The 70,993-nt window shown below is 43.7% G+C and overlaps 4 protein-coding genes across 7 annotated transcripts in view; 1 reads left to right on the top strand and 3 right to left on the bottom strand.

Moving 5' to 3' along the window:
* The window catches only part of Rmc1 (regulator of MON1-CCZ1), a 19,474-nt gene extending 11,313 nt beyond the window's left edge, over positions 1 to 8,161 (bottom strand). Inside the window, exons 1-7 of the mRNA XM_028759521.1 lie at positions 7,991 to 8,161; positions 7,581 to 7,657; positions 5,004 to 5,088; positions 3,146 to 3,202; positions 2,777 to 2,863; positions 268 to 408; positions 1 to 34 (exon numbers count right to left, since the gene is read on the bottom strand). The exon at positions 1 to 34 is cut by the window's left edge and continues 70 nt beyond it. Coding sequence (XP_028615354.1) covers positions 1 to 34; positions 268 to 408; positions 2,777 to 2,863; positions 3,146 to 3,202; positions 5,004 to 5,088; positions 7,581 to 7,657; positions 7,991 to 8,092 — 583 coding nt within the window. The 5' untranslated portion in view covers positions 8,093 to 8,161. The remainder of the gene's footprint in view (positions 35 to 267; positions 409 to 2,776; positions 2,864 to 3,145; positions 3,203 to 5,003; positions 5,089 to 7,580; positions 7,658 to 7,990) is intronic.
* A 14,685-nt stretch (positions 8,162 to 22,846) lies between these two features.
* Positions 22,847 to 27,903, bottom strand: LOC114614076. Its single transcript, XM_028759530.1, is given in 8 exon segments — positions 22,847 to 23,220; positions 23,223 to 23,453; positions 23,456 to 23,488; positions 23,491 to 24,100; positions 24,102 to 24,421; positions 24,424 to 25,194; positions 25,197 to 26,479; positions 27,638 to 27,903. Coding segments are annotated over 8 exon segments (3,666 nt in total). The 3' UTR covers positions 22,847 to 23,068.
* Positions 27,904 to 30,058: 2,155 nt separating this feature from the next.
* Riok3 (RIO kinase 3) lies at positions 30,059 to 56,666 on the bottom strand. 4 transcript variants are annotated; one of them, XM_028759495.1, is made up of 13 exons: positions 56,460 to 56,666; positions 49,826 to 49,941; positions 48,946 to 49,091; positions 48,748 to 48,855; positions 48,434 to 48,543; positions 46,108 to 46,251; positions 42,392 to 42,519; positions 36,705 to 36,902; positions 36,027 to 36,186; positions 33,634 to 33,714; positions 33,454 to 33,543; positions 32,658 to 32,765; positions 30,059 to 31,512 (listed from the first exon to the last, which is right to left on the bottom strand). In XM_028759495.1, exons 1-13 carry the CDS (start codon positions 56,520 to 56,522, stop codon positions 31,405 to 31,407), a joined length of 1,560 nt encoding a protein of 519 aa, XP_028615328.1. In that variant the 5' UTR covers positions 56,523 to 56,666; the 3' UTR covers positions 30,059 to 31,404. The 4 variants fall into 4 exon arrangements, with proteins under 4 accessions (XP_028615328.1, XP_028615327.1, XP_028615330.1 ...); XM_028759496.1 differs by lacking the exon at positions 30,059 to 31,512 and adding an exon at positions 31,560 to 32,335 and having other exon boundaries at positions 56,460 to 56,655; XM_028759494.1 differs by lacking the exon at positions 30,059 to 31,512 and having other exon boundaries at positions 31,559 to 32,765; positions 56,460 to 56,655.
* A 7,397-nt stretch (positions 56,667 to 64,063) lies between these two features.
* The window catches only part of Tmem241 (transmembrane protein 241), a 151,930-nt gene continuing 145,000 nt past the window's right edge, over positions 64,064 to 70,993 (top strand). Inside the window, exons 1-2 of the mRNA XM_028759531.1 lie at positions 64,064 to 64,178; positions 66,938 to 66,984. Of these exons, the coding sequence (XP_028615364.1) occupies positions 64,107 to 64,178; positions 66,938 to 66,984 (119 nt within the window). The 5' untranslated portion in view covers positions 64,064 to 64,106. The remainder of the gene's footprint in view (positions 64,179 to 66,937; positions 66,985 to 70,993) is intronic.

The following is a 70,993-nucleotide window of genomic DNA, read 5'->3' on the forward strand; positions in this document are numbered from 1 at the left end:
TCTCAAACTTGGGAAGCTTCGACATGGTGCCAGCCTGTTTAGGGGAAAGTTTAGGAATATTTAGGGCATTCCTTCCATGTTTTAGCCTAGCCCACATTAAAGCAATGAAGACACTGTCTTCTCCACAGCCATCCTTGGACTGCTGAGATGGTGAAGTGCACCCTCTAGTGGTCTGAGGTGTGGAGTTCATATGACTTACTCTTGCTTTAGAGATGGGTAGAGAAGTGGGCAGAGGAGTTATTTTAAGGGGCTGGGGCTCACTCTTACCCTAAAATAAAAAGGCTGCAGAACATTCTCAAGGACTGTGGTAGACAACAGGATCACAGCGCTCTCAGGACAGTACATGTACCAGTTCACGTTGATGTTGTGGCTCTTCAGGAGTTTGAGACTTCGTTTCTCAGGCAACACCTGGGACCAAGGTCAAGAAAAGACATCTCACTTTAAAAGACTGCTACAACGAACTAGGTAAATAAAGACCACAAAAGCCCACTGAGGTCGGGGATAACCTGTGGCAGAGCTTGAAAAGCACACAGGAGGCTCTAGTTTAGTCACCAACACCACCAAAATCAAAACAAGTGTCACACAGCCCAGGGTCACACAGGAAACTGTTATTTGTATTTATTACGGCACTGTGTGCCTAGTACTTTTCACACCTCATTAATTTACTCTTTCCTATACTCTGAGAGACAGTTCAACATGAGAGACGAGAAACTCAGGCTGAGAACGGCTCAGAGCAGTAGACTGGCCATTATAATCATGGCTGAGCCTCCAGATGCTCCGGCACCATGCGCCTAAGAGCAAGGAACCACAAGTCTTCATTAAGCTGAGAAACAGTCAGAGTAAAGCAATCCCAGGGTCCATGGCATTAGGTCAGCCACCCTTCCTCACCAGCGGCTCTATCTACTCCACCTGGCACTGGATCAGGTCAGGCTCCCTTTTCCTAACCCCACTATTCATAAGACTGCTTACAAGTGCAGCACTTCAGATTCTAGGCACATCTAAATACTCTCTCCATATTCTGACACACTAAGAATACTCCACAGACTCAAGGTATCAACCAGCAACATGCCAAAGAACTGAGAGGGAAATGAAAGCCATAAAGCATGAAGATCCTCATCCAAGACTCACAAGAGAGTGTACAAGGCCAGAAAGATGACTCAGCAAATAAAGGCACCTACTGCCTGACCTAAACCTGATCCCAGAACCCAGAAAAAGACGGGAAAAAATAAAGGACTGCACGGAGTTGTCCTCTGACCTCCACATGTGGACTACGGCTCAAACACACACACTGAGAGCCATAAAGGAGCATGCTGGAGTTCTCTTACTTTTTCATCAATTTCTTTGTTGTTGTTATATCTATATGTCATATGCACATGGAAATCAGATGACAGATGGAACTCAGGTCACGACACCTGGGTGGCAAGTGCTGACCCTTCTCACTAGACCTAAAGTGTCTTAGGGATCTGATATACTTTCTCACTAGAGAGAACGGATTTTCTTTCCAGTGTTATTTTGTTTTATGTGTATAAATATTTTGCACATGTACATATGCAAATGTATGATGTGAACAATGCATGTCTTATACCTGGGAAGGGCAGAAGAGGGTTTTGAATACCTCAGCACTGAAGTGCAGATGTCTGTGACCCACTATGATCCTGAAAGATTATCAAGTGCTCTTAAACACCAAGCCCAGATATTTTTAAAGATGATTGCAGGGAGCCTCTCTATCCACCTGTGCCCAGGGCCCCCTTCTTCATGGATTTAAACTTTACAGGGCTCTTCATGCTCACTATTTGATTTTACACTGCTGTCAGGGTTCCTCCATGTCGCTGAGGCAGAAATAGGAGATGGAAGTTCCAGTAAGAAACTGGGATAATGTCAAGCTCAGGAAGAGGTTCACCTTGAACTCTAAAGAGAGACATGAATCTGAGGAGAGATAACCAGCCATGTGACACTCACAGAATAGAATAAACGGGTTAATTACGTTAAGAGCTGGTCAGGGAACAAGCCCAAACTTATGACCTAGGCATTTATTCATAAATAATTCAGTCTCAGAGTCATTATTTTAGGAACTGGGGTGCAGGTAGAAAAGCCCATGGTTACAAGTATCTGTGTTTTCTGATAGTCTTAGGCTACCCTTGTAAAAACATCATCTAACGCCCCAAAAGGGATCATGGCCCACTGTCGTAAGAGGACAGTGAGAAGGCAACTGTCTACAGACCAATGAGATCCAGGCCCAGCAACAATGTGGACAAGAGAGTCCCACACTACTACTCAAAGTATGAACGTCTGTGAAAAATGTAATGGTGTCTGTTTGTATCCGTGCCATTCCAAGTACTGTTCGCCCATGAACATGAAGAAACATGAAAGATGGCTCACGGAACTTTTTAACTATAATGATTAAAAAGTGAAATCAAGCTAGACATCTTGTAACAGGAAGTGGCAAGACAAACAGCAGATGATTCACAGAGCAGAACTGATGATCTCAGAACAAAATATGGGAACAACTCTCAAAGCATTCTGCTATTCAAGAAAAAAGCCACACTACACAGTTAATGTGCAGGAGGCCCCTTCTGTGAAAAGGACAATAATAAATGCATGTGTCCAGAGGGAATCAGAACTGTGTACAAACTGTGGCTGACAGTCATTTTTAGGAACTTTTATTCTTTGTATAATATCTCCTCAACTAACAGGCTGGTTTCAGGACCTTTTTGGTACAACACAGGCTGCTGAACTGCCTTTGCTTTCTCTAGCAAACCTATAACTGATATAGTACCTGGTAAAATTCGATGCCTTGATCCGTTATGAAGACAATTTCAGTAGAACTGGTCCAGCAGAATCCTAGTATGTTGGCATTCTTGGTCTGGAAGAATTACAGAAACAAGTGTTTTCTAGCTGGCTGTGGTTGCACGTGTCTATAACCCCAGCACCTGGGAGGCTAAGGCAGGGCATTTGGAACTGCAGGGCCATCAGTGGCTACATTTCAAGATGCAGACCAGTCTGAACATGAAACACTATCTCCAAAAAAATAAGTAAGTAAAAATTCCAATGTGTGTCCACTACCCAACCCACTGTTCTCCACACACAAACAACAGTGGACACTGCAGTAAGGAATGAGGCCCCATCCCCCACACCACCCATGTACCTTGCACTCTTGTGTGTACTCCAGTTGAGAGTTATCTGGAATAAAATTACAAAACTCCTGTAAGACAGAAAAAAAAAAAAAAACACAAAGGCAGATTGTCAGATAGAACAGCCTACTGGAAAATAAAATGGATAAATGTTTTTGTTTTTGTTCTGAGACAGGGTCTCACTAGGAAGTGCTGGCTGTCCTGGAACTCAGAGAGATCTGCCTGCCTCTGACTTCTGAGTGCTGGGGGGCATTAAAGGTGTGCGCCCCTATGCCTTACACGCAGATTTTTAAAATGATTAAAAAAACAGCTGGACAAACACCCACAGACAGAAGAGACACAAAGACAATTAAGAGTCAAATGACACCAGATTTATCAGTCAACTAAAAGGAGTCCATGTAAACACTCAGTTGGAACTTATGAACAGACTTTTAAAACTCATTCCTCAAGCCAAGTAGGCAGCTCACACCTAGGATTTCAGCACTCAAGAAGCTGAGACTGGAGGATTGCTCTAAGTTCAACAACAACCTGGTCTATGTAGTAAGTTCCAGACTAACCTGGGCCATAAAAGCAGACATGGTTAGAGAGAGAAATTGAGAGAGAGAAAGAGGAGGAGAGAGAGAGAAGGAAGAAGAAGGAGGGAGGGAGGGAGGAAAGAAGAAATATATTCCTCAAACAGGTGACATCACTTTCCTCAGGCTTCCTGGAAATTCAACAAGACTAAAGCAGCAGTGATCACAGCGGTCTGCCTATCTTCCCACCAGCTTCTTCTCTACTTTACTGAAGACAACAGTGAACAGGATGAGTAACTGACATGTGACTTCTTCATGCTAAGCTAATAACCACTGCATCCCAACCCAAGGCAAGCAATGGTGAGGCTGTCCAAGAGATGAAGTAGCAGCAAGCTGCCCCAACTGTATTTATCTGCCTGTGCCAATCCAATCCAGCATGCAAACAAGAGAAATACCAGATGCTGAACTGACCTGAATACAATTCAGTCACCAAGTAATCAAAATATACCTCTCGTAATCCATGTTGCCAGTCAGCAAGCAACATAAAGATGTAGATAATCCAAATGACTTAAAAACAAAATAGAGGCTAGAGAGCTGGCTCAACAGTTAAGAATATAGGAGCCAGGTTCAATTCCCAGCACCCAACCTCCTGGAGTTCCTGTTCCATGGGCTGCTATGCCCTCTTCTGGCCCTCTCAGGTACTGCACACACATGGTACACAGACTCATGCAAAACATCCACACACATAAAAATAATCAGACTAGAAAAGGGACTACTTAGAAAGAAGAGGGGCAGGGCTGGAGAGATGGCTCAGCAGTTAAGAGCACTGACTGCTCTTCCAGAGGTCCTGAGTTCAATCCCCAGCAACCACAGTGGCTCACAACCATCTGTAATGAGATCTGACGCCCTCTTCTGGTGTGTCTGATAACAGTGACAGTGTTCCCATATAAATAAAATAAATAAATCTGAAAGAAAGAAAGAAAGAAAGAAAGAAGAGAAAGAAAGAGGGAGAGAGGTATGGAGGGAGGGAGGGAACAAGGGAGGGAGAGAGAGAGAAAGAAAGAGAGAAAGAAAGGAAGGAAGGGAGAGGAGGGGAGCCAGGTGAAGGCAGTGGGCCAGCGCACGAGCACAGGACATAATGAACACATATGAAAATGTCATGACAGAACAGTGTCTCCCATCACGAGTACAGACTTTTTAAGGACAGACTAATGTCAAGCTCATTCATCTTCTCATCTGCAAAAGCTCACAGGAGGCCCACGTCACTGACCCTCCGAGGGCGAGAAAACAACGACAGTTCGGACTCTGTCTCTTCCAAGCACTTGTTCTCTTCCCAGTGCTGTTCTAAGTTATGTCTTACCACGGTCTTTGAAGTCCTCTGGACAGCCAGTATCTTATTTTCTAAAGAAAACTTGATGCACTTCACTTCTCCTCTGTCATCCATTCTGAAGAAGGAAGCACATGTTAGGAGAGAAACTGCCCTGAGCGCTAGTTCTTAACTCCATTGACAAAGAGCCAGGAACTCTGGGAATCAGCAGACCCATGCCTAACATTAGAACTGCATTTCTGAAACTGTGACCAAAATCTACAGGCAACAACTTGCTAGTCAGATGGACAGATGACAAAGCCAAGTGGTTGGAGAATTTAGGGTCACACATGTCACCCTGAGGACACCTTGTGGAATAGAGATGCACTCATCGCCGGGCGGTGGTGGCGCACGCCTTTAATCCCAGCACTTGGGAGGCAGAGGCAGGTGGATTTCTGAGTTCGAGGCCAGCCTGGTCTACAGAGTGAGTTCCAGGACAGCCAGGGCTACACAGAGAAACCCTGTCTCGAAAAACCAAAAAAAAAAAAAAAAAAAAGAGATGCACTTATCACCTTAATTGTAGCGATGGTTTCCTGGGTGTATAAATATATCAATACATAGTAAATGTGCAATTTATTATGAGCCAATTATAACTCAATAAAGCTGTTTTTTTTGTTTTTGTTTTTTTTTTTTTTTTTTTTTTTTTTTTTGGTTTTTCGAGACAGGGTTTCTCTGTGTAGCCCAGGCTGTCCTGGAACTCACTCTGTAGACCAGGCTGGCCTCGAACTCAGAAATCCTCCTGCCTCTGCCTCCCAAGTGCTGGGATTAAAGGCGTGCGCCACCACCGCCCGGCCCTTGTTTTTGTTTTTTTAAAATGTTAGGGCTCAGTTGGCTCATGGAGACCTGAGTATGGTCTCTAGAGTGTGAACCTATGTAAAAAAAAAAAAAAAAGCCTCAACACTGTGGCGTTTCCTTTATAATCCCAGTACTGGGGAGGCAGAGACAAGCAAGCCACTAAGGATCACTTGCCATCTAATGTGCCAATGAGACAGTGTCTCAAAACACAAGGAGGAAATAAAAATGTAGGCACACACATACACATTAAATGCTGTATCCTACAAAGACTTCAAGGTCCTCAGAACTCTGAACTGTAGCCTGTGATAGGTAGTTCCCTCTCATTTTTCAATTTTTCACTAGGGCATCTCACCCACTAACTTCCCAAGCCTTTATCAGGTGTCCACAGGAAGGCAGTTTGCAGCTCAGAGCCCTGTAGCTTTGTGCCACACATAGCTGAACTACACTGTCTCTCAGTGTTCTCTGTTCCCAACAACCTAGCCTCAAGAATGCAGACATATGGTATTCCTAAACACTGAGGTAACCTCACCACGCCTGACCTGACAGATTTTCACCATCAAGGAAAATCCCACAGAATTCACAATGTTCAAGGGAGGTCCTGCTGTCAGCCACATCTTCCCTATGCTTCCTTCCCTACACAAATAATCTGCCCTAGGGTGCCCCAAACACCAAGCCTTGGCTCCTGGTGTTATCGAGGCCTAGATTCCAACCAGAAATCACTCTGCCCACCTCGAAGCCTTGCTCAACCCCAGTACTGAGGTCAACGCTGGACCCTTTAAGTGCTCCTGCATTCTGAACAGAGCTTTAGCATAGAGCTTAGCATGGCAAATGGTGTTTGCTGAATCTCTTCTCTCCAGTTAAAACTTTTCCCCAAAGGGGGCTGGGCTAATTCAAAGCCTTCTCTTGTGTGCTGCTTTCAGTGTGTGCTGAGCAAGGGCCAATAAATGAAAACAAGATAGGCTGTGGTGGCCCATACCTTTAATCTCAGCACTTTTCAAATCAGAGGCAGGAGGATCTCTGAGTTCAAGGCCAGCCTGGTCTACAGAATGAGTTACAGGACAGCTAGGGCTACACTGAGAAACCTTGCCTCAAAAAATGAAAAAATAAATAAATAAATAAATAAATGAAGAAAATAATGAAGAAAAAGAAAGTTGGCTGTTTTTTACTTCAAACAGCTGACACATATTAAATGCAATTTATTTTTCTGAGCTTTTTTTTTTTTCTTTTTGAAACGGGGTCTTGTTACACACCCACTAGTCTGCGAGCTATTTGCTACTTAGCTTTCCAGAAGGCTGGGATTATAGACCTGTTGCCATGGTGTTTACAAACCTAGGGACTTGTGAAAGTGAAATTGTCAATCATGCTGTCAACCTGCTTAAGTTGGAAAGCCACTTTAACCTCGGTGGAAGCCCTGATTTTTCTCCATTCCTGAGAACACTGGATTTTCCACCATCCAGCAAAAACTCTAGAAGAGCTGAGATAAATGAATAAATGAGTTCCCAGGCCCAGCACTGCAGAAATGAATGCAGGAACACAAGGACTCGATAACTTCAAGTACCAGGAAGTAGGTGCCCTAGGAGATTTTAGTTCCCACTTGAACCCATATTTCACTCTGACAGTTGTGCTGTACCCAAACTGCACCAGCAAATGTACACTGCTTCTTTCTACTGACATGTCAGGCCGCATAGAGACGGTAAGACAAAATGATTCAACTTTCTGAGTTAAAAAAAACCACCGGTGTTTACATATGGGTATTATTCTGAACGCGCAAATTACCTAAAAGAGATGGGATTCCTATCATCTGGGCCTTTAACGACCACTCCTGTAGCTCCACCCGACCGAACAGCAAAAACCTGAGGAAAAGAGGCAACGTTAATGGTCAGACTTTATAAGGACCTAGACTCAGCCTTTCAAGGATCATGTCACGGTACCACATCCTCGATTCATCCGAACAAACTAACAGGGGATGCTCATAGGTGAGTGCTTAGACAAATTTTAGGAACATGCAAGAGCAGGCCAGACCCCGCGACTGACAGTCTGAAAGCCAGCTCGCACACTGGCACCGCCCGTGCACTTGCACACTCGTCTCTGCTCCTATACAATACACCGGGCGCTCTCGCACCGGGCGCTGGTGCGGCGACGCTAAGATGTCTGGGCGCCAGGCCCTCGCCGCGGCCACCGCTCACCTGCTTGTTGGCCTCGTCGAAGAACACGCAGTTAACCGGGTTCGCCTTCTCGAACTGCACCGGCCGCTCGCACAGCTCCAGGTAGTAGTCCTCGCTGCCCATGGCTGGACAGGCTGTCGTCTGTCCAAGAGGCTGTAGTCGGCGATTCCGGCCGCCGCGCCGCCACTGCCCTAGGCCCCGCCCCGCCCTCACGTAATCCGTCCGTGCTTCAGTAGGCGGGGGAGGGCACCACAGCCGAAGACACGCCCCTTCCAAGAGGGAGGGCGAGTCGCGTGACCCGGAAGCCCGCGGGCTGCTGGGAGGCCAGCGGGCTGCTGGGTGGCCAGCCTGGTTTCTAACTTGCTTACCAATGGTGACTTATTCTGCGGCGCCTACACCTAAGGCTCCTGCCTCTGTCTGTTTAGTCAGAGAGGTGAGGCAGGAGGCTGACTGTAAGCCAGCAGAGGAGACCTACGAGCCAGGATTGATTTCTGTGTTCACCTCAGGACCTCCCTCACGCCAGGAAACCGCGTTACTCACGGAATTCCGTGTCTAACCCCAGAAACTGATTTTTGAGCAGTCTGCCTTATCCATACCGGCAAGTGCTGTGATCTGCTAGGATGTTAGGGACTAAATTTTGCCTTCCCCTAGAGTTTACGTGTTAAACTTCCAACCCCCAATATCTCAGAATGTGCTTGAAGCTTCAAAGATGTAACTAAGGCAAACTGAAAGTCATCAGATGGGTCCCTAAATCAATGCGACTGGTGCCTTTATTTAAAGAAGAAAATGAGAGATTAGAGTATTAAATTCCCAGCCATCCAAGTGGCCATGTACAAGCCAGAGAGGCCTAGAAGAAACAGCCTTGTTCCAGCGAGATGGCTCTATAAGTAAAAGCATCTACCACCCAGTATGATGACCTGCATTTCAGAAGCCTTCTTTCCTTCTTGTGGCGCCCCCTTGTGGTCTGACATGTATTTCTATTTTCCGGAGTCTATGGGTTTCATTTGCTACATAAGCAAATACCTTTTGTTCCTATTTTACTTTCCTTTACAGATTTTTTTTAAGGTTTGGTAGTGTGTGTGTCTGGGTATGACCACACGAGTGCAGGTGAGCTTAGAAGCCAGAAGAGGCTATGCATGTTAGGCAAGCACTATAGCACTCAACAACTTTTGTCCCTTCTGAAAGCGTTAAGTATTGGAACATGGAACAAGAGATACCAAACAAAATCCCTAGCTTGCATTCATTGTGAAGTCCTTTTACCTCTCAGGAAGGGGCTGGAAGAGCACCCAAGGCAGCCAGAACCTGAGGTGGGTAAAGTGAGGGCTGGACACTAGCTACCACTTTGCTCCACCAGGGCTGTGCTTGCTTTGAAAGTGATAAGCAAGGGGAGGGGCTGAGCGGAACAGGAAAGATAAGAATTTGAAGGACTGACCAAAACTCACTGAGCTAGAGGAGTTTTAAAAACAAACAACAGCTACAAAACAACAAAAAGCAGGGTTCGGAGGCAAGCACCAGGCTTTCTATGGGGATCCTAGGGTAGATTCCTACTTGAGAAGAGGTGAGCTCAGATTACTGGGGAGACAAACTGAGTGCAGCCCTCAGGCAGCTCAGCCAAGGATTGGGGGCACTTGCTTGCCCTGACAGTTCCTGGCTAAATGGCTCCTTCTCTTCATTATTTTTCTCTTGGACTGTGTTTTCCATAGCTCAGCAGCTCTGGCCTGTGAAAGGACCATTCACCATAGTTCCTAGAGAGCTTTTCACTGCTTAGCCACTCTTTCTCTATGACTTCTGTTTTCTTCTTTGAACTTTCTAAATTCCTTTTGGTTAGAAAATGAGCATTGATAATATAAGAGGAGCTAGTTTTAGAAATATGTGTGTAGCAAGGTGATGGTGGTGCACGCAGAGGCTGAGGCAGGCAGATCTCTGAGTTCGAGGCCAGCCTGGTCTACAGAGTGAGTTCCAGGACAGCCAGGGCTACACAGAGAAACCCTGTCTCGAAAGACCAAAAAAAAAAAAAAAGAAAAAAAGAAAAAAGAAAAAAAGAAAAAGAAAGAAAGAAAAAGAAAAAAGAAAGAAACGCTGCCCTCAGCAAGCTCAGCTCACTTGCTGTGTTTACGCTCTGGCTTGGAGCACTTGGGAAGGAAACACACATCATCTGTGGGGCTTTTGAACTCCTTTCAATTGTGTTGAAGTTTTCTGTCAGTCACCAGGAAAGACACACTCCATCCCAGCAGTAGTTTTTTTCTTTCCTTGTCCCCTAACTGCTCCCCATCTTTCTATCTGGCCTCATATGTACCTGTATCTAATTCCTGTGTATTACAAATTCTTCCTAGCAAGCTTTGACTCTTTGTCCCTGCTTTCTGACTCACTGTACTTAGGTGTTCTGAGTCCCTATGCAAGTGTCGCTGCATAGTTGCATGCGTATATACAAAGTATGATGAGGGATAGATACATAAAGAAGTTGTCTTGGACTCTGGGGTGATCTGGGTTTCTTTTTCCCATTTTTAGTAGTGCTTGCATCTTTAACGGGAAGTGTGTCATTTGAGTCTAGATGGAAGGAATTTAAACTGCATCATGCTAACCTATTGTCCTTTTTAATAAAACCAAGTCCAAGACCACTCCCACCTCACTCCTCTTGTTCTCTGGGTGCTTTGGGGCTGGAAACAATGTGCCAAGCTGAGGGCACGAGGGTAAAACAGAACAGACACAGGAAATGTTTATTAAAGAAAACACTGCAGGGCTGGAGAGAGGGTGCAGCAGTTGAAGTACTTGTGCAGGCATGAGGACTGGAGTCTGGATTTTCAGAAACTATGTAAATGCCAGGTGGGCATGGCCACCCACTGGAATTCCAGGAAGGTGACTCCACATTTTGGAAGAAGGAACCTCAACTGGGAAAAAGTCCCTGGCAGACTGGCCTGGGGACAGGCATGTGGTGAACGTTTTTGACTGATAACTGATCTGGGATGACTGAGCCCACTGTGAGTGGTGCCATTTCTGGGCTTGTGGTTTGGGTGCTATAAGAAAGCAGGCTGAGCAAGCCTTTAGAAGCAAGCCAAGAAGCAGCACTCCTCCAAGGCCTTTGCTCTAGTTCCTACCTTCATCTCTCTCAATGAAATAGACCCTTTCTTCCATTGCTTCTGGCTCTGCTATGGTGTTTTATTACAGCAACAGAAATTCTAACTAAGATAGAGACCAAAAGACATTAGATCCCCAGAGCAAGCTGACTAGCAAGACTAGCCGTACCTGTGAGCTCTGGATTTGATGTATACACCTTATGTCAGTTAATAAGGCAGGAGAGCGATAAAGGATTATTTGCAGCATCACCCTCAGGCCTCCACATGAATGTGTAAACACACATACACACCACAAAAATTGAAAATTAAAAAAAGGCAGTATAGTACAGGCCTTAATCCTAACACTCAGGAGGCAAGAGGCAGGTGGATATGAGCTGAAGGAGGCCAGCCTGTTTTACAGAATGAGTGCCAGGACAGTCAGGGCTACACAGACAAACCCTGTCGCAAAAAAATAAAAACAAAACAACAACAACAAAGAAAAGAAGAAAAGGAAATTTAAATAAAAAAGACACACACTGGATGAATCCTGAGAGAACTGCCTCTTGAAAGGGGCTGTAATGTGGTGGTTAGTGTTATTGACAGCATTTAGCATCACCTGAGATTTAAGCTTCCTGGCACATCTATGGGGGATTATCTTCATTATGTTAATGAAGACCCAACCATTATGGCTGGTACCACTCTTGTGCGGGACTGTATACTGTTGTAAGCTGTGGACTGTCCCCTCAGCACTAGTCTCTGCTCTCTTCTGTAGCTGTAACACGATCAGCTGCTTCAACCAGCTGTGTAGGACCCAGAAGGGCTGCAATGCCCTGGCTGAGCCTTTCCTTATGCTGCTGTCTACCAAGTTAACATTCTGCGGTTCCTCTAGGATCAAAACATCCTGACTAAGGCATGGTGCCCCAGGAAGGGAATTTATACTTGACATCCTATTGCCCAGTTGAGTTCCTGTTTTTTCCTGAGTTTGTATTTTTCCTTCCCTGGCGTGGTGTATATATTGAACCTGCTCAGTAAAGGCATGGGCATTCTCTCATAACGAATGAGCCGAGTCTGAGTCTTTCTTTAATCCCCCAGGCCTACACCCGAGCTCGGTACCGAGGGCAGCGCTGGAGCTGTCACAGCTGCTTCAAGCTCTGGTTGCCATGACTTCCTCACAGTGACTATCATACCATGAACTACCGACATAAACCCTTCTTAAAGTTGCTTTTGATAGATTATTTTATTACATTAACAGGAAAGGACACTACAGCTGTAGTTCCTTAGTTATCTTCTGTGTCATTTGTGGAGGGTCTGTGTCTGTCTAGACAAGTGGGTATCTAGTTTTGCTAAGTTTTACAGCCCTACTTGTCCTTTGTGAGACTAGCCATTTGGGATATGGTACCACAAGCCATTGGGGCTCTAAATGACTGGGTTGGAAGTCCTATGTCTCTGGGTCAAGCTTATAAGTAGTTAAAGCCTGACCATTAAGGTGGGATTTTCTGCTGTTTCTGTTCCTTTTGTCTCTATGCTATGGTTGTATATCAGATCCAAGGGCTGTGCATGCTAGACTGGTACTCTTCCACTGTGCAGCAAGCCCCTCTAAATGCTAGTGTTAGTTCTTAAACCCAAGAGAAGCAATTTCATGCAGAAAACACCTTGTCTATTCTATAAGTAAAACAACACCTTTACCCTCAGTGCAGAGAAATCAAGACCACAAGAATTCTGAATGGGCCTTTGGAAATTAACTTGTTCTTATTTTATTTTTCTTAATTTATTGTTAAGTTTGAGGCCAGCCAGAGCTATGTGGTGAGACCCTGTCTGAACCATATTATTTTATTTTTAATTATGTGTATGTTTGTACCTGTGTGGAGGTATATGCACAGGAGTACAGGTACCCACAGAGGCCAGAATAGGGTTGCTGCATCTCTCTGGAGCTAAGAGTTTTAGGCAGGTCTGAGCTGCCAGATGCCTGTGCTGTGAACTGATCTCAGGTCGTCTGGAAGAACAGGAAAGCTTTTAACCACTGAGACATCTTTCCAGTCCCCACAGACATTAAAATAACACCCCTTCCAAGAAAACCCCTTCCTAGTTTGTTTTCTCACTATCACGTTGCTTCTTCATGACATACTACTATTCTTTGTCCAAATCAATATATTGGCAACAGACTCTTGGTTTGTTTCTTTGTTTTGTTGTTGTTATTTTGAGATAGGTTTCTCTGTGTAGCCCCTGGATGTCCTGGAACTTGATCTGTAGACCAGGCTGGTCTAGAATTCAGAGATAACTCACCTCTTCCTCCTGAGTCTTGGGATTAAGGGTGTATGCCACCACGCCTGGCGTATTAACAAATTCTTTTTTTTTTCTTTTAAGGATTTACTTATTTATTTTATGCATATGAGTGCTCTATCTGCATGTACACCTGCATAACAGAAGAGGGCATCAGATCACATTATAGATGGTTGTGAGCCACTATATGGTTGCTAGGAATTGAACTCAAGACCTCTTAACCACTAAGCCATCTGTCAAGTCCAGTAACAAATTCTTAATTGCCTTTTAGGGACTTCATTTCCGTCCAAGCTCCTGTGCCATGTAAAACATATATAAATTCCTATGCTTTCTTCCTAGTCATCTACTGTCTGCTACATTAAGTCCTGGGTCAAAGCAATATAAGTGCTGTTTTGGGGAACCCAAGTGTAATTCCCAGTGCCTACATTGGGTGGCTTCCAACTGCCTGTAAATATAACTGCAGGGGTCAGCTGCCTCTGGCTTCTGTGAGCACCTGCACTAACTGTGGCAAACATATAAATAAAAATAATAAAATTAAATCTTTGTAAAAAAAAAAATAATTCTTGGACCCAGCAGGGCCTCTAACAGGATTGAGGTGTCTACAAAGACAACCTTTTGTGCTTGTATATAACAAACTCACCTCAAGGTCCTCCAGCCCCTATATTTACAAGTAGTTAGGGACTTACAGCCTGCTACTGTTCTCTCTTCTGGGACAGTTAACAAGAACAACAACTGATTCTCCGTCATATCCACCCTGTGCATCCACTTTTTAAGCCTTTGAGCCCACCATTACAATCTAGCTTTCATAGGATATGTCAAGTACTATCATGATGCTTGAAACAGCAGTAAATGTATCAGGTGACAACTATCTCATGCAAGGTAATGTGTATTGTGTATTAACACTTGAGGACAATGGATTTGAAGGGAATACATTCTCTAGAAAGACAAAGAACGAGGGAGTGGTAGCTGCAATATCACAATTACCATGGTAGCCAGCATCCCAGACAGCATCCCAGACAGTCCACTTTCTGTACTTTCTGCTGAGACTTATGGCCTTGGCAATCCTGGAAGCAGGGACTTCTAAGTTGCACAAGGCTGACCCATGAACCAACAGTATAGTACGTGATAAAATGCAATTTCAGAGTATGTGACATTCATGAAAAAAAAAACAATAACAAATGAAAAACAACTCTAACTTCAAAGGGATGAGACAGTTTCCTCTGAATCCAAATAGGAGTAAGCATGGCCCAGGAACACAGTTGTAGCCTACCTCAAATTCATGTACTAATGTGGAATCAGTTTCATTGCATTTTTGTATAGACAACAAAGAAAAACATGAATTAAGACTCTTTAAAATACACTGATGGGAACATTAGGCAAGTAGATTAAAGGGAAAGAGAAGAAACCCCTGCTATGAGCCCCAGATGCTAGCTGATGACATCCTTAGGTTTTGGTAGAAGCTAAGGTTTTGTTGAAGCAAAAGGTTTTATGTTAGTCACAGGATGTTAAGTCTGACAAAGAAGTGGTAAGGATTGGCTATTTAGGGGCTAAAGATGGACTGTTAGTAGGCTCCGGGTCTGCAGTATAATGGAGCCAACTTCTTCACAACGACAAATGTTCCATTCAGTTCCTCAGCTCTGCGATTGACTGATGGGGCAGTGAAAGATGTGGCCTCTTTCTGAGAAGTTTATGACAGTGATAAAGCATCCGCCCTGTTCATGTCAGCACATCTCCTGATGTCTCTGCTCAGCTCACGTTAGGCAGTCATGCTGCTGAGACTGTGAGTGTAGCTTCTGACATCCCTTCCATGCCACTCCCCAATATGCCACCCTGTCCTGGTGTTCTGAGAAAGCTGTTTAGCAACAGCTGCAAGAAACACTTGTAACCTTCCTAAGAGGAAGATGAACCCCAGCATGGAGGAGGGCACCGTTCCTGAACCACAGCTAGAAGAAATCTGTACAAATCAGCCTTGTTGAACCAACCTTTCTCTTCCTAGTCATATGGCCATGATTAACCTCTTGCCTAGTCGCCTTTTCTTCATAGACTGAATGGCTGTCTTGGTTACTGTTCTATTATGACTAAGGGAACTCAGAATAGGAACCATTTAATTGGGAATTTGCTTACAGTTTTAGAGTCCATGATCATCATAGCAGGAAACAGAGGCACGATGCTGGAACAGTAGCTGAGAGCTTTACACCTAGACCCATGGGCAGCAGACACCTGGGCCTGGTGTAACCTTCTGAAACTTCAAGGCAAACCCACAGTGACGTACCTCCTCCAAGGCCACACTACCTAATCCTTCCCAAACTGTGGGCCAAATATTCAAACTTGAGCCTACAGGGGCCATTCTCCTCTAAATCACCACAGTGACCTTTGTCCAACAACTCAGAATATCTTTTGTTTGTTTCTGGAGAAAATCTGCCTGGCTCTGCCAGAATTAAAGGTGTGTGCAAGCACAATCCAGAGTTTAACTTTTAACTGCGTCAGTCTTTGTTTTTGAGTACTCTGTGCTGTGTAAAGTGTATGTTCAAAGATAGGTGTGCTTTCCTCCTATTCATGTCGTCCCATCACCCCAAGACAGCATGGAGGAAACTGTCTCTCCCATAGATAAATGAGACCACTTTGTAAGTACACCCTCCAGTCCAGTCAGCCTTTGGATGACTAATCCAGCTGGCCAGTTTGTTTCTCACATATGTCTTCTCTCATTCTACCATGTGAATCCCAGAGATCAAGCTCAGGTCACACATAAGCTTGGTGACAAGTGCTTTTAACAACTGAGCCATTTCACCAGCCCAAAATCTCGAATACTTAGTAAATTTCAATGTCGGTCCTATGAGAAATCTAATAGAAAGATATACACCTCCATAAACTGAGGCTTGAAAATATAATCAGATGGATGACAGCTCCAGTATTTCTCAGGTGTTAGCGATGCTTGGGACTTTAATGTGTAGACAGGATTCCTTTTGGATGGTCAGGCTGTAAAGCCTACCTCAAAGACTACCTCCGGTGACACTCTTTCTCCAACAAGGCCACACCTCCTAATCCTTCCCAAACAGTTCCACCAATTGAGGACCAAGCATTCAAATATATGAGCCTGGGGTGGGGGTTCTCATCTAAACTACCAGTCTCCATGTTCTAAGGAAGTCAGCCTTACTTAACATCTCCCCATCAGCTGCCTGACTTCAGTCTGCTTTGTCCATCCATTTTGTTTTGTTTTCTTAGGCAGAATCTAAGGCTGGCCTCAAACTTGTAGCAATCCTCTTGCCTCACTTACTCCATGCCTCTGCCAGGATTAAAGGTGTGTGTAAGCACAATCCAGAGTTTTAACTTTTTTTTTTTTTTCGAGACAGGGTTTCTCTGTGTAGCCCTGGCTGTCCTGGAATTCACTCTGTAGACCAGGCTGGCCTCAAACTCAGAAATCTGTCTGTCTCTGCCTCCCAAGTGCTGGGATTAAAGGTGTGAACCAGCACCGCCTGGTGAGTTTTAACTTGTTTTTAGTTGTTGCTGTTGCAGTTGTTTTGGAGACCGAGTCTACATACCCTTGGCTGGCCTGGAATTCATTATATATCCTAGCCTAGCCTCAAACTCACAGAGATCTGTCTGCCTCTACCTCCTAAGTACTGGAATATGATTCTTTATATTAAGGTAATTATAATGAATTATTATCTTATTGGAACAGAAATTTTCTCCAACCACCATTGTATTGGTAATTTATTTTTATAGCTATGTATATCCACAGTCAATAAAAAAAGACAAAATACTTCTACTGCATACATATACATACTTTACTGGATTACTTACCAAACGAGTATCTCCTACAACATCCAGCTATGTGAAAAATGTCCTGATCTCACAAAAAGAGGGAAAAAAACCCTTATGTGTAAAGTATTTTGTTAGTAAAACTCAAAACAAAAAACGTTAAGTGTGTGTTTAAAATTGTACTGCTGGGTCCCTTCCGGTCTGGGCCGGAGCACTGAGCAGATTCTGGGAGACAGCTCTGCACCCAATCTCACAAAACCTAGAGGAAGTGGGCCTCCCAGGACCTCTAACCTGGGCAGCAACACCCGCCCCAAACAGGGAGTAATTAAGACCCACTAGGACCCAGGAATTCACTCCTGGACCGGAGCACTGGTTCCTTCTGGTCTGCAACGGAGAACTGAGCAGATTTTGGGCCTCAGCTCAAACCCTAGTAGTAACACTCACCCCACACAGTTCTGAAACAACCAAGATAATAGGAAAGACAGGCTCCAGTCAGAGACAGGGCAGGTAGCACTAAGGAGATCCAAATGGAGAAAGTCAAGTGCAAGAACATAAGCATCAGCAACCCAGGGTACTTGGCATCATTAGAACCTAGTTCTTCCACACTAAAAAGTCCTGAATTCCCCATATCACCAGGAAAGCAAGATTCAGATTTAAAAACATTTCTAATGATGATGATAGAGGACTTTAAGAACATAAAGAACACTCTCAAAGAATTTGAGGAGACCACAGGTAGAAGCCCTTAAAGAGGAAACACAAAAATCCCTTAAAGAATTACAAGAGAACACAACCCAACAGGTGAAGAAATTGAACAAATCCACCCAGGACATAAAAATGGAAGTAGAAACAATAAAGAAATCACAAAGGGAGACTACCCTGGAGATAGAAAACCTAGGAAGAAAATCAGGAGTCATAGATGCAAGCATCACCAACAGAATACAAGAGATAGAAGAGAGAATCTCAGGTGCAGAAGATACCATAGAAAATATTGACACAACTGTCAAAGAAAACACAAAATGTAAAAAGTTCTTAACACAAAACGTCCAGGAAATCCAGGACACAATGAGAAGACCAAACCTAAGGATAATAGGTATAGATGAGAGTGAAAATTCCCAACTTAAAGGGCCAATAAATATCTTCAACAAAATTATAGAAGAAAACTTGCCTAACCTAAAGAACGAGAAGCCCATAAACATATAAGAAGCTGACGAACGGCCAGGCGGTGGTGGTGCACGCCTTTAATCCCAGCACTTGGGAGGCAGAGGCAGGCGGATTTCTGAGTTCGAGGCCAGCCTGGTCTACAGAGTGAGTTCCAGGACAGCCAGGGCTACACGGAGAAACCTTGTCTCGAAAAAACAAGACAAAACAAAACAAACAAACAAAAAAAGAAGCCTACAGAACGCTAAATAGACTAGACCAGAAAAGAAATACCTTCTGTCACATAATAATCAAAACACCAAATGCACAAAACAAAGAAAGAATATTAAAAGCAGTAAGAGAAAAAGGCCAAGTAACATATAAAGGCAGACCTATATAAGAATTACACCAGACTTCTTACCAGAAACTATAAAAGCCAGAAGATCCTGGACTGACATCATACAGACCTTAAGAGAACACAAATGCCAGCCCAGGCTACTATACCCAGCAAAACTCAATTATCATAGAAGGAGAAACCAAGATATTCCATGACAAAATCAAATTTACACAATATCTTTCCACAAACCCAGCATTACAAAGGATATTAGCGGGAAACCTCCAATACAAGGAGGGAAATTATACCCTAGACAGAGCAAGAAAGTAATCCTCCTCCAACAAATCCAAAAGAAGATAGCCACACAAAGATAATTCCACCTCTAATAACAAAAATAACAGGAAGCAACAATCACTGTTCCTTAATATCTCTTAAAATCAATGGACTCAATTCCCCAATAAAAAGACATAGGCTAACGGACTAGGTACATAAACAGGACCCAGCATTTTGCTGCATACAGGAAACCCACCTCAGTGACAAAGACAGACACTACCTTAGAGTAAAAGGCTGGAAAACAATTTTTCAAGCAAATAGTCCTAAGAAACAAGCTGGAGTAGCCATTCTAAAACCTCCAGCCTGAGAACACAAAGGGAGGGACTCATGGCTCCACCTGTATAGGTAGCTGAGGGTGGTGGCCTTGTCAGGCATCAGTGGAAGTGGAGGGCCTTGGTACCCAATAGTTTGGATTCTCTAGTGTTGGGGAATTTGAGAGCAGGGAAGGGAGAACTAGAGGATGGTGGGAGCACACCCTCATAGAAACTCCCACAATTATATGGATTAGATATGATAGAGACAGGCCACCAGAAGACTAGATTCCAGAATTCAAACAAAAAATATCTCGATACTAAAATTTGTTTTGAGAATTGTATATTACAGAATACACAGCCTTGGTGTATCTACTCATCAAGCAAGCTGAGCAGATCTGCTCGAACCTCTGAAGTCCTGGAATCTTAGCTGAATGCAGTGAAGACACAGATGTCAGAGGCTTATCAATTTACTCTTCCCCCCACCCCTCTTCTAATATCTCAATGCCAGTAATCAGCTTGAAGAAGTTAATGAAGAGTCGGCGCCCCTATTCCTTGGGCTTGGGGACTGAGGTGGTCAATACTGGGCTGTCTTTCTAGGGAAAAGTAGTGGTTTTGTTGGAGCAGGGAGGAATAGCTAGGATTTACTGCATAGCCATAGCCTATTGGTAGAAATTTGTATAATTGTTATTAAGCTAAAGTTATAATTTCTTAAATGGTACAAAATTTACTTTGATTTCAAATTTAAAGTTTTCATTGGTATAAGTTTCTTATTGATATAAAAGTGAGATTAATATTGTTACTCTCCTAGGCATTGTGCCTATATAACACATTTAGGAATGCAAGGCTTAGACCCAGTCCTTCTTTAACTTTTTAAAATTGAGATGGTTAACCTGTTAGTTAAGGGCCTATAGCAAATTCATGGCTCTCAGTTTATTGTTAGGGTGTTTTCTATATTTTATTTAGAAATAGCTGAGAGGAGTTAACATACAGCAGTCCAGATTGCCTTACATGGATAGTTGGTTTTCAAAATGTCAGAAGTCCACAGAACTGACGTTTCTGTATTATTATATATATTCTGTGTGTATGTGTGTGTGTGTGTGTGTGTGTGTGTATATATATATATTCTGTATTATTATAATACAGAAATGTAAACATTTCTGTATTAATGTTCATTTTGATTAGAGACCTGTCTGCTTCTGACAGCTTCCTGTCTTGGATTCTTAGAAGAAATTGAGCATCTTTGGAATTACTCCTGTTGTGGTGAGACAGTCACTAGGCAAGAACTGCCTCTTTTCATCTTCAGACAAATTACTGTCCTGAAAAGGACACACTTGCCGAATAGTCGACTGATTATATCTGACAAGACAGAGTAATCAGCCCTTAATAATTCTGCATCACTAGGTCTGTCAGATGATCCTGGGCCAGAAGGCTGAAGATCAGATGCTCCAACGTTGTGTAGTATAGGGACTGTCCAGGTGTTCAGCGGTCTCTATAAACTGGCTAAGTTTTAAAACCTATGCTTTGTGCTTCCCATCATTTCAGTTAATTCAGTCATTCTGAATTTCTGACGGGGTTGAAGACTTATAGTTGTAAGGGGCCCCCAAGGGGAGTCCCCACTCTCACCCAGAGTTGCTCGCACCCAAGGAAACACGGAGACTGGCTTGATGCAAAATAGCAATAGGTAGTTTACTGACAAGGGCCCTTAGATCGAAAACACATCCCATGCAAGGGAGGGATTTTGACACCCAGCTCTGACAGTTTAAAGTTTATATAGGGAACGGCACAGGGGGAAGGGGGAGAGCAGGAAACTTTGGTGCGGTCACATTTGATTGGATATTTTAAACATCAGCAATAGGTGTAAGTTATCATTTTGGCGGGCATAGCAAGCTTTTCCTGGTGGTCATGATGACTCGTATTTTTTTGTATTTTTGGCCATGAAATCTCAGACTTTCTGATAGGAGAATAAAAACACCAGATGGCCCATTTCTCATTTGGGCATGTTTAGACTTGACAAGGTTTGTCTTGGTTTTGTTCCTACATTCGTGGTCACCTTGCCCTAGGAGGAACTGGTTATTTTTTGTTTTGGCTGTTTTCAGCAAATTCTTGGTGGTCTGGGGGGTTCTGCTGAGGTATTTTGTTTTTTTTTTCCTCACATTCCCTACTTCTCTTATTAAAATTGATTTTAATCTTAAAACCACAGGGCAGTATCTTCAGGTTCTTTTCCTAAGATCTCATATGTCCGTCTTAATGTCAATATCTGGACAGCATTGACCCTGTCTTTTATAAAAGCAACTATCTTATTAAAGATACATGGTCCCACAGTCAACAGCAAGAGTAGAATTACAAGAGGACCTGCAAGGGAGGATATCAATGTGGTCAGCCAAGGGGATCTATTAAACCAGCCTTCAAACCAACTCTGCTGTATTTCTCTGTCTTTTTGTCTCTGATCTAGTCTTTCTCTAAGTTTGTTCATAGAGTCTCTAATTGCTCCTGAATGGTCTACATAAAAACAGCATTCTTCTTTCAAGGCAGTGCACAATCCTCCCTCTCTAAGTAGCAGCAAGTCTAACCCTCTTCTATTCTGCAATACAACTTCAGCAAGGGAGGTTAATGATTCTTCTAGTTTGGACACTGACTGTTTCAGGGCTCTTAAATCTACATCCATGGCGGCCCTTAATTCATGAAAATAGTGTGGGGTCTGAATCAGTGCAGCAGTCCCCGTTCCTACTCCTGCAGCCACTCCAAGTCCTAATATGACAGCTAGAGTTAAGGAAATGGGCTCTCTACGAAAGCGTCTAGAGGATCTAGGTTCGTGGTCAAAAGTGTCTGCAGGGTGGTAGTAGACCCGAGGGACTAGTTGAACAAGCACACAGTAATCTTTGGTTTCATCAAATACAGCAGTGGAAATACACGGGGATAGTCCAGACCCACAAGCCCACCACTTATCTATTTCTGGTACTAAATACTTATTTTCAGCAGTCTTTGGACTCTTAAGGATCTTATTACATAAATGTTTATAAGCAGTAGGGGGGTTCCCAAACAAAGTCCTTGTCCTGAAACTTCAGGGAGAGTGAGTCTATTTTCACTGTTTCACGTGCATGCCTCATGGTTGGTGGTAGTGTTAAAAGTCCCTGTTGTAGCGAGGCCTTCATAATAGGGGGGCCCTGAGGAGAGGCAGAGCCAGCATGACTTAGTCATCTCAGGTCGTGAGCTGTTTATTATAGTGAAAGCCCCTTGAATTAAACTTAACAGCCTTTGTTCAGTGTCTGGAATAACTGTGGTGGTGAAAGGGGAGCTGGCGAGGGAAAAACCTTCTGTGGGTGGTATGGGAGTTACCAGTACACCACGTGGAGGTGATCTCTGTTTAGGTAACACTTGGTTGGGACCTATCGGTAGGGCAGGGAGGCTTTCTATTTTTAGGCGAATGAGGAGGACAGATCCTACCCCTCCTCCATGTTTGTAAAAGACTAGGCCCCATCTCATACCATTATGCCACTTAGAAAAGCTAGTTGTCTTATCCTTTTCAGTAAATTCTATCTTTATGACATCTACAACACTTCAGGAGCATGGCTTCCCTTTATATAGTTCCATATCTGGGGCAAACCTGTTTGGTCCTGGATTTGCAAAAGAAAAAGTCACTCTGTCTCGGTTGGATGGTGTTCTCCACTGCCAATCTCCATCATTCGAGGTAACACAACTCCAAGCTCCACAAAAGAACTATTGGGGGCCATCACAATACTTGCCTCTATCAAACTCAGGACAGCTATAAAACCCATACCTGTATACCATGTTAGGGAGAGTACTTGCAACTACACGGTTGATCTGTCGGAAACAAAAGTATAAGATTGGCCACCAAGTGCCGGGGGGAGCAATTCGCTGTGCACTGGTTATGACAGTTCCAGTTCTTGTATCTATAAGTTGCCAGGTGAGTTGTTGGGGAGCGTGGGGATTATTTCCCATCACCAGAGAAATGCCTATTGCGAAGGCGCAGCTTAAGGGGATTATCAGTCTTTTCCAGAATCCACTCATCTTGGTTAACTTCAGGGGGAGCTCTTTTGATGTGTGAGGCATGGACCCAAGGGGGAATCCCGTCTACCTTAAGGCGGTTGGGGTTGTCAACAGTACCAGGTAAGGTCCTTTCCACCGTGGCTCGAGGTTCCCTGTACGGTGTCTCCGTATCAACACTGCATCTCCAATTTCAAACTTGTGGGGAACAGCCGTGTCTCCAGGGACATAGGTGTCTTTCAGTTGTTCCCAGATTTCTTTCTTGACTGTTTCTAGAGCTCTGAGATGGGCTAGGAGAGAAGATGGTGGGATAGAACCGTCATCAGAGCACCGCTTTCTAATGTCTCATATATTGGAGGAGGTGGCCAAACATGATTTCGAAGGGGGTCAATCCCAAAGGTCCTGGGGTGTTCCGTACCTGGAACAGTGCAAGGGGGAGAAAAGCTGTCCAATCACCCCTGCCGGTCTCTAAGGTCAATTTTGCTAAGGTCTCTTTTATGGTTCTATTCATTCTTTCTACCTGTCCTGAGCTCTGAGGTCTATACGAACAATGCAATTTCCAATCGAACCCCAGTTGTCTGGCCAGCCCTCGACTTACCTGTGAGACAAAAGCTGGCCCATTGTCTGACCCAATTACCATTGGTACTCCAAACCTGGGTAGAATTTCTTCCAGTATCTTCTTAGCCACCACATTGGCTGTTTCTTTCTTGGTAGGGAACGCCTCAACCCATCCTGAAAAGGTGTCTATAAAAACTACCAGATATTTATTCCCATATCGGGCAGGCTTAACCTCAGTGAAGTCCACCTCCCAATATGTCCCAGGTCGGTCTCCTCTCAGCCGTTTTCCTTCTAGGCCTCGGCTGAAGCCAGCATTGGTGAAAGCACAAGATTTACAACTTTTTACGATGTCTGTAGCCATTTGCCGTAGCCGTGGCATATGATAGGGAGATTTGTTGGCCAGCTTTATCATCTTTTTTTGGTCCTAAGTGGGTAAACTGATGTATGCCAGTCAAGTAAGTCCATGCCTCTTTCCCAGAGAGGACACCTCCTGTCCTCTTAATATTTTGCCAAGGTCTATGTCTTTCTCTACCTAATAGGATCATCGGTCCCTGTGCCGCTTCTTTTGCCATGTGATCTGCCAGTTGGTTTCCTTTTTCTATTGGGCCAGTCTCTTTTTGATGTCCCAAACAGTGTATGATAGCCACTTTGCGGGGCAAATGAATAGCTTCTAATAAGCTGAGAATCTCTTCTTTGTTTTTAATTTCTTTACCAGCAGATGTCACCAGTCCACGCTGTTATAAATTGCCCTATGCACATGGGCTGTGGCAAAAGCGTACCGGCTATCAGTGAAAATGTTAATAATTTTTCCTTCTAACAGTCTTAGAGCTTGTACTAGGGCGATAAGTTCTGCCTTCTGGGCCAATGTCTCTTCCGGCAAACTGCTAGCCCATATAACAGTCTTTCCATCTACCACCGCTGTCCCGGCCCGACGCTTACCTTCTACCATGAAGCTGCTTCCATCAGTGAACCATGTCGGTGCACCCGGCCATGGTTGGTCAGTCAGGTCGGGTTGGATTCCCACCTCTCCAGCCAGTATCTTTTCACACCGGTGAACTGGGGTTTCATCAGTATCAGGCAGCAAAGTAGCAGGGTTAAGGATAGCGGGTGGGGCAAAAGTTACCCGCTCAGTCAACAACAAGCTCTGATAGTGTATCACCTGGGCATTGGTCATCCAGCGGTCTGGTGGTTGTCTAATAATGCTTTCTAAGGCATGGGGGGCCACTACAGTCACATTTTGGCCCATAGTCAACTTATCAGCATCTTTCACCAGCACAGCCATTGCTGCTATTGCTTGCAGGCAAGAGGGCCATCCACTGGCCACTGGGTCTAACTTTTTAGATAGGTATGCCACTGGGCGTTTCCATGGCCCCAGAGTCTGAGTCAGAACTCCTCTAGCAATCCCCTTCCGCTCATCAATGTATAAAGTAAATGGCTTAGTCAAATCAGGCAATGCTAGGGCAGGCGCTTGTAATAAAGCCCTTTTCAGGCTGTCAAAGGCCTTCTGATGTCTTTAGTCCAGTTAAACTCTCCTTTTTCTTTAGTGAGAGGGTAAAACAGGGCTGCCAAGGTGGTGAACCCCAGTATCCACAGTCTACAGAACCCTGTTGTCCCCAGGAATTCTCTTACCTGGCTGGGGGTGGTTGGGGTCAGGATCTGCATCATGGTCTGCTTTCTGGCATCAGTCAGCCATCTCTGCCCATTTCTCAAGACGTATCCCAAATAAGTCACTTCTGTCTGGCACAATTGTGCTTTCTTGGCAGAAGCCTGATACCCCAACTCACCTAGCTCAGCCAGGATCTTCTGGGTTACTTGTTCACATTCTTCGTAGGTTTCTGCAGCCAATAAGAGGTCATCTACATATTGTAAGAGTGTCACCTGGGGATTCTTAGAGCGAAAAGCGGTAAGGTCTCCATGTAATGCCTCATCAAACAGGGTGGGAGAGTTTTTGAACCCCTGAGGCAGTCTTGTCCACATGAGCTGTCCAATTCTCCTGCTCTCCAGGTCCCACCATTCGAAAGCAAACAAAGGCTGGCTAACAGGATGTAATCTCAGGCAGAAAAAAGCTTCTTTTAAATCTAGAACAGTATACCAAGTCCGTTCAGGTAGTAGTGTACTGAGCAAATTATAGGGATTTGGCACTGTAGGGTGGATATCTTGTACTCTTTTATTAACTTCTCTGAGGTCTTGGATGGGGCAATAATCATTAGTCCCTGGTTTCTTTACTGGTAGGAGCGGAGTGTCCCATGGGGACCTGCAGGGGACTAGAATTCCCTGCTGTATCAGTCTTTCAATGTGTGGCCTTATGCCTTCTCTTGCCTCTTTGTTCATGGGGTACTGTGGAACCCCAATAGGTGTAGCTCCAGATTTGAGTTCTATGACTATGGGGGGGGGCGCTTGCTTTGCCATCCCTATCCCTCCTGTCTCAGCCCAAGATTGGGGAAATCGATCCAACCAGTCCTGTAGCCCTCTAGGGGGCGTTACTGTTTTTTGGAATAGCCGGTACTCTTCTCCTAGATGCAGGGACATTATTAAGGTTTGAGGTTTCTCTCCCCCCCACCCCCAGGTCAATTCTGTACCTGAGGGGGTAAAGGTGATTTGAGCTTTTAATTTTGTTAGCAAGTCTCTGCCCAGCAGGGGTGTAGGGCACTCAGGAATTACTAAGAATGAGTGAGACACTTGGTTCTTGCCAAGGTCCATCTTCCAGGTGGTCCAGGGATACTGTTTTTGTCCAGTGTCTCCAATTACCAGAGTTTGTCTTTTATTTTTCCCAAAGGTCTTTTTAATACTGAATATTCTGCTCTGGTATCAACTAGAAAAGTCATGGGGGTCCCCTCCACTTTCAAAGTTACCCTAGGCTCGGGGAGGGGGACTGAGCCCTGTCCCAAGGACAGTAGTCTCGTCTTGATTTTCTTAGGGCATTCTCGAGCCCAGTGGCCTTTTCCCTTGCAATAGGCACATTGGTCTCTTTCTAGTGTAGTTCGATCTATTTTCATGGGTCTCCTTGGGCCCAGCTTTGATCTGTCTCCCAGGTCCCCTAACTGTCTAACTTTAGTCTTTTTCTCTTTTCCTACAACTGCAGCCAGTATTCGTGTCAGATTCCTTTCCTGTCTCTGTTCCCTTCTATCCTCGTCTTCTCTCCTTTCTTTCTTCTCCCTCTCTCTTTCTTCCTCCGTCTCTATCTTATGATAAACTTTCTCTGCCTCTTTAACCACATCTCTGTCATATCATGTATTCTGTCCAAATGCTGCAGCTTCTTTCTAATATCTGGGGCAGACTGCCCAACAAAAGCCATTATGATGTTACCTCTCTGCCCCTCTGTCATAGGATCAAAAGGAGTGTATCTACGATATGCTTCCATGAGATGTTCTAAAAAGACAGCAGGGGCCTCTGTTGGTCCTTATTCAACCTCTCTTACCTTAGCCAAATTGTTGGGGTGTCTCGCTGCCCCTCTGAGACATGCCACTAGAACCCGGCAGTAGATGGTCAGCCTTTCTCTACCTGCAGCCGTGTTATGGTCCCACTGAGGTCGAGTGGGGGGGATGGCTTCATCAATCTCTGCTGGAGTTAGGTTCTACAAAAGCTGGCCAGCCGCGTTCTGGATATTTTTCCGGGCTTCCATAAGAATCCTCTCCCTCTTTTCAGTTGTAAAGAGCTCTCCTAAGAGCAGATTACAATCATCGCAGGTGGGCTGATGCGTAAACATCAGGGATTCCATCAGCCCTGTCAGAGGTGTAGGGTTATCTGAAAAACTAGGATGGTTACTTTTCCAATTGTAAATATCAGAAGAAGAAAAAGGCCAGTACTGTAACAACTGTAACTGATTAGGGCCGGTCGAGGGAGGTCCGGTGGCTCTGAGGGGCAGGGCCACTGTGGAGTCAGGACCCTCTGAGACTGAAATAGGCCCCCTCCTCCTCCTTGTCCCTGCTGAGGGCCCACTTGAAGCTATCTCCACCGGGGCAGGAGCTGGGGGTGCAGAGGGTGCAGGCATAGGCTGGGGTTGAGGAGAGTAAGGAGGGGGTATGGGATCCAGCCAGTCAGCAGGGGGGAGTGGCCACTCAGGGGCTCCTCTATTTCAGGGTATACTTTAGGAGGGAGTGAGGGTTTCGGGGGAGCGCTGGCCTCTTTGTCCGCCTGTGGTTTCTCTTTCTTCTCCACCGCTTTTCCTCTGACAGATAAAACCCAGAACTTGGGCGATGAGCAACCCACGGTTTCATCCATGGGAGCGGATAATGAAACAAGTCCTCCCACACTGTGATATAGGGCTGCTGGTCTGGATGAGATCCAGGTCCCTCCTGAAACACAATCGCCTTAACAGCTTGGATAGTTGTCAAGTTAAATGTTCCTTCCTGAGGCCATCCTACATCAAAAGTGGGCCACTCTGCAGAGCAGAATGTCTGCCAGCGTCCCTTCTTAATGATCACTGACAAATCCTGTCCTCTACCCGTAACGTCTGTCCAATGGTCAAGAGTCAAAGATAATGGAGTCATCACGGTCTGTCCCATCTCAGAATTCTCAAAACTTAACAGAGTAACAACACAAATACAAACACACAAAACTAACACAGTCAGGCACACTAGTCCGTGTCTGGTTTTATAAAACCAACCGAATGCAACTTCAGATGGGGAAGGATTCCACGTCTTCCCCCAGAGAAGGAGCACTCTGTCTCCTTCGTTCAGAAACAGGGCAGTCTGGCTTCCCAGACTCCCTTCCACCCTTGGAAAGTCTTCCAGGGTCACAGCTTGTAGGGTTCCAGGCACGTCTGCCCCCCACCCCCACGGCCAACTAAGACCTTACGGTCTATAGTGGCAGCTGCAAAATACAGAAGCAGCAAAAGCTGCCCAAAATACAGAAGCAGAAAAGACTGCTGCCTAAAAACTGAAACCAAAACAAAACACAGAAACAAACAGAAACAGCAAAGATAGCAGCGCTATACTCAGACACACTCCATTCACACAAACTTACCTCCAAGGGGTCTTCGGGAGTCCTGGGTGGGCACGCACTTCCCAGGTCAGGGAACCATATGTAAGGGGCCCCCAAGGGGAGTCCCCACTCTCACCCAGAGTTGCTCGCACCCAAGGAAACAGGGAGACCAGCTTGATGCAAAATAGCAAAAGGTAGTTTACTGACAAGGGCCCTTGGATCGAAAACACATCCCATGCAAGGGAGGGATTTTGACACCCAGCTCTGACAGTTTAAAGTTTATATAGGGAACGGCACAGGGGGAAGGGGGAGAGCAGGAAACTTTGGTGCGGTCACATTTGATTGGATATTTTAAACTTCAGCAATAGGTGTAAGTTATCATTTTGGCGGGCATAGCAAGCTTTTCCTGGTGGTCATGATGACTCGTATTTTTGGCCATGAAATCTCATAAAGGAGAATAAAACACCAGATGGCCCATTTCTCATTTGGGAATGTTTAGACTTGACAAGGTTTGTCTTGGTTTTGTTCCTACATTCGTGGTCACCTTGCCCTAGGAGGAACTGGTTATTTTTTGTTTTGGCTGTTTTCAGAAAATTGTTGGTGGTCTGGGGGGTTCTGCTGAAGTATTTTGATTTTTTTTTTCCTCACAATAGTCTCACAGCCAATCCCGGCTATTTACTTTGAGAGAAAAGATTTGAGAGGATGGCTTCCAGCTGACATTCATTCTAAAGCCAAGAAAAAAGCCAGGTTCAGAACTAAGTCTTTTAGTTAGGAGAGATGACAGAGGTTCTGGTTAGTCAACAAAATGATGGACTGGGTATTAGGTCTATCTTGTACCTTACTGATACAAATTGGTATAGTCATGCTCTAATTGTATTTTGAGATAAAAGTTTTATCTTAACAGGAAGGGTGATATGTAGGAGGAGCAATGGTGGGAGGAGTAAGGAGAGGAAGAGGAAGGAAAGGAGGAAGAGCTAGGAGAAAAGGGGGGGAGGAAAGAAGGGGGGACAAGGGGGGAGGGGAAATTGAGGAGGATGTTCTCCTGTCTCCGCCCCAGTCAAAGATAGTTGCTATATCTAGGTTGGGTATTGGGTTACACTTTTGATTGTATGGTTATCTTGTTACTGAGCATTACTGAACTTATAAAGCCTTTAACATTAAAAAATAAATAAATAAAAATAATAATAAAACTGTACTGCTCTATAGAAAGGGTGTCTTGAGCCGGGCAGTGGTGGTGCATGCCTTTAATCCCAGCACTTGTGAGGCAGAGGCAGGCGGATTTCTGAGTTCGAGGCCAGCCTGGTCTACACAGTGAGTTCCAGGACAGCCAGGGCTATACAGAGAAACCCTGTCTTAAAAAACAAAAAAAGAAAAGATAAAAAAAGAAAGGGTGTCTTGGTGCTAGGATATTAAAATAAAATAAAGACTAAGAATTAACCACACGATGAACCAATTCTAAAATGATCTCTTCATTTTTAATTTCTTGAAAGGCAAGTTCATAGCACACTCCAAGCAATGGTTTGAGAAAGAATATGTCAAGAAAGCAAAGTTTTAAATGATTGTTTCAAATGAGTTTCCTGGAATTTCTGTCCAGCCAATAATTAGTCATCATTTAAATCTCTGTGTGGAGTAGCAAACATCTCAGAAGTGGGATGAGTCACCTAAATTCACACTCCTCTGTAATGCAATTAAAAGCAGTATAACAGAAACAAAAATAAATAGTGTAGAAAGAACATATTTGGCAATTTAAAATAATGTTAAAATCTTTCAAATATAAATTACATTTACTCTTTATAACCAGACAGAAAGTTAGGCTGTTTAGTGGGTCCAATGTGACTTCAGGAACTGGGGTAATGAGGTGAGAGCAAGCCACCACTGGTCTTCAGAACAATGCTTGCCTTCGCCAGCAGTGTGGAGGCTGGCAGTGGCCAGACAGCTGAGTGAGCTGGTTAAACCATTCCGTGAGCTGTCTGGACGTTGTCTCCACTATATACCAGGTGTAGTTACTCTGCTCTATTTCTCTCCAAATGATCAGCAATCAATATATGAACAATTTTAGGGAAATTCAAACTGAAATGTTTCACTGCCTTCTTAAAATGTATCAGATACGATTCTTACATTCTGCCCTTCTAGATACTTTGTATTTTCATTATAAACCTAGATGAGTAACATCCCAACCATTTAACCTAAATGAAGAAAACCTGAAAGTTAAGTTTTGAAGCTTAGTTAAGAAATACACCTATGTCATCTTCCCTGGCCATAAGATGGAAATGGAGAACCCCACACATCCATGGTGTACCACAGAAGGCACTGCTTACATCTATTTCCACTGTCCACTGAAGCCAAATGCCCATTCCTAACACCCACTGGGGTCTCACAGTCAAAGAGCTGAGAAGGGCTAATTTAAACAGTAACATCTACCTAAAGACGCATGGGAAAGCAGGAGGCGAGTGGAGCACAGTGCAGCCATCCAGCCTCCCCTGCAGACACTTCAGTCCCCACCTCCCATGTTTGGAAACACTGCCTATGTGAAAATCCTCATCAAGACATTTCAGATCATGAGTTGTGTAAAATCCAGACTCCTTTGGCTACACATCTGTACCTGTTAAAGAATTATATTATCCTTTTTGTAAGATGAGAGGTAGTGACATTTTATTCTTTCAATGCCGAGTTAAAAATTGCACACATCTGGCACGTGGGTCACAAGTGAGAAGCACAGAAGTGGCACTGTCCACTCCTGCTTTGCTATGTCAGGTCACCCACATTCGTTGGCAATGGCAGCTGGCCGTCGCTGCTGTACTATTCCGCATACAGCACAGGTGGACTTCCATCATCTTTCAGAAATGAGGCTGCTTTCCTTCCATTCTTCTGAACATGATCTTCATTCATTTTCTCCAAAGCTTCTATCTACAGAACCAATCATGGAACCCACTCGTCAAGTTTTGACTTTTTATGAACATACCTGACCAAGGTGGCATTTTCCTCTCTAACCATTACTAATGATGCTGGCCTTGATTTACAATCAATCAATCTCAATCGCTCTCTCTCTCTCTCTCCTTCTCTTCCTCCTTCTTTCTTCTCCTCCCTCTCCCTACCCCCTGTGTTTGCATGTGACATGTGCACATATACCTGTTTGCTTTTCACTCGATTATATTACCAAGGTCAGCACTGAGTATCTCTATGAAGCCAGGAACTGGAATGTGATCATAAAACTCCCACTCCACAGTGTCAACCCCATCTGACTGAGCTGCAGCTCTCTGCACTTCCTGCCTGCTCTTAGGTTCCCCCAGAGCTTGGCCAAGCTCAAGTTTCACATGAGAATTTCAGAATACTCTAACTACTCTCTGCGTTGTGGGTAAAACGCTGGGGGAAATGTCTTTTTAAAAGACATCCTCTCTCTATGTAGCCCTGGATAGCCTGCAACGCTCTATGTAGATCAGGCTGGCCCCAAGCTCTCAAAGCTAAACCAGTCTTTGGAATTAAAGGGTGTGCCATCACAGCTAGCTGTTGCTTTTACATTTTAGTTTTTGTCCAATCCTAAGGTATCAAGAGATCTCTGAAGGAATCTGGCCTTCTGCCTCTTTGTTCCCATGGCTCGGTACTACAATGAAGGACTATCTGTTTGTGGCTACTAGCTTTCTACCTTCTGCTAAGGGCATGTGGGTCCCATGAGTTTCCATTTTTACATCACCCAGAGTGCTCCTCAGTCAACCTCCTCACATTCTTCAGGCTGAAAAAAATAAAACTAAGCTGGGAATATGTTGTTGTTCATCCTTTCTTTTTAGACCCCCGCCATGGAACACACTACGTAGACCATGCTGCCCTAAAACTCAGAGATCTTCCTGTCTCTGGCCTCCTGGGTGCTGAGATTAAAAAGATGGGCCATGCCCGGTTTTCTATTACTTATTTTAAGCAAACTGGCAACTCTGAAAAAAGTGTTTTGGTGTGTGTAGAGAAGGAAGATGTGTTCCTTTGGAGAGTGCAATGTGCAATCTGAGCTCTGGGCATGTCCCCAGGAACAGCAACAAGGCGAAGAGCTGTGTAGCACTCACCTCAGCTAAGAAATCAGCTTCATTGTCTGCTGAGATGTTCAGGCCAGAAACAGCATTGAACAGCTCCCGTTCATTAAGGGCTTCCTTTACCCCTCCTTTCTGGAAGAACTGACAATGGCATGCAAATGGTCAGAGACATCAGCAAAGTTCTCACAGACCAGCATGGACAAGGCACCAGTAAACTCCTTCACCATTTTGCAGGCATTTGGTTAACGGGCCCACGTTCTATTTGATACTGTCCATCTTTAGTACCTGCTCTGTTTCCTGGTATCTCTCTTTCACTTATAAACATGGTGCCTATGTTCAATTACTTCAGCATGGCATCATACAGACAGATGCTACATTCACTTAATCCCATGAATTATAATTTTTAAGCAGCCCACAGGTTACCTCCAGTACAAAGTTATTCTTTCCCTTATTTCTGCTGCTAGAAAATCCTGTCCCTTAGAAATGGGAAGTGAGAGTGACAGGCACTGTTCCTCCTCCTCTTAGAGCAACGTGGCAGGAAGCAGCAAACTCACCATTTTCCACTGTTGGTTTATACACTATGTATGCATTAGGTTAACTCACTACGGAAACAGCAGGAGTCAAACCAGAACCATAGTCTCTTAGAAACAGGCCACATGAGTCACAGACTCAAGAGTCCATGAAAGAATTTTGAAAATGTCCCTTTTATCTCCTTATCTGCAAGGTAGCTGGTAGCCCTTCCTTATTTCTACAAATATGGCTCTCTTAGGATTGAGGAAAACATCTGAACCTGTTAGGTCCTTTAAAAGATATTGCTTTGCACGCCTACCTGTGAAACATTTCTACAGTCCCGGAATAAGAACTCCAGGCCATGAGGATGGGTTGGTTCCACCGACTGGCTGACGTCAATCAACCAGACCTAGTAAACAGAAAGCACAGACTGATATGTGTAACTCAGTAACTCCCATCAGGAAATGTAACCTGAATAGTAACTAAATGTGCCACTTACCTTCCCAGCATGCCACAACATGTTATACTCGCTGAGGTCAGCGTGCACCAGGGTACATTCCTTATACAACTGCTGCATCAACTGGAAGAAAGGACGACAACATTTAGGAAATGATGGCACAATTGAATTTACCTCTACTAAATGAATTAAGTTACTGATTAAAATAAACACTTCAATAACTACTTTCCAAACAAACAAGTTAGAAACTTATTCCTTTCTTTGTCACAGTAATGAATTGGACCCAAGGACTCACACATGTTCTACAATTGAGTCACAGCCTCACTCAAACCCTTCCTCCTTGTTGCTATGAGTGTTGCTTAGGAGGATGAGGAATAGCAAGACACAGCAGAGAATTAGTGTGTGACATTCTGCTTTCTTGCTGGGACAACAAAATCAGCCCATGGGCCAGATTCCAAGTGCATCTGTTGCCTAGCAGGGGACCAAGGTAAGCCACTTCCCTCTGTAAAAGGATAAGTGTCTCACTAAGACCTCCATACACAATTCCTGCGAAAAATACTTGCTTCCAGTGATGGTGGAATAAGAATAGAGATGTTCTTGTTTGTAAGCTGGTGTCTTATTATGTAGTATAGTCTGGTATTGAACTCATCAACTTTTGCCTTATACTCTCAAGTGCTGGAATTCCCAGTGTGTGGCACATGCGGCTAACAGGCTTTTTAAATTAAGGAGCATTACACATTCAACATAGTGATAACCCCTAACCTTATACTTGAAACCATTTGTTTGCTCCCCCTAACAGAATCAAAGTTGACCACTTTGTCTCTTCCACAGTCACCCAAAGCAGCCAGAAAAGAGTTTCTTTTTCGTTGCTCTTCTTTTGGCAGTGGAAGGTGGTTTATCTCTAATGGTATCCTTTTATGTAAGTGTACGTATTCATGAATGTATACATGTGGGGTATACATGTGCATGCATATGGGAGCCAGAAGTCCATGTCTGGTGTCTTCCTCTACTGCTCTCCACCTTGTCTAGAGACAAGGTCTCTCTCCCCATAAACCTGGAGCTCATGGATTCAGCTAGACTACCTGGCCAGCAAGGCCCTGGCATCCTCCTGTTTTCTCCCCAGGGCTGTGATTGCAGACACACGCCATAACACCAGGTTTTTTAGAGGGACACTAGGAGTGCAAACTCAGCCTTGGGCTTGCACAGAAGTATACTGGCTTTAATAAAGTCCACTCCCTGAGCCCACATTTCCTGTTTGCATCAGAGCCCAGAAGTACTGTGATGAAACCAAGCCCCCTGAAGCCCAGGCCCCTCGATGATATGTTTTTATATTCACATGAACTGCTGTATAACACAAAGGCTCTGAGCACACTGTGTCCCATGCACACGGGCCTCTCCGGGGTTCACTGAGAACACTGCAAAGAAACAATGACAGCACCAGGGGCCTTTCCCTAAGTGGGAGACCTCAAATTTAATTCAGTCATCACTCCGAACACTCCTGACAGGAGCTTTCCAGTCTGAGCATCTGACTCAGTGACTACCTGTCACTCCAGTCTTCAGTTTCATCGTCATTCTGCCATAAGGATGCCAACCTACTTCCTCAACAGGAGCTGTAGGCCTTCTTTACTGTTAAGGAATTTCTAAGGACTCGACACAGAAGGATTCCATCTGCTAACCCTGACTAAAGCTCAGAGAAATGTAGTTTCATATTTTAAATCAGCAATGCTAAGAATGAAGCCTGCCCTTGCTCCATGAATGTCTTAAGTTGTCTAAAATCATTCAATACACAAAACACAAAACAACTCTGTTGAGATAGAGTGTCGCTCAAGAGTTCAAGCTGGCCTTGAACTTGAGGTCCGTCAGCTTTAGCTGCCCAAGCTGTAGGATTAGAGACAGGCAGCTTTAATTTTTTAAGAAACGATTTATTTTGACTTTGTATGTATGTGCATCAGATCCTCTCACCTGGAATTCCAGGTGGCTGTGACGCAGCTGCCATGGTGCACGGGACAGGAGCAGTTAATGCTCTTCCTTACTCACTACGCCAACTCTCCTTCCCTACCTCCCTTTCAGACCATGACTTCCTATATAGTCTACTTGACTGAAGCTTAGGATGTAGACAAGGCTGACTCAAACTTGTGGCTATCCTCCTGTCTCTGCCTTCTCAAGTACACAATTGTGTACCACCATGCCTGATATAAAGACACTTTAACGTCATTAACCCATTACAAGATTCTGTTTATCCTTTTACACCACCTTCAGAAGGTATGATTCTGAGATTTTTAAAAGGTTATTATCATTACTAAGACAGGCTCTTGTGCTATGTCCCCAGGTTGGCCTTGAACAGCTGGGCTTGAGGGCTGCAGCACAGCTGGACTTGAGGACTATAGCACACTACTCACAAGTCAGTGCACACATGCTACACAGGCACAGCTTACATCAAGAGTCTGATAGTAGGCGTCTTTCATTTCTTCATCACTAAGCTTCACTTCTTTTAATTTAGGAGCTGGAACCTGATCATGGCCAATGAAAGACATAACTAAAATGTGCTTCTTAAGCAGTACAACTGTTGGACAAGGAATTCCAGCCTTCTGCATTCTGTATAGAAAGAAATAATTAAGAATATAAAGATCAGAAGGAGAAAACATCCATTAATTCAACAAACACCTAACTAGGGCCTGCATTGAGCTGGTATTATATTCTACACAGAAGATGTGAAAACGAAAACAGGTAAGACAGCCCCTGGTTGGGACACTCGACAGTGCAGTGGCATCATGAGAAGGTTGGCAAAGGTACGATAGGTGCCTAGCATATACTATGATTCTCCAGAAAGACCATTTAACAGAGAACTTTCACACATATGATATGATGTCTAGGCAGATGGTGCCTTAAATATCAGTGAAGAAGGAAAATGGCTTTTCATTTATAAAGTAGCAATTCTGATTCAAAACATGGAAATGTTTACTGACAAAAAGCCTCATGAAGCATTAGAAGGTAAAAGCCTTTTGCTATTTCTGTAAGTCAGCTTAAAAGGCAGCATGGATCTTAGCCTGGCTAGCAGTCCTGGTACAAAGGGCAATTCCCAAAGTCACCTGCAGCAAGACCATTTTCTTTACCTTGTAAGATTGTGCATCTCTTTCTCTGCCCACATGCGGATGATCTTACGTGGATTTAGTTTACTGAAGCGATCTTTAAACCTGAAATCATCTTTAATGTACTTGTCACGGTTCTTAAACTCATTAAGGGTTGTTTTAAATACTTTGATGGCACATTCTGTTGGTATAGCTTTACCATCTTCCTTTTCATCCTCCAGGCTAAAGGGAGTAAGAAGAACTAAGTCAATACAGGCTGCCAGTGCATGGTAAGACTCTATCCCAATCAAGTATACCTACTTTGTCTCAAGGTTTTGTCTTTTTTATTTAATACCTTCAAGTATTGTATCTTAATAAATGTTCGGTTTTATGGAGTTCTAATATGTTTCCTAGAATGGCCTGAAATTCCTAGACCCAAATGATTCTCCTGCCTCAGCTCCCCAGGACATGGAACTATAGACAAACACTATTGCTCCTAGTTGGTTTTGTTTCTTTTAATACAAGTATAGTTTCATGACTATAGAATTAAGCTTGACAAATAATGGGAAAACATACTTCTTAAAACAAACTACTATGACCTTGGATGATTTAGGAACAAAACTTAAGAAAATCAACACAGAGAAACCCCTTTTAAAATATAATTCCTTCCTTCTTGGTAGATGTGTAAGGGTGAGTAAAAGGTGTAAGGACGCCCTATGAGTACATGAAGAGGCAGGAGGGAGCAGAAGCAGAGCATGAACGGACACTAGAAATCGCCAACCAGGATGTACAAGGTGAGAAGCACTGGAAACAGAGCAGGGTCAAAGGGGAGGACTTGAATCATAGTCATGAGAGACTTGGGCCCTGTCTAAGGAATCACTACAGTTAAGTCCTGGCTAGAGAGAGAAAATTAAAGGTGGAGATGAGAGACAGGGTGAGAAGACAGGCTGCAAAGAGCTGGGACATTTGTCCAGAGGCAGCAGCCATCATGAGGGCTTATCACATGACCATCATGTTAGAGTAGGAAGAGCAAGGGAGGCAGAGGAAGGGCTGACTCAAGAGGTTTGAATCGGTGATAACTGGGAAGAAAGGAAGGTGGATGGAACTCTAGTAACATTTGCCTCTAAATACCTGCAGGCATGCTAAGCTGGAAGAGAAAAGAAGTGCTTCCAGAAGACAGAATCTGAACTACACCAGCATTCTCTTTGTGTATTACATTCTCTTGGTTATTTCTCTATTCAATCTCAAAAGTTTACAGCCCTTTAGTAGGCTCTGTGGAACCCCTTTTGTGTGCTATGTGAGATCTAAGGCCTCTATCTACGGAGGGCACTTACCTTTCCATATCTGTTCCTGATTTTCTCTACAATGTCAGGCCCCTTTATACAACCCATAATTGGTTTCCTTGGAAGTCTAGCAGGTGTCTTCAACTCTCCATGCCAAGAACAACGGTAGCTTCCTAGATCTATTTTTCCCCTAGGCTCTCATCTCAGGAAATAACACCAACATTGGCTATGCTGGCTAAGAGTGCCCCATGTCCAATCCAACAGCAGAATCTGCTGACTGTACTTTCTAACCATAGCTTCTTATTCTTTACTTCACTGTCACCAAGACTAAAGCAACACAACAGTTCATTTAAACTGCCATGAAGACTTTTCCATGGTCCGAGGGACTGAACCCAGGACTCTCCATGCTATGTAAGTACTGAGCTACATCCCCAGCCAAGACCTTTTTTCTTTTTCTTTTTCTTTTTTACTATCATTCACTTTCCTTCTAGCAGCCCAAGTCATCTTTTGAAAATAAAAATCGCACCTTTGGTTCCCACTGTGCTTAAACAGCAGAGTCCTTTCAGGTTCACAAAGCTTCCTGTTCTAGCTCCTTCTGCTTCCCAGGCTCCTCTCTCTAGTCTACAGCAAAGCACAGCCTGATCTTCCAGGCACACTGGGTATGTCCTTCCTGCGTCACTTCACCAGACTTCCCTGCTCTACTCATCAAAACCGGAAGACTGTCACACTGAAACCTTGTACAGCACATATCTGGCGTTCTCTTTATTTACAACCTTGAAGGCAGCAGTGTTGGAGGCTGTACCGTGTTAGAGTGCAGTGGTGATGGGGACTGTGCCGTGTTAGAGCAGGGAGTTGAGCTCCCAACCACACCCAGCAGATGAAAGCTGCTCAAACATTGGCAAGTGGATGAGGCAGTTTTCAGGAAGAGATGAGAGGCTTTACAAAGAAATAGCCTCAATACTGTAACTATGTTATAGACAGACTAGGCGGACTTGAGATGAGCTTCCTGTCATTGGACAGTTTACCCACAGAGTAAATAAAACCCTATTTAAAAAAAAAAAATCAGAGATAGACAGTCCATGTACCTTAGGCAAATCACATATCCCTCTAATTTTCTGGGCTCTTTTTTTTTTTTTTTTTTTGGACAGGGATTCAGTTAGCCTAGGCTTGCCCCACATTTACTGTGTAGCTAAGGATGAGCTCAAAATCCTGTACCCCTTACCTCCATTCTGAGTGCGGAGATTATGGCATGCACCAACATACCCAGCTCCTTTTTTCCCTAATACAGGGTCTTACTGGTGCTCAAGTGAACTCTTCACTCACAGGAAGCTGCAGCCACCTATGTGCATCCTGCCCGACTTCCTATGCCGACTTAAGGAGGCCCCTCACCACATCTACCTACCGCGCTCCCTACGTCTCTAACATTTACTGTCAGGCAAAAGGACAGATCTGATGACGAGTACAAAATTATCAACAGAGCTGAAGCTTAGATTATAACCCTGACGCAGCCTCCCTCCCTCCATCCCCACCTCTCCCAGGGCAACTGTCACAGTGCTATCTTTCTAGAGTGATGACTAATCTTGGTTTTTAAATTCACTGTATTTGTAATCAGCTAAAACCCAAGCAGCGGGCATGCTATGAAGAATAATTCTCTTCCTTCTCTCCCTCCCCAGTCCTCCTCCTTCTCCACTTTTCTCTTCTTCCCCTTCTTCTTCTTCTTCTTTTTTTTTTTGGCCAGGACAGGGTCTCACAATGTAGCCCTGGCTCAAACTCAGAGATCTTCCTGCCTCTCCCTCCCAAGTGCTGAGATTAAAGATGTGTGCCACCACCGCCCGGCGAGGGATTATTCTTGATCATATTATTTTACGTATGAAGATCCACCCTAAATCTGGGCCAGACTTTCTGGTAACAGCCCACATAAAAGGACAAGGAAGGCATACTTGCCCTCACTCTTGCTGGCTCTTGCCCTCAATCCTGCTGCTGAAGTATCCCTTCACTGGTGTGAGAACCTACTTCTTCATGATTCCAATGCAAACTGAAGACCAGCAGCTCCCTAGGAATTCCCAGGAGCTCCAGAGACATCCAGCCTCCTGGAATGAACAATTATCAGATTCTATCCTTTCTATCAGGAGGCATCCACTGTTGGGAGTATCAGACCTCAGTTTGTGAGACACTCTAATAAATCATCCTCCTTTAGAATACATACATATGTATGTATATGTAACTCTATCATTTCTGCCCTTTTAAAGAATTCTTACTAAGCCAAGAGTGGTGACCCATGCCTTTAATCTAGACACTAAGAGGCATGCAGATTTCTGTGAGCTCGAGGCCAGCCTAATCTACAAAGTGAGTCCAGGACAACCAGGGCTGGTCACACTAAGAAACCCTGTCTTAAAAACCAAAAAAAAAAAAAAAAAAAAAGTAATAGTAATCTGACTAATACACATACAGAAATACCTATGTGGATAATCACCTACAGATCATGTGCTATGTACTTCTCCATTTTTGTTTTTTTGTTTGTTTGTTTGTTTTTGCTTACTTTAAAAAGAAAGTTGAGGTCTGACTGACTTCCTCATGATGTCTTTCCTGAATGTGTCTGGCAATCATCTTGCTCGTATCTCTTCCTACCCTACTGTGGTCTTTCTTTGTGTAATAACTGCATGCTTTTTCTCTGTTCGTCAGTGCTCTTGCTGCAGAGAACTGCCTCCTGTTATGGAAGAGCCTGACTGACTGTTGAGGTGACATACAAGACTGTGTGTACTTTTCCTTTTGTGTGTCTGTGTGAATGAGGGTCAGTAGACAACCAAGGGCATTGGTCCTGGCCTTCTACCTTGGGGCAGAGTCTCGTTGCCTGTGGTCAGGCAAGCTGACCTGTAGGCTTCCAGGACTTCTGTCTCCAGCCCCACTCTGCCATAGGAGCACTGGGAACGCTCACTCACATGTGCACAAGCACTTTAGTCTCTGAGCCAACTCTCCAGCCCCAAGAAAATATACTGTTAATTAAAAAAAAAAATTCAAAGGGAAAACTCATGAAACCCCAAGAAACATTATTTGTTACACTAGCCAGCTCGGCATTTGAAAGGGAGCAAAACCATCTCTCCATTCAGTGAAGCCTTCCACTATTTAACAAGGAAGGAAAAAACAAGGCACACAGTGTATCCACAGTGGTTCACTGAGAATTTAGCTTCAAGGGATGCCTGTAAAAGTCCATTTAAATTCAAGGATCTCTCTACATGTTCCCATGTCATTTAAAGCAGCATGGTTGGGGATGCAGAGATGGCTCAGAGATTAAGAGCACTTGCTGTGCCCCCCATTCCAGAAGACTGGGATTTGTTCCCAGCACCCATGTAGGACATTCACAAACACCTGTAACTCCAGCTCCAGGGAGGCAATGCCATCCAGTCTCTTATTGTCAATAGTACACACACGCACACACTAGCACACACATAGGTCAAAAGAAGGAACAGTACCGTCTAGAATACAGAATGGTCTACTAATACCTAAAAGTCCTTAACACATGTTAACTGGGGGGGAAGATCACTGCATCAGATAAGTAACACACATATACAAAACTTCTGAAAGACTGGACTCAGAATCGGTACTTACAGAAAATAAAACAAGTAAGTTCAGGTAACATGAAGACTTTTTTTTTTTTTTTTTTTGGTTTTTTGAGACGGGGTTTCTCTGTGCAGCCCTGGCTGTCCTGGAGCTCACTCTGTAGACCAGGCTGGCCTCAGAAATCCTCCTGCCTCTGCCTCCCAAGTGCTGGGATTAAAGGCGTGCGCCATCACTGCCCGGTAAGACTACTTCTCTAATACTTCCTTGTAAAGGTTAAGTCATGGACAATCTTTTGCTTTACAGTAATTTGCACATTAAGTCATAGATGTCTTATTTTAAGGAAGTGTGTATTGAAATGTATAAGGAAGAAATCAATGCTTACAAAGATTAATACCAGTAATTACAAACCATGATCTCACTGAGCTCCACAAAACTCGCATAGTGGGTATAGCTGGCTCCAGGTCAGGGGCTGAAAGAGGCCACGCCCTGCCACACACACCTCCTTCCTGTTTGGTTGTTTAGGTTTTGTGCTGGGATTGGACCTAGGGTTTTCTTTAGATGTGCTAAGCATGTACTCTACCAGAGCCACATCCCAAGGCCCAGCGCTGCCTTCTACCTTCTTCCTTAGAACTTAACAACCCAATCCAATATGATGTTTGTACATTACAGATATGTGTAAAAATGATAATTAAGAAAACTAAAGGCAAAGACATGATTATAAGAATGCTTATAAGTACAAAATAAATAAGAAGTAATGTCTAACCTTTCTATAGTAATGATCTCTAAATGACTCTACTTGCTACACAGCATTAAGTTTGATTATATGCAAACTCATCATCCTGAGGAGAAAGGTGTTCTCACACCATGGGACTGTTTTGTTTTTTCATTTACCTCCCTCCATATGCATGAAAGACAACAGATTCCTTTCCTGTACTAATACAGCCAGTGATTGTCTCCAACATTCCAGAGTTGACCATTTTATACATAAGTAAGCGTGTCTTAGGATCAACTGCTTTTTCCTGTAAGAGATAAAGTTCTATAAGTGAAATGGTCAACATGAAAGACTTTTTTTTTTTTTTTTGATTTTTCGAGACAGGATTTCTCTGTATAGCCCTGGCTGTCCTGGAACTCACTCTGTAGACCAGGCTGGCCTCGAACTCAGAAATCTGCCTGCCTCTACCTCCCAGGTTCTGGGATTAAAGGCGTGCACCACCACTACCCAGCAAGACTCTTTAAAGGCATATGCAAAGCAGGCTCTTTTATAAGAGCATGACCATGATGATACACTTCTTTCCTCGGGAGCCCCTGGATTTCAGCTCCAGTGTCATAAGGCTAAAAAGATGGGTTTGGTGACAGTCCCTAGTCTGGGCCATGAAGTCACTGTTTCTATAGCAGACAACCTCAAAGGCCAGAGCTTGTTGAGGAACAGCCCCAAAGGGACTTCAAGTGCTAACAGCAGACAGAGCCATAGTAACCCTTGTCGGAAGGTAAGGAAAGCCAATGAAGGCAATCCTAAGATGGCAGAGCAGAGTAGGTGAGATGTAGCATGTCTGATTGTGGACATAGGCAAAGACTGTGTAAAGGACTCAACCCCAATCTAATTCCTGGCCAGGCCCACCTGCAGCCTGCTATGGAAGTGTCTGAAGATTTGCTGTGCTTCCTCCACACTGAACTCAGGGAGAAACCAGCACCATGAGTCTCCATATGCAGAGTGGGAGGCTCTGATGTATTGGGAAAACTAGCCTCCCAAAGAGCATCTGCTCTGACCAAGGTTTCCCCTTCCCTCTCACAGCACTGCTGGCTTCCTAGCTTTGACTCCCCACTTTGTAGAAGATCTTGTGGGTCTGGAAAGGAATCTCTTCAAGGAAAGCAAAACCTTGAGTCCTGCACCCTACATTTACACTCATCCACTCTACCCCGTCCTCACAGGTAGGACACTAAGTAGACAAGGTTCAGAGACAATGACGGCTCCTGGGTGGCACTGTGCACAGTTCCAGTCCTGGAGGCCACAGATACAGTGTTCAGGACTCCTGTCCATTGGAACATTCCTCCTGGCCTCCAGTAACCCCCAATTTTGTCCCAAGATAATCAATTAGCCCCAGAGGAGAAAACTGAACGGGAAGCATCACCACAGCTCCCCTGCAGAGATAGAGCATGAGAAGGGACTAAAGGAGTTGGGGTCACATTACCTGCTGCCTCCTTCTGTGGCAGCAATGTGTTCCTCCCTCAGCCCCCACACTATTGCCAGAACTGTGGGTGGGACATAAGCCAAGATTACAGCCAATATGGACTGGGGCAGTGAATATGGTGCTAAGTGGTACAACTGGGATGCCAGGCAAGAGTGTACAGATGGTATATCTCTAGATTTAATGTAGACAAAGACCCACCCCTTCCCTAACCTCTGACCTTTCTTGATTGCCTTGCAACATGTTCTCTACCTAGCTAGGTACCCTCCACTGGGGACCCAGGTCTCTTTTCTACCTTTAATGAAGGTAGAAATTATACAACAACTCTGGAGATATTCTGAGGCTATAAGACAACAGCTTCTTCCTTCCAGTCCTGAGCCAATACCAACCTTGTGACATCTTTCCCTGAGTACCCTATGTTGGTCCCTATCACTGAGCCTTTAAATGAGGTTCTTTGGCTATAACTTCCACATTCTGTCCTTAAAAAAGAAACTGGAAGTTAAAACAAATCAAAATCCAAACATTGGCTTAATCAAAATCTTATTTTTACCAACTTTAGCCAAGTTTACATAACTTTCTCGGTAGTCTTACAGGTGTTTTAAAATGTTATTTTTTTTATTTATGTGTACATGTGCATGTGCTAAGGCAGTTTTGAGCTGCCTGATGTGGGTGCTGGTAATTGAACTCTGAGGCTCTACAAGAACAATACATGTTCTTTACATTACACTGAGCCATCTCTCTGGGCCACTTACAGCTTTTTTTTTTTTTTTTTTTTTGAGACAGGGTTTCTCTATGTATCTCTGGCTGTCCTGGAACTCACTCTGTAGACCAGGCTGGCCTCGAACTCAGAAATCCACCTGCCTCTGCCGTCCAAGTGCTGGGATTAAAGGCGTGCGCCACCACCGCCCGGCCTTATTTTCAAAATAGATTTTATCTTCATTAATGTAAAACACTAGAGACTATTAAGTTATAAGTGTCAGTGTAATGGCAAAACCTTTTTTTTTTTTTTAAATCTAGAACATCTGGGCTGGAGGGATGTGTGGGCAATTAAGAGCACTGGCTGCTCTTCCAATGGACTTGAGTTCAATTCCCAGCATCCACACATCAGTTCATAACTTTCTATAACTCCAGACCCAGGAAATCCAAGGGTACCAGGCAACCACATGGTACACAGACAAATGAAATGCCCATAAATATTAAACAAAACAGATCTTTAAACATCTGGAACATTCAACTAAACGCACAGTGTATGCTCTAAATTATTGTCATTAAAAGAAAACATTTTTTTGGGAAAAAAACCTTTATTCTAATTAATTCACAAATACTATCATTCAGATGGCTTAGGGAGGCCATATAACCACGGGCTCTACCACAAGTCCTTTCATCTCTGTGAACTTTTGTACAAAGATGGCATTATGAAGCAGTAATATTATTACTAAAAAAATTGCGGGGTGTAGTGACACATGCTGTTAGTCTCAGCACTTGGGAGATTAGAGGCATGTATACCTCTGAGTTCAAGGCCAGTTCCAGTTCCAGGACAGCCAGCGTTTAATTCATTATACTTTTATGTCCAGTTTTCAAACATTTCTTCGACTGCATTAGCCCAGAGAACAACTAATGGATTTTTTTTTTTTTTTGGTTATCACTAATCCAGGCTGGCCAGGAAATCACTGTTAAGTTCAGGCTACCCTCAAACTCATGGCAATACTGCTATGTTAGCCTGAAACTCCAACGTGCTGGGATTATAGACATGAGCCACCTGAGCTCAGTCTGAACTCCTTGACTAGTCTAGTCCCTGGCAACCAGATGGGACACTTTACTAAAACACTAGCAGGAGTTAACCTCATACAGGTTCTGGACATGTTAAAACTTTTTGAATCTCATGAAATCAAGGGTCACCAACTGTTTCTGCTAAGCCTATTAGGTTCCTTAAAGGTCCTGGTAGGTGATGTCAGGGTTTGAAGGCTCCACTGAAGCCATGTTTTAACAGCCACAGCACCAGCTACTGTGGTTGTCACCTGGGCCATCACATCTGGCTCCTGGGGTGCAACAGCAGGTGAGCCAGCTGTACATGATGGTTGCTGCTGGAGGCTGAGCTGTGAGTGCTGTCCTGGGTACCACTTTCATGGGAGGGGCCACACAGGAAGTGGGGCTTCCCTTCTACACCAAACCCTATGAGACTGGCAGTGCTACTTCTAGAATTGAAAACTCTGTAATATGTGCTTTAAATAACTGATTGACTGAATGTTAAATCAGAAAAAGCCTAAAAGCAACATCACTCTAGTAGCACTGATTTGGAAAGCCAATTTCAGGGGAATGAGTGGGGGTAATCACAAAGTTTTGTTTTATTCTTTGCCCCTCAAACACTGTTTGTAATATGAATTTTTCAACCAAAGTGGAGGAGGTGCTAAGAATGCTTACAGCGGTAGAATGTTCCTTCTTCTCATGGAGACGGGCGCTTCGACGCTCTTCTGAGTAGGCATGTTGTTTTAAAGCATTAAAAACGTGGTTGGATAGTTTTAAATCCATTCCAATTCCATCCCCTACTTGAAAGCCAGGTGCAAACTGACAAAAACAAAAAAATCAGGAGTTAACTGTTTTACATGGCCATGGTGTTGGAAACAACGGTGAGAAGTTAAGTCTTGCAGCAGATTTCATATTCAACAGATGACCTCACACAGAAACAATCCACAGGCCCAGGGAGCAGGGATCCCAAACACAGAGGAGCAACGCAAAGAAACTGCAGCCCAAAGGTTGGCATATCCTATACAGAGAAACACCTCACTATATCTAAAGTGAATGTCTCTCAGCAATTGCTCTGTACCATATTTTTATGCCAAAGAACACCATTTTATAAAGCCTACTCGAAACCTTAATGAAAAAAACCACAATTCCATAAACTATTTTTGAAGATTAAGTTGCTACAGTAAACTGTACTATCACCTCTATGGCAATTATAGTCCACTTGGGTAGCTGCTAGACACCCTGTGAATATTTAAATTTGAGTTGCTTACCATGTCAGAAGACAGGGACAGGCAGCCTTCCTCATCAGAATACAACACAACCACATCCAATGACATATTTACTAGACAGCATTTGTGTGCTAAGGTCTGCATTCTTACTGACCAAAGTATTTATGAAAGACAATGCTTTAAAAAGATTTATTTATTTATTTGGGACTGGAGAAATGGCTTCCCAGTTAGGAACACTTGTTGTTCCAGAGACTCTGAGTCAGTTCCTAGCACCCATGCAAATAGGTTCACAGTAACCTTTGACTCAGTGCCAGGGGATCCAACATCCTCCTTCTTGGTCCTCCACAGGCACTTGAACACCTGTCCGTCTGTCTCTCTCTCTCACACACACATAAAGTTAAAAAAAAAATTTTTAAACTTTGTGTATGTGAGAGTGTTTTGCCTATATGAATGTACCACGTGCATGCCTGTGCCCATGGAAACCAAAAGAGTATCATATCCTCTGGAACTAGAGTTAAGGATGGTTGTGGGGTGCTGGGAAACAAATCCAAGTCCTCTGCAGGAGCAGCAAGTATTATAAACTGCTGAGCTATCTCGACAGTACCCAAGACTTTTTGGTTTTAAGATTTATTCTTAACTGTATGTGGGTACATATGCACAAGCACATGTGAATGCCCATGGAGGCCAGGCATCAGATCTCTTGGAGCTGAAGTATATAGATGGCTGTGAACCACCTGATATGGATGTTGGGAGTCAAACTTAGGTCCTCTGGAAGAATAAGTATAAGTATTTCTTCTTCTAGTTCTTTTAGTTCTTTTCCTGCCTCCATCACTGTGTCTTGTAAATAACACTCTTCTGTAAAAAAAAAAAAAAAAAAAAAATGTACTAGGGGCTGGAAAGATGGCTCGGTGGTTAAGAGCACTGATTACTCTTCCAGAGATCCTGAGTTCAATTCCAGCCAATCACATGGTGGCTCACAACCATCTGTAATGGGAACTGATGCTCTTTTCTGGTGTGTCTGAGGATAGCGACAGTGTACTCTTAGAATGAATAAAGACATCTTTAAAATATATATATAATGTACTAGAACCAAGAATTCACTCTTTCTTTCTTTCTTTCTTTCTTTTTTTTTTTTTTTAAAGATACAGTGTACCCAGGCTAGCCTTGAAATCACTATGAAGCCAAGGATGACGATGAATTCCTGATCCTCCTTCCTCTACCTCCCAAGTGTGGATTTTAGGCATATGCCACCCATGCCCGGCTTTATTTCTTAATTTTAGATCTTGTAAATCAAATTAGTTTTGAAACTTTCATCACATGTTTTACTCCACATTCTGCGCTCTCCTTTGCAGAATGGATTTGACACTTATGTGGGGTTTACCCCATAGCACCGTGCTCTCTTTTGCACACTGGGTTTGGGACTTGGGCTGTCATCTAGACCATCTCTGTGGTCTGAAGTGGTGGCCACAGTACAGAGGAGACACAAAAAGGAGCATGAGTTTAAGGCCAGCCTGAACTATGGTGTGAGACCATATGAAATAAATAAAAGAAAATAAAGCTTTAGAAATGTACTGTACTATATCCAGAATGCTGCTGGCTTGTTTTTGTGTTCACTATGTATCCCTGGTTGGCCTGTAACTCACTATGTACACCATATGTCTCTGCCTCCCAATACTGGGATTAAAGGCATGGCACCACCATACCTAGACTGGAATGCTATTTTTAAAATGTATTTTTAAACTCTTGATTGAGAGAGAATACTATCTATAACTTACATTTTCCATTCTTGCTGTGTTTTTTCTTCCACATACTACTTCATCATGCTTAGTGGTGATATCTTTTCCTTTTCCAATAAAACCCTTTTTGGGAGTAGGAACTGGCTTTGCTAAAGGCAATTGAGAAAAGCCAAGAATATAAGAACAGCAATAGTAAAGTTTTGGATTCAGCAAGACACTGGAGAGACACTTGACTCTAATAGTGTGAACTATCAAATGAGATCCAGATATAAACAAGAATTTAAACAACTTCACTGGAGACATTACTGTTAAGTATTCCCCCTTCCCAACTGTGCCCTAGAAACAAGCAGCACCTGGTCTGTAGGGATCGTCTCGAGTGTCCTGCCAGTCAACCTCATCTTCAGAGCTGTCACTGTCTTCAAAAGGATGAACCTTCCGATAGTTTTCAAATGAAATGGAAACTTAAAGGTAAAAATGGTTGATGGTTTATTTAGGAGTGTACAGAGGCATTTCCTACCACCCAGTGGAAATGTCACAATGAGATCTGGTACCTTTGCTATCACCGTTGAACTTCTTTTCTTCACGCCTAAGCTGTGCATCATATTCTCTGTCAAATTCCATCTGTAGCATCTGAGCCAGCATTAGGTCGCTGGAAGTGTCAATGTTATCTCCAGAAATGAATGGTCCTTCAGCAACACTGTTCAAAACAAGGTGACATAAGCTGATCTGATTTGCTATGCAAACAGCTACTGACTGGGAGAGAAGAAAGCATCTTTGAAATGTTAAAATCCCACTGAAGAAGAGGCAAAAATCTACCAACACATTTACCGTCTTCTGTCCAGCCAGCCCCACAGCCAATTCCAAGAGCTGCAGTTAGGAATGAGAGTTGGGAGAGAGACCTACAGACTCTGTCAGGGAATCCATACAGAAACCCAGAATGCTTATTGTCTATAACGTAGCCAAAGTAGAAAAATAATAATAATAATAATAATAATAATAATGAAGAAACAGACAACAAACACTAGAAAACAATACCTCAGTAGTTCAACTGTTGTATTAACAAGAACAAAACCCAGACAAACAGTGATTTGTCTAACATAATATAAACTCAGAATCTCTTATCTGAATTGCTTGGGACCAAAAGTACTTATATTTTTGAAGTTTTCAGACCCAAAGTCTGAAATAACTGATGTCTTAAGTATTCTTGATCTGAAAAATTATAATATGAAATACAAAGTCTGAAAATTTCGGAGTGCTTTTTAGAGTGTCCAAAACTTTAGGGACTATTTGCTCTGTACTGAAAAACAGGATGAATTCGGTATAGTGCACTTTCTTTTGCATTGCTGAGTGTGTACTCTTACTCTTATGAAACGACAGTCCCCAGACAGACTCTAAAGCTGTGCTACAGCAAACGCTGTATGTGTCACGTACACGGCTTCAGGGAAAGCAGCTGCTTCTTCTTCCAACTGCAGCTCTTTAGCCAACTCCTCACTCATCACCTCAGTCAGTGAACAGGATGCTGTGTTTTGAGGGGTAGCCCACGGGCACTGTTTAAACAAAAGAGAAAAGCTTTATAATATTATCTAAGTAGTTGAAAACAAGGTTATCTTTTGAGAATTAAACTAGTTAAAACTATCCAAATGAGTGATTCACTATTTACAAAATTCACCTTAACAGAAAGCATCCTTTATTGTTAATTGCATTTTCACTTGCTTACTTTGTGTGCAAGCTCCACAATGCAAGTTAGGTCAAAGGACACCTCCTGGGAGTTGAGTCTCTCCTTCTACCATGTGAGTCCCAGGAATTGGAGTGAAATCAGACTGCCAGGTCTGGCAATGGATGCCTTTACCAATAACCCATGTGAACACCTCCCAATGCAAATTCTATTGAGGGCAAATGTAAACTGAGACAAGCACCTGGCCTTTTGGTGGGTGTGTTCTCAAAGTTGAAAAAGTACTAGGCTATTACAGAGCAACACCCAGGAGGCAAGCAGCTCAAGTACAACTAACTCTCTTTGTTCTAATCGATTTTTCATAAAACCTTTCTGCTTGTGATTTAGCTTCCTTAGTAGATTTTCTTACGGGAATAGACTGTATCAGCAGCCGTGATTCACTCCTGTAATTCCAGTGTTTAGGAGGCTGAGGGAAGAGGATTGCTGTGGGTTTGAGGCCAGTCTGCCCTACAAAGCAAGGATGTCTCAGAAAGGAAAAAGAAATTAATTTTACCAACTAATACAATTCTAATCCTACACAAGAGTTATGCCTAATTCCAACATAAGCATAAGGACATGGCTCATTATAAAAGTGTTAATCCTCCTTAAGATGTCTGAGTATATGCTAAAATAGAACCAAGAAAAAGCCACAAAATACGTACTGCCCACTTAAGGATCTGAGAATCAGACTTGACAAAGTATGATTACGAAAGAGTAATGTTCCTGAGAGGCTTCCTCAGCACTGGCCTCCCTTAGTGACAAGGGAAACTGTCTCAGCTTTCCTGAGACACAGATTCTAGACTATTTCACACTTTTCTAAAACATCCAATTCACCATTTTCTCCTTGTTTTGATTCCATTTTCCACGATACAGCGTTTTTACCAAAATGTAGATTTTACTAGTTACATTCCCTTAGTTAAACTTGGTGTTACTTTCACTGTCTGAGCTCATTCCTTAATGAATGCGTACTACAGAATTAACAAGCATCACTATCTATATTAGCCACAAAACTATCTAACCAAGGTGAGACAGCAAAGGTACATGAGACTCTGAGACAACTGGACAGGGGAACCACCCATGCTCAGGTTACAGAGCACTGTGGAGAGGGTCAGAACTAACTTGGGCAGGCTGCCAGGATGAAACCTGAGGGTGATCAACAATTATTTCATGCCTAAGGGAAATAGATCCAGTTTTGTCTGGACTCAGCCTAAGACAGAAGAGATGATCATGGACTCTTACACACACCTACAATAGCCATTGCAGAGCTGGTCTATCCTCATGGAAGGCCACACCTAGAGAGAAGAGACTTCTTGAAAGTTGACTGAAGCTCTCTGTAATGTGCAGAACATGGCTTTCTTTGGCCTTCTGCTCTTTAACCAGAAATGCTTGGTTGGGGGGGGGGTGGTGAGAGATGGTTCAGCAGTTAAGAGTAACTGGATGCTCTTCCAGAGGATCCAGGTTTAATTCCCATATTCACAAGGAAGATCACAGTTGTCTGTAATTTCATTTCCAGGAGATTCAACACCCTCATATAAACATACATGTGAAGTAAAAAATACATTAATTAAAAGAAGTTCTTGGTCTGATCAGTTCCAAAGTCCAAGCTCTAAAAGCAGATGACTGTATTCTCCCAGTCACAATTCTCACCACAATGCCAATAAGGTTAAGAGCAGCCTCCTGTCTCCTCCCCCCTACCCCCTTTGTTTTGCAGTGGTGGAGACTGAATCCAAGGACCATTCTAGGTAACTGCCATTCCAGCATGAGCTACATTCCCAGCCCAACAGATAACATTTCTGGTATTTCTTATATTTAAGCCATATTTAAATAATGCCACAACTGAGTGTCTACATTATTTCTTTATTGGTTGGTTGGTCTTCTCAGATCTCAAAGAAATCCAGATTGGTTTCACTCAGTACCTGTGGCCTCTCCCAGCACTTCTCAGCCCCACTCCTTAATCTACCTCTTTGGCCCAATGGCTGGGCTTCCCTGCTCCAGCTTCTGATTGCTATACAATCCAACCATTCTGGCCAGGTGATTTCCTGGTCTCTTGGTTTGTGACTCTTTTCTTGATTTGCTTGCCTCTCCCTTCTCTTGCTTCTTTCTCTTTTTCCCCACCCTTGGCCAAGACCAGCATGAACCCTTCCAGATACCTCAAGCTGTACTTTCCCTCAGATAACAAAACCCTTCTCCTCGACCATCTCTTGGATCCTCATTCAAATTAGGTCTCTGTTTCGTAGTTCTAGTTGTCCTGAAACTATGTGGACCAGTCTGCCTCTCACATGCTGGGATTAAGGGCATGAGTCACTACATCTGGCCATATGATCTACATTTTAAAGGCTTAGAAACTGAGACAAAGGAAAGCTCCATTAGGGCAGCTTCAGAACTAAAGTTTATCATCAGCCAGGACAGAGCATGAGCCCTCTCATCCTTAGGACTCAGCTCAGAGCTTCAGACACAGGAACATTCAAGTAATTACTGCATGATACATGCCACAGGAAGCAATGCAAAGATAACCAAATGTAGTCTGAAGCTGCAGGGGTCTGGTGCCTTTCTGCATTTCAAATTGCTCAAGTCCCTTCCTCCATCTTGCCTGTCTATTTCTGAGGCTCAGAGTCTACTGTTATTACCAGATTCTAAAGACATTAACTATTAGCTGATACACTCCTCAGAAGAGCCAACAATGTCAGGCAGGAATTTTGTTACTTTGAAGTAGTGGTTTCTCTATTCCCCAAAGATAAGTCCAAAACCATCAATATAAGCAGCACATAGAACTGCACACTCACAGTGACCGTGTCCTGTGGAACCTCACACTCTACAGCTATACTTCCCCTATCTATGCCAACCATTCAACTGGGCCACCTCCCACTGAAGCCACCTCCCACTGAGGCAACTTCCTTGAATTGGGTAAGTTACAATTTCAGGCTCCCACAGTTTAAAATTAAATTGAAACATTTAAAAATAGCTAGTAAAAGCCTTCCACAAAACTCTCCTAAACTCTCTGAGGGACAGCTTTGGGGAAGGGAACATTCGACAAAAGTCTCATCTGCTGAAAGGGGCTCAGAACATGTACCAGAGACTTCTCCTATGAGCTAGCACCAGGGGTATGTAGTGGAGAGTGCTGTCAATCTCTTGAGACTCTTCACTGAGGAGTTAAGAGGCAGTGGGCCAGTGAGATGGCCCAGCTGATAAGACACCTGTGGAGCAAGCATGACAACCTAAATTCAATCCCCAGAACCCAAGTAAAGCTGGAAGGAGAGAACCAAGTCCACAAAGTTGTCCTCTGACCCCCAAATGCAAACCACGGCACGTGTGCACCACCCCTAGCATCATACATGCACACAATAACAAGAAACTTTTCAAAAATGTAAAGTGGCCATAAACCTAAGACAATAGGAAATCTCGGACTCCTGTCCCATTGGTGACTCGTACAGCTCTGTTCATCAACATATTTATGCATAACATTGAGCTCATCTGAGAAACAGGACCAATCCTTACTGAGTGCATCTGAGGTCAACTGTGGCTGTTAATATACTCAGACTAATAAATGCCTAGATTTGAGTCACTCCTCTGGGTGTGTCTATCAGGGTTTTCCAGAGACAACTAGACTTAAGTGTTCTGTTCCGCTTCCTTCCAGATCCTCAGCTCTGACTTCCATGACATGCTGTCTCACACAGGCCCAAAAACACAGTCAAGTGACCATGATCTGAACACTCTGAAACCATATGCCAAAATCTTTCACCTTTTAAATGGTCCTCTCAAGTATTTTGGGTCTAGCTACATAAACCTAACTAACAGTGTACCTGGCAGACCCACAGCCAAGTTCCTAAATCCTTACCCCTGGGATGGTCCCATCAATTAATCTGATGAGGTTCTACCACTGAGTTCTGCTCCTCAAGGTTCTTCATCATGGCCACATTTATCAGTCTCTAGCTAGTGCAGGTTGAAGGGGAATCAGCCTTCTTTCCTTTGGTCTGTTCCTAGCTGCTTATCCCACATTATAGAAAGGTTTTTACTGATGGTATCTGTAGGAACAGACTCATGACAGTGGTCTTGAAACTTCACCTCCCACCTGCCTTCAGTCCTCCCACCTCAGCTGACGTAGTTCTGGGATTACAGGTATGTACCACTAAATACTGATAGTTTTATGACAAGGCTCTCACTAGGTAGCCCATGTTGGCATTGAACTCCTGATTTTCTTACATTCAGCCTTGGAACTACAGGCACATAATACCATGCTTGGCAATATGTTAAAACTAAAGTCCATACTTTATTAATATTTCTTTAAGCTTTCCCCTAATACCTTCTTCTGATGTAGAATTACGACCAGAACACCACATTAGATTTGTCATGTCTCCTTAGGCTCTCCTTGGTTTTGAGTTTCTCAGACTCTTTGGTGTCCACAGCAGTCCCATGGATTCATTTCTACAACTCGCTGTCAGAGCTAGAGACTTCCCAACTTCTGCTGCTGGTTTGACAGTTCTCCACTATCTTGGTCTATGACCTATAACTTTTTGTCTGTAATGGCAGTGTGGCATTCTGTCACTTGTACCCTGGAAGAGCAGGTCACTGGGACCCTATCTGGAGAACTGTGAGGTCAAATTTTTTCAGCAAACTAAGACATGCTTTTTCTTTGTAACTTGTATTCTCTCAAGTATAATAGGGTTTTCCAGAGTTTACATCAGATCTGATGACATCATCATCCTGTGGGCTGACTGAATGTGTAACTGCACTCTCATGCTAACTCTATTGTATTTCTCTCTACTGTGTCCATCTTCAATTATATTTGCTATCTATCTATCTATCTATCTATCTATCTATCTATCTATCTATCTGTGGGACAGATTTTTCCAATATCCTTCAATCAAAAAAAACCAACAAATAAATAGAAAAGTAAGCTCCCTTCTATTAAAGTATGCACTAGTGACTCCTTAAAGTGTGAACAGTCTGTCCTCAGGGCCTCTGCGTCTCCTCCCCAGGCATTCACTGTGGGTCTCCATGCTTAGAGAAGGAAATGGTTATGTGAAGCTGGTTTTGGTAGTCTGTCTACCAAAAAACTCCAGGAACATACTTTTTGATAAATGAAGAAAATGGGCTTTTACAGTTCTGGTGATATATACTTAGAGGAGAGGGTAATGGACAATGCCTATCTGGTATTATTTCTTTAGGAAGTGAAGCATGTTCTCAGGGTACAGTGTTTTCAATGACATTTTCCTCTAACTTCTTCTGGAGAAACTCAAAGAACCTGGCTTGTACTTTTGTCCTTTTATGTATTCACCTTGACCTCATCAACAAAGTCAGAGTCTCACACACAAAGTTTATCCATGTTATGGCATATTTACCAGTACATTTAACTCTTTCTACAGGTTTATAAACTTATAAAACCAACTTTTAAAAAACTGAACAGTTCGCCGGGCAGTGGTGGCGCATGCCTTTAATCCCAGCACCTGGGAGGCAGAGGCAGGCGGATTTCTGAGTTCGAGAGTTTGAGGCTAGCCTGGTCTACAGAGTGAGTTCAAGACAGCCAAGGCTATTCAGAGAAACCCTGTCTCCAAAAACCAAAAACAACAACAACAACAGAAACCTGAACAGTTGAGCCTAGCAGTGGTGGTGCATGTAGAGAGGCAGAGGCAGGTGGTCCATTAAGATTAATAATTGAATAAACGAAACATTATTGTGTGTTAGCATGCAAAAAACTATTACGAGGTTTTAGAAGCCTGGATCCCCTTCACGACCGTAAACCTCAGGGATACAAATCCCAAAGGAAGCACTATTGCTTTCAGCAAGTGTTACCGGTCTTTTCATCTTAACCAGTATAACATGAAAAAGAGGAGGCTCAAAATCAGACGTGAACAGAAAAGGATCGTACGAGTCTGGCATTCGAGAGGTACGGAGAAACCAAGTCTATGGCAGAACACAAAAACTCATAACCATTTTACTGTATTACTGTCCACTTTAGTATAATTAGCTAGAGCGGGGAAGGTGTACCTAGATTTTTATCTTTAACATTTCAAAAAGCAAGACATTACCGAACTGGGATAACCGCACTCGTCTGAAAGCGACAGTTTCCTAAAGCAATTTTCTGTCTAAGCTTTCTCCGGGTTGGGCTCACTCACTTGGCTACTGAAAAACAAGAGCCAGCTGTTTTCCCTCAAACCTCGGCGTCCATGTGGGACGTTCCGCTCCGGTCTAGAAACAAATGGAGAAGACAAGGCGCAGATCCAGTCGAATCCCCGACCACCGGGGCGGCCTGAGCGAAGACGTCAGGGTCCCGCCCCAGGCTCCCCCGACTCACGTCTCCTGACTTCAGACCAGCATTTGGCGTGAGCTGGCTCACTTGCCGTGACCACCGCTCACCTTACTGGGTCCCCAAGCTGCTGCGGGCCCGGGCTCAGGTGAAGACACTCCGACCAGATCCATTCGGGAAGGAAGGCAGAGACGAGAACGGAGCTGAGAGGTGACAGGAGGGAGAGCAGGCTCCGCCGAGGACACGGGCGGGGAACGGGCAACCCGCTGCCGGTGCCGGAGGTGAGGTGACAGATGGCGGCGGCGGCGGCCGCGTCCGGAACTGGACCGCTTCTCTTCCGCCCTCTAAGCTAGGGCTCTCACTTTTGATTGGCTGCTTGTATCCCGGGAGGGCTGTACTTCCGGTCTTTACGCCTCGGGCTCAAAGTTCGTCTGGCAAGGGTTGGAGTTGACCGGCTCCTGGCACGACAGGGCGGGGTTTGGCTTCCTCTCAGCTGGTACTCCCTGTGCGGGCACCTCCTTCCGGTTCCTTCCTCCCAGTTACCGAATCTAATTAATCCGATCAGTAGGGCCTCCGAATGCTCAAGCCAGGCAGTCTCTGATCATTATTTCCCGGGGTAATTCGAAACCGGATCGGATTTCGGAGAGGGTGGAACTGGCAGGTTTAAAGAGGGGAAAGTGATACAGATTGCAGTTGTTGCTAGTGTCATTTAAGGGCAAGTGTGGAATGAGAGAAACTACTGAATATGTGGCATAATACTGAGCAAAAAAATAAGACCGCACAATAAAATTTGTGATTCTCTATTTTGTTGAGAAATTCATAAAGTGACGAAAAAAGCATTATACATCACTATATCCAAGCACTGGTCAGGGTTTTAATCTCAAAAGTGATGTTGAGGAGAAGATTCTATCCTTACCTGAAAATGAAACAGGCACATAGAATAAAGTAACTCAATTTGGAAATTAAATGACCCCCTCCAACTGGCCGCCTAGCATTTTATCACATGAGCTTTGTGGGGGTAGTTCAGATTCAAATCACAAGAGCTAAGATAGAAAGACCTCAAAGCTGGTTGTTACGACAAAAAAGAAATAGCAAGAACTGAGACACCGTTAAAATGAGAGTATAATGCTTCTAGTTTGCATACCCAAAAAATATTTCTGACAGTTGTCTTATGGGTGATTGCAGTGAATAAGGCTAACCTGACAGTTGGGTAGGGAAGGTTGTGGAGACTTGCCTTGACACGTCTTTTGAATGTGTTGCCATCTGTCTAATTTCAAGTCTTAGCTACTTTAACATATTTCTGTCAGGGGACTGCATATTCCAACTCTGATCTTTCTCCTATTTCCAAGATTTTAGTTTTGGGTTGGGGTACAGATGTCGGTAGTGTATTGCTTAAGAGTTTTAAAGATAAGCAAATGCAGTATATTCTTGAATAAAAGGAAGCTACAGTGAGGTGGAAGTAAGATGGAGGGAGGCTGGGATGCTTACCAAACCAGCCCGGCCTTGAATAGGGAACCAGATGGATCTTGAATCGATCAGCATGAGGACAGTACTTAGAGTAGGGTGGGGAATTGTGCAGTCACCAGCTGCCACAGTCTTCAGAAAACATTCAGGTTGTATCTTTGAGGCTGTAGGTGAAGCTCATGGAGCTTGGAGATCTCGGGGACATGGTCAGGGGCTGACACTAAGGATGGCTTGAGAGCTACGCTGAAGAGGATGAAGAACACCACCCGCCCCCATTCTCTGCTCCAGACATTAGTGACCAGTGAATCACCTTACAGAACACTCAGAAGTACTTGAGGCATGGAAATAGACGAGGAGATTTGAGTTATTGTAAATGGAACTCCTATTTAGGACAGGTTTGTAGGCTGACTAAGTGCCTCTGTATCAGTAGTTAACGTGTTTGCCTGATGTTATCAACTACATACTCCTAAAATGTCAGGCAGACTCTTAAAATGTGTACAATCTTTGGCCAAATGAGCTGGTGCACACCTTTGATCCCAGCACTCCAGAGGCAGAGGCAGAGGCAGAGGCAGAGGCAGATGAATCTCTGAGTTGGAAGCTAGCTTTGTCTACATATCAAGTATCAGGCCAGTGGAGGCTACATAGTGAGACCCTGTCTTAAATAAACAATCACATATTTACAAATCTGAATACAATGTGTGGGTGTTGCTTACTGCACCAATTGGTCTTGGCTCCACAGAGGTTATGCCAGCTCTAATGGAGTGTATCTACTGTGCAACAGCTCAAAAACTCAGCACATTTATTGTGCACAACATAGTCTAGGTAGGAGGCCTTTGTGCTGGAGCAGTCTCCAGTTGCTGTCATTTGGTAGGAGGAAGCTTCAATCGTTAGTTTTTGCATGTACTCATTAATTGTTTGAAAACACTCTTACTTGGACCCCAGGAAGGATTTACCATTTACCAGTTCCAAGCCTGGCCCATAAAGGGAAGGCAGTGGTATTCCCATGGGTCCTAGGTCTTCAGTCCTTGACGTGGATGCACCCATGTCAATTACACACATTCACTTAGAACTTCATTAATTCTTTATGCATTCATTCAAGCTTTCCTCTGCTCCCCACAGGTATGGTGTACCAGTGACAGCATTTAGACCTATCAGATTTATCAGGGAGTCTTTGAATGGAGTCATGGCTGCTTTGCTATGGAGTGAAGGAAGCATGGCATTTAAGGGCTTTGCTGCAGCTGGGCAGTGGTGGCACATGCCTTTAATCCCAGCACTTGGGAGGCAGAGGCAGGAGGATTTCTGAGTTCAAGGCCAGCCTGGTCTACACAGTGAGTTCCAGGACAGCCCGAGCTTTAAAGAGAAACCCTGTCTCGAAAAAAAAAAAAAAAAAAAAAAAAAGGGCTTTGCTGCAGCTTGTGCCCCCTCTCTACTGAAGAGCCCAATAGTGCTCAGCTGAGACAAAACACTTGACAGGTTTGCAGTGTCAGAATTTGGGATTAGCACATTCTTTGGCCTACAAAGAAAACAGAAGGCTCCTTGGTTTTTAATGCTGGAATGAATTTGTATCTGTTTTGCATTTAGTTTTTGAAAGACAGTTGCTGATACATACCTTACAATGTATGTATATATGTATAAGTATATGAATGAATGCACGATCCTGTGACTTCTTAAGTTATGTTGCTTCCTAAAGCCTGTAATCTCCCACAAGGTTTAAAAATTAGGCAAAGCTTGAAATTTTTAGTAGTGTTTAAAAACTAAGTAACAAACATATCTGAGCTAGTTTACTTACTTCTCTTGTCTTACAGAGTTTCCTTTTGCAAATGAAGTTATGAGGTGGTTTTGTGAGGTACCTGAGTGAGAGATTGAAGATAAGAAATCCTACATTAGCAAGCCAAGCTTACTTGCTGTGTGGAAAACCCACTTTATACTCTGGGTGCTATTGTGGCCTTGTCAGTTGTGTTGAAGTTTCCTGTCAGTCACCAGGGGTCCTCTGTCTCTTACCTTTCACAGCTGGAACTACAGTGGGTGGCCATGCCCACCTGGCATTTACGTAGTTTCTCATGCCTGCACAGGGAGTACTTCAACTGCTGCACCCTCTCTCCAGCCCTGCAGTATTTTCTTTAATAAACATTTCCTGTGTCTGTTCTGTTTTACCCTCCTACCCTCAGCTTGGCACACTGTTTCCATTGCCGCAGCACCCAGAGAACAAGAAGAATGAGGTGAGGGTGCTCCTGGACCTGTTGTCCTTATCCCCCTCACCCAAACAGGTTTCTCTGTGTAGCACTGGCTGTCCTGGAACTCACTCTGTAGACCAGGCTGGCCTCAAACTCAGAGATCCTCCTGCTTCTGCCTCCTGGGTGCCAGGCATGTACCATCATTGTCTTGCTGGGCTCTGACTTTTTTTTGTTGTCAATTTAACATGTTTTAAAAAAATTATACATTTATTTGTTTGTTTATTGTGGTGGGCCACTCACATGCCATGACAGTTATGTGTATGTAGGGCCAGGCTTGGTGGCAAGTGCCTTTACCTGCTGAGCTATCTCAAGGACCCTTGATTGTTTGTTTGTGTGTGTGTGTGTGTGTGTGTGTGTGTGTGTGTGTGTATTCCTTTCACCTAGACTCAAAATTACACACAGTCCTTTTTAAAATGCAAACAGTATTGAAAGTGGGAAAAGTATATATAATGACAATCTTGGAATTCTGATTTCTTCAAAAAACATAGAAATATTATAAAAGTATGTTTTCGTTTTAATCACAAGTGTGGGATATGGAGCTGCTTCAGATTGTCCACAGCACCTGACTATGACTCTGGCAGGGGCATGACTTTACCAGCAGCAGATAGTTTCTGTGACTGTGTGAAGTTTGGAATTCTGTGGACTTTTCAGAGGATATATAAATGCTATGGCCCCAGTAGAAGTGGGTTGGTGGTTGGTTGCTATTGCTCATGGTTTGTTAAATATCCATGGGCAAAGAAGAACTTAGATATCCTGATTGTGAAGAATAAACTTGCCCCAAGAAACTTGATGCCCCTGATAGGCAGGAAGTAATCTAAAAAACATCACCCCCTTCCTTTCTGTCCTTTTTTTTTCTCTCCTATCTAGTGTTAGAGGCTGAAGGGGTAGAAAGGGGGTGGAGAAGGATGGAAGGAAAAAGAACCACAAAGTGGCCAAAGACCAGTACCAAGTGTGTTTGTAGAGAAGATTAGCTAAAAGGAGGGGAGAGCAGGCAACAGGACTCACTAGGCTGTGGCTGGGAAGGAAGGGGAGAGAAGGAGGCTCCCAAGCACAGGCCTTGTTTCCTCTCTGCTTCTGTATATACTCTGCACTGTCAACCCACTCAGCCAGGAAGAACTGGCCCAAATAAATCTTTAAGCTGCTTTTCCCAGTGGTTTGCTACACAGAGGAACAAGCTAACTAACATTGGTGACTGTATACTTATATATCAACCACACCAATAAGGAATGCAAAACCAAATCAGAAGTGTTTAAATAAAGCATGAACCTGCAATTTCTCCTTAGTGATATCCCGTCCCCAGAGGCATTATTGTTGAGTGTCTGGCTCAGTGTACTTGAAGCTTGGTTGATTCTAGGCTTTCCTTTTATTATTTATTATTTCTTTTTTCCAGTGCTAGTACATTTTTAAATTGTGTGTCAATAAACAATTCTTGCATAATTGAGATCAGTGTTTGTATGATTTTGTGGTGATTCCCAGACCCCAGCACCAACAAAAACAATGAAAAGGAGAAAGGTTTGTTCTGGCTCACAATTCAGGGGTCCTGGTGGGGACAACCGGAGCATGGAGTGGTTGGCCACATCACATCCACAGTCAGAAACAGACAGCTATGAATGTACATTTCTCCTCGTATACAGTCCCAGACCTCAGTGAGAGAATGGTGCCTTCATATGAGGTGGCTCTTCCCACTTCTGTAAAAGTAACTTTTATTCACCTGCTTTCTGCTAACCCACACCTAGTCCCGGAAACTTCTAGTCTCCATACAATCTTATCTAGTCCTAGAATGTTGTCAGCCTCTGAGACTTACTGCTGAACAAGTTCACCCTTTCTAGCTCTTTCTGAGCTCTGGCTGGCTGATCAACTCAGGTGTTCTGGCTCAAACTCTTCTCCACGCTGACTGATTCACACTGGCTTTTTTCATCTTCTGACTGACTTTGCTTGGTCTCATACTAACTTTAGTAATCTAATCTCCTGGTTCCTTCTTATTCTCTGGCTCAGTCTATCTTCACCCGTGTCTAGCTTGATCTTTCTCTGCAACCTGGCTATAACTATCCCAGTAAAACTGACTCTTTCCTCTGACTGCACTGCCTCCTCAAGTAACTTCTCTTTCTGTTCTTGTGAGTGTTGGGCATGTCCTATTCTGTCAAGTCTTTCTCTGATTTGACACTTTGTCTACCACTCAATTAGACATCACTTTCAAATATGGGGGCTCCTTCTATAACTAGTTTTACTTTCATAGTTTGTGGTTAGAGGTGTGTATTAAGGTGGTATCTGTATTTCAGCCAGAGGGATCAAAGCTGTGTGCTAAGGCTCAGCCACACCACAACTAGAAACAGGCTTTTCCACTAAACAGTACAATCTTGGGGTTCATAATGTGATCAAATATTCTGCAACACACTTAAGTTAATATAATCAAAATAATCCCCACAGACATGCCCACAGACCCATCTCCCAAGTAACTCTAGATTCTGTCAAGTTGACAGTACTACATTTTTACACATTTTTAATATGATATTAAACCTCATACAATATGAATAAAACTTTAAAGTTTTTTTTTTTTTTTTTTGGTTTTTCAAGACAGGGTTTCTCTGTGTAGTCCTGGCTGTCCTGGAACTCACTCTGTAGACCAGGCTGGCCTCGAACTCAGAAATCTGCTTGCCTCTGCCTCCCAAGTGCTGGGATTAAAGGCATGCGCCACCACTGCCTAGCTAAAGATGTTTCATTTATTGCTTGGAATTTTAATGCTTGCGAGTGTATTTGATTCTGTCCACCAATGCTCTCCCACTCCTCCCAGGTACCTACTCTGTCCCTGCTCAGACTTTCATATCCTTTCTGTCTTCTTTACTCTGTAATCCTGATTCCACTTGGTGCTGCCTGCTGCTGCATTGTCTGATTCCCGTGTTGGCCTGATCTTGTGTAGGTTGTATGTTGGTAACCATAGCGGCAGTGAGCTCATGGGTGTAGATACTGTGTCGTGTCCGGAAGCCGGCGTTTCATCATACTTCTCCCTGCTCATCCTTACATCCTTTCCACCCTATCTCCTTCAATGTTCCTTAGCCTGGACAATTTTAGGTAGGAGCTAACCTGATAAACCCATTGCTTTGGTGTACAAAGGTTGGGAAAAGATAAAACAAAGAAGAAATATCAGAACTTTACCAAGGCCAGTATTGGCTGCATAGATTTTCACACACTTTTTTTTTTCTTTTTGAGACAGGGTCTGACTGTGTAGCCAGGGCTAGACTGGAACATGCTGTGTGGACTAGGCAGGTCTTGAACTCACAGAAATCTGACTGCTTCTGTCTGCCAAGTGCTGAGACTAAAGGCCATGCACCACCACACCCTTAAAAAGGAAATATTTTGTTAAGTCTTTTGAAATGTTGAGGGAATTTAAAAATTTTATCCATACTTCTTCACATTTCATCCTGTTTGAAGATTTCGATCTACACTGGGCTCAATTGGAAAGCACCTCTTATGAAAGCATGAGGACCTGAATAATGGTCCCCAACACTGCAGTAAAAAGTGGGTGTGTGGTGGCTTCGGTAAAGCCCACAGCATTTTCATCCACTCATTCAGTAATAGCTATGGCTATTTTTCTTCAAACCATAAAGGAAGGCTATGTGACATTTTTCTGTAATGTGCTTACTTTCTCTCTCTCTTTTTTTTTTTTCTTTTTTTTTTTTTTGGTTTTTCAAGACAGGGTTTCTCTGTGTAGTCCTGGCTGTCCTGGAACTCACTCTGTAGACCTTGGCCTCGAACTCTCGAACTCAGAAATCCGCCTGCATCTGCCTCCCAAGTGCTGGGATTAAAGGCGTTCGCCACCACTGCCCGACGAGGTGCTTACTTTCTCTTCCACCATTTCCTACCACTGACAGGCAGGGAGGACCTGGGTCCGGCCGGCAGCAACGCAGGGGAGCCCTTGAGGGCGTGGCCCCTTTAAGGAGGCGGGCGCCCGGGAGAGCGGCCTGCTGATTGGCGGAGCGGAGCCTCGTGGCAGAGCGGCGAAGACTGAGGCGGCTGGCTGGGCTCTGCAGCCTGTCCCCGGGAAACCGGAAGAGCTGAGAGATGAACGTGAGGCGGTCCCTGCTCGGCCTCACCTTTTGCACCTGTTACCTGGCTTCTCACCTCACCAACAAGGTGAGCAGGCGGGCGGGCGCGACTGCACGTGGGCTGCGAGCTTGCGGTGCCAGAAGTTGCCCGGTGCTGGCTGGTCTCCATGGGAATGTCAAGGAAACAGACTCTGAGAGGAAGCACTCTGAGTCCACTTCCCGGAACTTTGTCTTGGACTGGAAGGACCATCTTCTACAGGAGGCTGGGGACGTAGCCTGGCGGCGTGCACAAAGCCCAGGGCTCCATCTACTGCACTCCTAAACTCTCAGTCCTTGGGAGATGGAAGTAGTAGGATCCAGGGTTAAAGGTCACCCTCAGCTACATCCAGAGTTTGAGGCCAGCTTGGGATACTTGAAACTGTGTCTCAAGTAAATTAATACGAATATACGCAAATAAACAGAAAGCAAGCAGTTGCTCCTTTGTTTCTTCCCCAGGACCCAAAGTTCCAGAGTAGTGGAAAGATGAATCCCTTACCTCACTGATTAAGTCTTTATCTCCATTCCAGGCATTTTCAATATACCTGAGGTTTTTTGTTTGTTTGTTTGTTTTTGTGGTTTAAAATCTTGGTGAGGCAGAAACTGCCATATTTTGATAGGAGTGGGAAGTTGCTTTGAGTTTAAGATTTATTTTTATTTTATGTGTATGGTTGTTTTTGCTAGTTGTATGTCTATGCAGCATGTGTGTGCAGTGTCTGCAAAGACCAGAAGGCATTAGTTTCTCTGGAACTGGAGATACAGATGGTTGTGAGCCATCATGTGTTAAGATCCTCTGGAAGAGCAGCCAGTCTCTTAACTGTAGAGCAATCTCTCCAGCCTGTCTCCGGTGGGTGGTGTGGTTGTGGGTCTACCTATTGTGGGGCACGTGTGGAGGTCAGAGGACACCTTGCAGGAGTCGGTTCAGATCTCAGATCGTCAGGTTTTACTTGATGAGCTTGTTCCATCAGCCCTATTTCTCTCTAAGACCGGGCCTTGGTGTGTAATCCAGGCTGGCTTGGAATCTTCCTTCTGCCTCCTGCTGGGAATGCTGGGATTACAGTCAAGTACCACTACACATAGCTCAGTGACATTATTAGAACTAACATTAAATTTTGTCATAGATTTTTAAAAATATCTATTTTACTTTTAATTACATAGACATGTGTGTGGTTATGTGCATCTGAGTACAGCTGTCCAACCGATGTGGATGCAGAGAATCTAACCTTGGTCTTTTTCAAGTTGGCAGTTTTAACCTCTGAGCCATTTGCCAGTCCGTAGATTTCTTTTGTTTTGTTTGGCGGTACTAGGGGACTGACCCCAGAACCTCATGATAGGCTTATGCCCAGTCATTGACCGGCGTCCCCATCCCTGCTTGGGCTTCAGCTTCTTAGAACTCCATCCATCTGTAGACCAAAGCTAAGCACACAATAAATTGAGTAAACATTTGGTGTCACAGTGAAGGTTAGTATGGGTGTTCCAAGACATGCCCAGGTCTCAGTGTAGCCTTCTCCAGTTCAGAATAAAAGCATCAGGGGAAGGTAGGGTGGGGCATACTGAGGATGTCAGTGGAAGTACTTCAGGGAAAACCCTAAATGTGGACTGCAGCAAGACAATCACCCATCATTGTGATAGTTAGGAGCTTGTTCATGGAGAGCTTTGGATAGGCAGAGGAGGATGCTTCCATGAACTTCCTCAATACAAGTGACTGTTTTGTTTATTTAACCCCACTCCCTTCCTGTTCCTACCTGCCTCTCTTTTTCTTTCTTTTGAGAAAAGGTCTCAGAGTGTAGTTCCAGCTGGCCTGGAACTAGCTTTGTAGACCAGGCTGGCCTTGAACTAACAGAGATGCCTCTGCCTCTGCCTCCCAAGCACTGGTGTTGAAGGTGTGTGCCATCGCACCTGGCTTAACTCTGCCTTTTTTTTTTTTTTTTTTTTTTTTTTTGGACAATGTGGAGAATTAACAGAGTTCTTTTCTAAAGTATTTAATGGCTTTAGACAAGAGTGAATGAATAAATAAATACATAATAAATAAATAAGCTTAAAATGTTCATAATACAAAAAGATGTCTTCAAAGACAAAATACAATTCCTCCATTATAAAGCTCTATAAATTTGATTAAAAGACTTACTAGAAAGGCTGGGGAGAGACTCAGGTAAACATGATTGCCTCTGAAGTATGAGGACCTGCATTCAGATCCCCTGAAGCCACTTAAAAGCCTGACGTAATAGTGTGTGTCTGTACTCCTATGGCAAAATGAGGAGCAGAGAGGTGCTGTCCGGGAGCTCCTGGGTTAGCTGGCCTGGCCCATGCAATGGTGGATAACAAGAGCATATCACAAGCAAGGTGGAGGCAAACTAACGCCTCCACACGAAGCTGTGCCTGCTCCCACACTCATTCAGATGGATGTGTGCACATACATTATATCAATGGATTTTACACAACGAATTTAAAAAGAAAGAGTTACTATAAGTACAAATTAAATTAGAATTTGGTTGCACATACCTGTAATTCTGACACTTAGGAGGCCAAGGGCAAAGGATAACTGGGAGCCTGGGTTTCATAGCAAGTTTTAGGCCAGCCTGGGCTACAGACAAGATCCTGTCTTAACAACAAACAAGCAAACAGTAACAAAACAAAAATATAAACTTACTTCAGCTGAGTTGCTCTTCAGTATAACTTTTGCTAGTCATGATTTCGGGGAATGAAGCCCTTAAGATATTTGACATACTCATAATCTTCAATAGGAATATTACATGCTTTATCAATTCTCTGTCATTCAGAATGTCCATTAATCTGGTATTTGTTTTTCAGTATGTCCTGTCTGTCCTGAAATTTACCTACCCTACATTATTCCAAGGGTGAGTATCTTTTTTTTCCTCAGATTTTGTTCTTTAAAATTTGTTTGTTTCTGTGTATATGTATATGACATATGAATGAAGGGCCCATAGAGGCCAGAAGAGGGCATTGTAGCTGGAGTTACAGGCACTTGTGAGCTGTCTCACATGCAAGGCTGCTGGGAACTGAACTCTGGTTCTCTGCAGGAGCCGCGTGTGCTCTTAACTATTGAGCCATCTCTCTAGCTTCCAGAGCAAATATCTTTAGCAGCCTTCATATGCATTTGTAGGAAATGTTCAAACAGTGCCTCAAAATGTTCTCTGAAAGTTTTAGTAACTACACAGTCTTATCATCAACAGGAGATACTATAGTTCATCCATTTTGTTAGTATGCGTTAAATCATGTCTCACTTAGGAAGCATAAAAGCACCACACATTTTCGTTTTTGAACTGATCAAACTGAATGACTTCTTGGATATTCTTGCTTAAATTTGACAAAAAAAAATTTATTTAGCTAGCTTGCTTGCCTTCCTTCCTTCCTTCCTTCCTTCCTTCCTTCCTTCCTTCCTTCCTTCCTTCCTTCTTTCCTCCCTCCCTCCCTCCCTCCCTCCCTTCCTCCCTTCCTTCTTTCTTTTCTTTCTTTTTCCGTCTTGAGACAGGGTCTCTCTACATAGTTCTGGCTGTCCTGGAGCAGGCTGGCTTCAAACTTACAGAGATCTGCCTGCCATTGTCTCTTGAGTGCTTGGATTAAAGGCATGTGCCACCACTGCCTGGCAATATATCACTTTAAAAAATACTTTACCCTTTTTTAAAAAAATATTTGATTTGTTTTATATGTATTAATGCTTTGCCTGTATGTATGTATGTATGTATGTATGTATGTATGTATGTATATGTATGTACACTATGTACTTGGTGCCCCCAGAGTTCAGAAGAGGGTGTTGGATCTCCTGGAGCTAGAGTTAGAGCCTGTTGTGAGTTGCCGTGTGGGTGCTGGGAACTGAGCTGCAGAAGATTGGTCAGTGCTCCTGGCTGCTGAGCTATTTCTCCACCCTCAGTTTATCTTTTAACTCTGTATGCATATCCAAACTATGACTCCTTTTTTTCCCTTTCTGCAAATTTCATAAGCAAATAATAATTCACAGTGTAGCTAATTCCTAAAAGCAGGTGGTTTTCTTGTGCTTCTCTGTTCAGACCTCTTTTTGGTGAATTTTCTTTTTTTTTCTTTTTTTTTTTTTTTGGTTTGGTTTTTCGAGACAGGGTTTCTCTGTGTAGCCCTGGCTGTCCTGGAACTCACTCTGTAGACCAGGCTGGCCTCGAGCTCAGAAATCCGCCTGCCTCTACCTCCCAAGTGCTGGGATTAAAGGCGTGCGCCACCACCGCCTGGCTTGGTGAATTTTCTTTTTTGTGCCTTTTACCCACTTATTTTCACTGCAAGTTTAGCATTTTTCTTATTTATTTGATGCATTTGGTCTTAGTACTGGGGATTGAGCATAGGATCCGAACCTGCTAAGGATTTGCTGTACTGCTTAGCTATATCACCTGCCCTTAAAAAAATTGCTTTTAAGACAAAAGCTGGATTTTAACTCACTCTGTAGCCCAGGCACGCTTTGAATTTGTGATCTTCTTGCCTCAGCCTTCCCAGTAGCTGGGATCACAGGCCTCAACCTTCCCAGTAGCTGGGATCACAGGCTTCAGCCCCCAGGCCTGGGATCACAGGCCTCAGCCCCCAGGCCTGACTTCAGTATGTTTTTTACATTTTAAGGATATAACCATTAGGGGCTGGAGAAGTAAAATGGCTAAGGGTGTTTGTGAGGACCAGAATTTGGCTCCCAGCATCCATGTCAGATAACTTGAGACTATTTGTAACTTCAGGTCCAGGGATTCTGATGCTCTCTCTGGCCCCTCTTTAGTACCACACTTGCCCCAAATAAAAGAAAAGGGAACTGACACATTACAACTACGTTTATTGGAACTTTTTTTGTAATTTTTTGTTTTTGTTTTTGTTTTTCAAGACAGGTTTTTTCTGTGTAGCCCTGGCTGTCCTGGAACTCTCTCGGTAGACCAGGCTGGCCTGGAACTCAGAAATCTGCTTGCCTCTGCCTCCCAAGTGCTGGGATTAAAGGTGTGCGCCACCACCACCTGGCTGTAATTTGTTTTTAATTCTTTAAAATTACCTTTTAATTTCTTAGCTTATAGAAGGAAGCACCTATGCTTGAAAGTGATGTCTAACTGAGTGGCAGACAAAGTGATGAATCAGAGAAATTTGACAGAATAGGATATGTCCAACTCTCACTTAAGAGAGCAGGAGACAGAGACAGAGACAGAGACAGAGACAGACAGAGAGAGAGAGAGAGAGAGAGAGAGAGAGAGAGAGAGAGTTTTACCATGACAGTTATAGACAGGTTGCAGAGAGAGAACAAGCTAGGCATGAAGACAGAACAAGCCAGAGAATGAGAAGAAGCCAGAAGATTAGAACAGATTGCCAAAGTTACTAGGAGGTGGAACAGAGCAATTCAGTCAGAGGCCAAGAGAAGCCAGATTAAATCAGTGAGCTTGAAGAGGAGTTTTGTGCCAGAGCAGCTGAGTTGAACCAGCCAGCTAGAGTTCACAAAAAACCAAGAAAGTGTGAGCTTATTCAGCAGTAAGTCTCAGAGGCTGAAAACATTCTAGGCCTAGATATGATTGTGGAGGCTAGAAGCTTCCAGGACTAGGCCTAGGTTAGCAGATAGAAACAGTAAGCCTCTGAGATAACAATACAGGAGAATAAAAATTACACTTACAGTTACCCAATTTGTAATATGCTCATTGATTGTGTAATCTTTTTGCCTTTGGATCCTTAAAGCAATGTATAGTTAGTCTTCTATGGTCTTTTTTGGAGTATTCTTTTATTAATTTTTTAGGGAGAAGAGCTGTTGACTTTTTTTAAGGCATTATGCCATTTATATATGTATAGAACACATCCTGATGCTTCTCTTTAGAAGTGTTTGGGGGATGGAGAAATGGCTCCATGGTCAAGAGCACTAGCTGCTCTCATGGAAGACCTGAGCACCCACATGATGTCTCATAACTGTCTATAATTCCAATTCCAGAGGATCTGACACCCACTCCTTGCTTCCACAGGTACTGCACACACGTGGTACACAGACATGAAGACAAAAACACCTGCGCACATAAAATTAAATAGATATATTTTCAAAAAGTCTCCAAGCACTACTACATGTCTCTTTGGGGGAAACTGACCAGGTTTACACCTCTGTTCTAGAGCAGGTGGATTCAGGAGGCCTGCTCTGTTGGCCTGTGAACACGTGGACCAGTGAAACACTAGGACTTACTACTGACCAGTTGTCTTCTAATGCATTAGGGGATGGGGTGGGTACATTATAGAGAATGTGGACAGTGTGTACAAATTCCAAGAAGAGGAATTGGCCTGGCCCATTTTAAGGTTGCATGTTGTATGCTTTGGGAATCCCCAAGGGAGGGAGAGAGAGTTTATCCTGGGGACGGGCTAGCTTAAGTCAGAGGCTTTGAATTGCATATAAGAGACTTTGTCCTGGAGGCCAGGGGTTCTTGGTATAATATCACAACACATGGGTGTGTTACAGTCACTTCTGAGGTGAGGTCTCTCATGTCATTTGTGACTAAACGTAAGGTCTTAAACGTATGGATGAATCATGTAAAATATAAAAGTGGCTAAACAGAGTGTCCTGAGAGGGCAGATTGCTGTCAGATGTGACCCCTGGACATGGGTGTGAACATGGCCATGATCACAGTAATTGGGACTTCCATATGCGGCCAGTGGGACATAGAAAGGACACCATTAGAAACTGTCAGGGAGAGATTAGCTACATGAGGACTGAGGGATCTTAGAACCCATGGCGAATCTTTGAGGTACATGGGTGGCTTAGAAACCTGTGGCTCCTTCATGACAGTGTTCCGTAAAGGGATCAGGGTGATTCCTGCACTCACCCTGGTAGCTCTGGGAGCTGAATATTACTTGGATAAGAAACATCACTAAAGAGAATACTCGAAA

This window comes from Grammomys surdaster, unplaced genomic scaffold, assembly GCF_004785775.1.
Source record: "Grammomys surdaster isolate TR1022 unplaced genomic scaffold, NIH_TR_1.0 126298, whole genome shotgun sequence".
Classification (NCBI taxonomy): domain Eukaryota; kingdom Metazoa; phylum Chordata; class Mammalia; order Rodentia; family Muridae; genus Grammomys; species Grammomys surdaster.

Coding starts and splice junctions, on each gene's coding strand:
- Riok3 (XM_028759494.1), bottom strand. CDS start 56,522: ATGGATCTGGTCGGAGTGTCTTCACCTGAGCCCGGGCCCGCAGCAGCT. Junction 48,544..48,747: donor AGACGATCCCTACAGACCAG/GTGCTGCTTGTT, acceptor AATTGCCTTTAG/CAAAGCCAGTTCCTACTCCC. Junction 42,520..46,107: donor AGAAGGAACATTCTACCGCT/GTAAGCATTCTT, acceptor TATCTCTTACAG/GAAAAAGCAGTTGATCCTAA.